The 59,748-nt window shown below is 52.5% G+C and overlaps 1 protein-coding gene across 2 annotated transcripts; it reads right to left on the bottom strand.

Moving 5' to 3' along the window:
• Positions 1-971: 971 nt before the first annotated feature.
• Cep170b (centrosomal protein 170B) lies at positions 972-24,662 on the bottom strand. 2 transcript variants are annotated; one of them, XM_041633115.1, is made up of 19 exons: positions 24,475-24,662; positions 22,031-22,162; positions 16,529-16,618; positions 15,843-15,921; positions 15,342-15,400; positions 14,192-14,330; positions 12,078-12,182; positions 11,519-11,992; positions 10,391-11,103; positions 9,926-10,099; positions 9,571-9,661; positions 7,723-9,396; positions 6,209-6,347; positions 4,294-4,453; positions 3,823-3,966; positions 3,594-3,682; positions 3,144-3,237; positions 2,932-2,983; positions 972-2,844 (listed from the first exon to the last, which is right to left on the bottom strand). In XM_041633115.1, the coding sequence occupies exons 2-19, from the start codon at positions 22,133-22,135 to the stop codon at positions 2,597-2,599; spliced, it is 4,629 nt and encodes a 1,542-aa protein (XP_041489049.1). In that variant the 5' UTR covers positions 22,136-22,162; positions 24,475-24,662; the 3' UTR covers positions 972-2,596. The 2 variants fall into 2 exon arrangements, with proteins under 2 accessions (XP_041489049.1, XP_041489048.1); XM_041633114.1 differs by having other exon boundaries at positions 6,209-6,452.
• Positions 24,663-59,748: the final 35,086 nt, after the last annotated feature.

Genomic DNA, 59,748 nt, shown 5'->3' on the forward strand with positions numbered 1-59,748 from the left:
CCTAATGATATTCTGCTGTGCACATAGACGGGAACCCAGCCCAGTCATCAGAGGCTTCCTCCAGCAGCAGATACAGACACCACAGCCAAACATTAGGCAGGGCTTGGGGAACCTGCAGAAGAGGGGAAGGAGGAACTGTAGGAGCCAGAGGGGTCAAGGACACCATGAGAACCACAGAATCAACTAAGCAGAGCTAATAGAAGCTCAGAGACTGAAGCCCAGAGGCCTGCGTGGGTCTGTACCAGATCCTTTGTATACATATCATGGTTGTTTGGCTTGGGATTTTATGGGACAAAGGGAGTGGGAGGTGTCTGACTCTCTTGCCTGCTCTTGGGACCCTTTTTCTCCTACCCGGTTGCCTGGTCCAGCCTTGATATAAGGGTTTGTGTCTAGTCTTATTGCATCTTGTTATGTCATGTTTGGTTGATATCCCTGGGAAGCTTGCTCTATTCTGAAGGGAAATGGAGGAGCAGTGGATCTGGGGGAGAAGGCAGGTGGGGAGGGGGGTAATGGGAGGAGTGGGGGGAGGTTGCAGTAGGAATTATTGTATGAAAGGATAAGTTTTTAAAATGCATACACACATACACACACATACATACACACACACCTATACATACATACACACATACACATACATACACACATATACATACATACATACATACACACACATACACACCTATACATACATACACACATACATACATACACATACATACATACACACATATACACACACATACACACATACATACATACACACATATACATACATACGAGTCTTTCTGTGCAGCTCTGACTACTCTCAGACTGACAGAGGTCACTGCCTACTAAGTTCTCAGATCAAAAGCGCATGCTACCACACCTGCTGCTATTAGTGTCTTGAGCTCACAGAGACTCCTTGAGCCAAGGCAACGTAGCCACCCCAACACCATATCCCCAGAGAGCTAAGGTGGTAGACGCTAGTGTGCTGCCACGTGGAAGAATGATTTATTAGAACGAATTTCATGACAAATCATATAAAATAACCATTTTCTGAAAGACATCCACAAGACCACCTGAGAACAATGTACAGAGATACCTTCAAGAAGCCAGGCAATTAGGATACCAACGCCAGGTCGAAGGCTGGAGGGATGAAGGAACTAAATGTGAGGAGGAACACCAATTTGTGCATTAAAAATAAAATTGTACAGTGATGACCAGGGGTGGGAGGCAGGACAGCCATTTACTATGGGAGCAGGCTGTGGGCAATGTGTGGGACATGCGGGGGAGCAGCCAACAGGCTGGGCTGGCACCTCCTCCAGACAAACGGCAGGCTCTAAAACACACGTAAACATCAGGTGGGCTGGGCAGAGGCACACAGGACCCATGCATGACACTCTATCAGCTAAGTGTAAACAGAGAGACCCATGCTACCCCTGAGGGCTCTGGGTCTCCCACCGCAGCTACCTCTCCCCCAGCAGATAGGTCCTGATCAGGAGCAACACCCACACACACATCCAGCAGGGCCTAGAGCACACCCATGCCAGCCTGGTTGATATGGGACGCTCCCATCCCATCCCAGCCAACGGGCTCTTTGGCTTAGTGCCTCCAGAAACATCAGCAAGGGCAGCAGCCGGGCAGCCACACTCTGCTCACCTGGCAGGCCCCAGCCGAACAAATCCTGAGAAAGCATAACCAGTAGTGGGCCTGTCCCTGCCAGGCCCACAGAGGACCAGGCCACAGGGGCCTCCTGAAGTTACCACTATGTGCCCACAGCATCTGCGACGACAGGGGTACACAGTTTAGAGCACAAAGCCAGGAGCTTCCAAATCTTTTTCTGCTACTCCAGTAAAGCACTCACCACAACCAAAGGGGCTGTTGGCCCACCCAGCTACACCCAGTCCCATTGTACGGAAGCCCAGGGTCCCTAGTTGGGATGAATCCATTCAGGAGGACTTGCAGGGACAGTACCCAAACTCAGTGGGTTTGGCAGTTGTATTGGCACCAAAGGCTTAGAGCCATGGGGTTCCTGCCCCAAACACCTCCGTGAGCCCAGGCTGATGGACTCTGCAGCAGCTACAGCCATGGACTCAGACAGGAGCCACAAAGCAAGTAGCCTCCTTTCTGGACAGTTTGGGGACATGCCAAGCCCATCCAGCTTCTGTGTTTGGCACTGACTGGCCCAAGGGTCCAGCCCCTTTCTCTGTCTGGCCTCAAGTCAGCACACAGGGATAGACAGGGTCTCTCAGGCTGGAGCTGCACCTAAGTCAGGCCTGGTAGAGTCCTGCAATGGGGCAGAGTACTCTTTCCTTTAAAGCTAAGGACAAAAACAAAAGTGACGGAGAGGAGGTGAATATGTGGCCTCAAGGGCTGGCCCTGGGCAATGGACGCCCCAGGGGCTAGGCTAGGAGGCCTGTGAAGGTGGGGTAGCCATGGGCTGGATGAAGTGGTTGGTGTGCTGGCTGAGGCGGGGCCTGAGGGCACCCGTCCATGGGGTTATGGCACATATGGGGTTTTCACAGAGAACTGCCTGCAGCCAGGCAGGTGGGCTGCGAGATGCACAGGCAGGCACAGGACACACGCAGAAGAAGGCTGGCCTTGCCTGTCCCACACGTTAGATCAGGAACCTCTCCGCATCAGGAAGAAAGGCAGGCTCCGGGAGGCCAGGGGGCCCGCAGTTTGCCCGTTGTGGGAAGCTCCTGAGGGGCAGGGCTGGCAGCAAGGTGTCCACTGAGGCAGGCGAGGCTGAGCTCTGGGCTGCTGGCCGGGCTTTCCCAAGCCCTGGCTGAACCGACACTGCAGGAGCCCTGTTTCCCATGAGCAGATCCAGGTTCACGCTGGGATCCACGATGGCATTGATGACTGGAAGAGAGCAAAGTGCCAGGCCATTGAGAATCTGGACACAAGCCCAAGGCTGCCGTTGCTGCCCTAGGTCTGGGCCACACCCACCTTCCAGCTGCTTCTGCACACGTCTTAGTTCCTTCAAGATGGAGCTGATTTCCTGGGAAGGACAGAGAGAAGGTAGGCTACAGTAAGAACATGCAAGGGCCTCATAGCATCCTCATGGACTTGGAGCAAGACTGAGGTTATGGTCCAGACAGCTCAGCAAGGCCACCTGGCTGGGGAGCCAGGCCCGAGGACAGGGTCCTGCTGTCTCTCACCTTGTTGGATGTCTTCAGGATGGGCACTTCATTCTCAGCGTTGATTCTGGCTTCTAGGTCCTCCCACGCCCGGCCTGTATTCTGGAAGAGGATCCTGGGAGGGGAGCAGGGACAAGGACAGAGACAGAGAACACAGGATGGTACCTTCCCAGACCTCTCTTGCCATAGTGAAGTTGATGTCATCCCTTGCTGGAGTTAAGAGGGAAACTACAGCCCAGAGCAGGAACACAACTAGCTACCTAATGCTCACGGTAAGAAGTCAGGTAGGGGCGGCTGGGATAGGGATGCAAACTGGAGAGAGGAAGAGAGGGTCCCAACCTCAGGGAGCAGTGTAGGCATGCAGGAACAGGCCACTAAAGTGTGGCCCTATTAGGCTGCACATTCGGATACTGATACTAGGTCCAGCACAAGGAACCCTGTTGGTACTGCACCCAGGGACTTCTCACTTACTTCATCTTCTCAGCAAGATGCTCTGTGTTTTCACGAATGGCATGTGACAGCTGGGACACCGGGTTGAGCATCAGATTATCAAAGATCACCTAGAAGGACCTGGGCATTAGTATGGCTGCAGACCTATCCCCCAGCCCCCCCAGCTAGCCAGCCTCCATCCTACAATCCAGACACACTGTCCAGTGCATGCCCCAAACCGCAGCTACACAGTATGGGAGGGGCACCGTGCCTCCTCACGGTTCCGTGGCCTTGTCTTATTGGCCAGGGCATCCTCACGGCTGTCGTTCATGTTCTGATCCAAGTTGTAAGAGTTCATGGAGCCAGGCGGCACCTTCTGGAAGTTGAGGCTGGCCTCTGGAATGCGCTGTACCAGCTGCAGAGAATACAGCCAGGCACTATTGGCTGTCTGATGCAGAGGAACCACCAGAGGGTAGAGAGAACCCCTTCACTGCTCCAAATGGTCAAGAGGTAAAACAAACCCCAGGCCCCATCTGCTCAAGATCCCTCCCAACACCCACTCCCTTGGAAGTAGACAGTTAGCATGAGGACTAATTTCCACACCACAGGCTCTCAGGGACTCTGTAGGGAGCCCAGAGGACCTTATCACCTCAAGTCCAGAAGCACAAGGTGAGACCTCCACCCTGGTAGACAAACACTCCCCCCCCCCCCAGCATATGCACCTGAGAAGGCTGGGACTCACCTCTTCACGGGCTGAAATGGTTGAGGCAGGGGTGCTGGGCACACTTCCAAGAGATGGGCTGCGAGTAGGTCCTGGTGAGCCCAGTGTGTCCCCATCCCCTGCCACGTCATGAATCTCCCTGGCCAGAATGGCCACATCCTTCACCAGTGTCTGGCTCAGCCTGTGCCGGCAGTAAGAAATGAGCCCTGCTAGAGGTTCTCTGGGTGGTGGACCCACAAGCCCCAATGCATACTCAACTAGGGGGAGCACAACCTCACTGTCTGAGGCAGTGCTGGGTAAAGGCCTGGGCCTGTCAGAGCTGGGCCTGGGGAGGATCAGCAAGAAGAGTGAGCAAGAATCCCCCAAACTGTCTCTTCCCCCTGCACACTGGAACGAGATATGGTGGCTGCTGGGCCCTCTCAGCATGGATACAATCCAGCCACAGAAGGTATGGATACCACCTCGGCGAAATGAAGGCAGGGAGGAGTGGGTGGAGACCACCAGAGCTAGCATATGGGGCTTCTGACTCCAAGGGTCAGAGATGGGTAGAGGGACCTTGTGGCTCTTCCAATATGGCTGAGAGCTAAGTTCTGATCCACACCTTGGGGGAACACACATCTCTATGCTGACAAGAGTCCTAGGCTTGTCCCAGTGAGGTTTCTGGGAAGCCAGAAGATAGAAAACAAGGGAGGCAGCAGCAACTCCCTGAGCGTGCTGCCCGAGTCTACCCAAGCTCCTGAGCCCCTAAAGTCCTATGGCCTGTCTCTTGCTTCAGATGTTCTTCAGGCTCATCACCACCAATGTCCATTCACTTGAACCCCCAGCACCAGACTCGGGGTACCCTATGGCATCCTCATGGGTCTACCTAGGACCTGCACCCTGGCCAGAGATCTGGCCCCAGCTGCCTCGGGGCCACTGCCACACTTGACCCTCATGGTCCCCCAACTGGGCTGCCCAGGCCCCTCACTGGTCCCTTGGCTCTGAAATCAAGAACACAGAAGCATGCCCCTGTGACACCAAATTTCCAAGCCCTCTGCCACTTCCACCCATGTTGCCACTGTTAGGCCCCGTTCTCTACAGAGGCACACTGTACCCATCTCCTGGGCCCAGTAGTCTGGAATGCTAGAACTTGAGAATCCCACAAGGGTCATGTCTTTTCTTGTTTCTCCTTACACTAGGCTGAGACCTGGGGAGCCCCTGTCCCTTTGCTTCTCACCCAAGGGCCATACATCATCCTACAGGCCACACCTGCTTCTCAGGAGGCCCCTTCTGCTTCTTCAACCCATCTCTCTTACCCTGTCCCCTCATTCCACCATGGCCTCAGCCACTGTCTATGAGATTACAGTAACTGTCCCCATTCCCACACAGGTCACTCTCCTGTTTCTGGTCACTTCTCAGTGACTCAAAAGCCCTCAAGTTCAGCATCTTCAACAAAACCTGATGTCCACATAGGTGCTAGGGGTCATCTACCTTTCAGGACCTGCCTGGTCACTAGGGCACTGGCCATAGCTCAACTAGATCCATGCCTGCACACTTCTCCCAGAACATACCCAGGAAATGACCATGTGAGGAATTTATTTAGAATACAAACTGTGGTCACACTAGCTAGTTGAACTTAAAGTTCCCTACCCTCCTAGACAGACACCCGCCCATCCACCTACCCATCCATCTATCCAAATTATCTACTTATCTACTGAGCTACCACCTAGTGACCAACTCACCCATCCCTGCACCCACTCATTCACTCATCCACCCACTTTTATCACCCATTTGTCCATCTACCCATCCCCCCTCACTACCCACCACCCACCAATCTCCATGCCTACTCAGGGTCACCACCCTCACCTACCCACCACCCACCAATCTCCATGCCTACTCAGGGTCAGGAGCCCAGCTCAGCTCTCAGCCGAGGGGACTCTGTGGCCTGATCACTCACCTAGCAATCTCTGCGATCTCTGCTGTCTGCACAATGAAGCCGTAAGGGTCAGGCTCTTCCTCATCATCGTCTGTGTCCCGGGGGCCTGGGGCCTGGGAACGAGCCCTGGCAGAGTTGCTGGCCCTTGGGGTCTGCGTGGCTGTTGAGGTATGGGAGCGTGTGTGTTTAGGGGAGCTGTGGTGGGACCCATACTCCTCCTCGGAGGTGGACGTGTAATCCGAACCCTGCTGCCGCCGCCGTGTATCTTGAGTGAGTGGGTTGGTTTCAGAGGCAAGAACAGAACAGAGAACACTCAGTGCCCTGGCAGCCCCAGGGTCCCTCAGGATGAGGGCCCTGTGCTGAAGGATATGCTGTATCACAGCTGATACCAGAACCTCCAGCAGAAGCACCACCAGCCCAGAGGACATGCAGGGTCAGGGACTAGGCACTCCTGTGACCAGTGCAGCATCCAGGGGGCTAGGAGGGGTCGGGGCAGATGCCTATGCCTGGTGAGATGAGAGCTGGTCCTTGGGTACCAGGAAAGGGCAGAAAATGAGGTAAGACACACATAAGGACCAGCTATGGTACTGCATAGCTGGATCACAGAGGGGGGTGAGGTCCATGCCAGGTTCCTACGGTCTTAATCAGCCTCATCCTCAGGTATGGCTGCCTGGGTAGGATCTTAGGCTCCTTGGCTCAGGGCTGTTTTGAGCCCCAAGCACTTTTGATAGCAAACACACTTTGGATGAAGGGTACATGGGGCCTGCATGCTAAGCAGTGTTGGCAGGTTAGGGACAGCAGTTTCTGCCAAGTAGAGGTCCTTAATCAAGGCAGCCACAGTGTCCCTACCCAGTGGGCCCAACAGGCAGAGGTCTATGAGGAGATGCTGGAAGGCAGAGGGGATAAGTAGAGCCAGCCAGCCAGGAAGAGCAAAGCCAAGGGGTGGGGTGGAGGCACCTTGGCCCAAACCAATCCACTCAATCCACTGGGGCATGGCATAGCTTCCTCAATGGGTGGGAGAGAGGCTACATGGACAGAACATCAGCCGCTCCAGCACTGCGGTAGTCTGTCCCTCTTACTGTACACACGCAGCTCAGGGGATGGGGCCAAGGTCACTGTGCATGTGGACTGGCACAGCCCTCTCAGGCCAGGGGCTCTGTGGCCGTTCAAAGGATGCCAGGAAAGCTCCCACTCGATAGATACCCTTCCCTGGGCTTCACAGCTGCAGGAGTACAGGGGACAGGAAGCAGAGAACTTTGGGAGAGTCCTCTTCGGGTTCACAAGTGGGCAACTTGGGCCACTACACAGTCATCAGAAGTACTACCCTAGAGATACCAAAAGTGGCAGTGCCAAACTCAAGGCCCAGGCACTGAGGCCACTGGGGTGATGGGAGGCACCCTGGGGAGGGTCTTCTGCCACACAGGAACCATGTGCACACCTGGCCAGTGCACATGTGTGTGCACATTTACTCAGGGACTCAGCTGCTGCTGACCATCCTGCCCAACCACCATCCCACGACCCATTACCCCACTCACTGGAGGAGTATCTGGCACTGCCCGGGCGGGCCCTGCTAAAGGGTTGGCGGGGGCCCGTGTTGGCAGCAGTAGCAGTGGCCTTCCTGGCAGCAGCTCGGGCCTCGGCTATCGTGGGCTTACGACTGGTGCTGTAGAGCTCAGCACTGCGGCCAGAGAAGCCAGTGCGGGCCGGGGCTGTCTCAGAATCACTGGGTCCTGTGAAGGAGCCAGCCCGCTTCCGGGGCATGGCCAGGATGTCCAAACGTGTCAGTTTCTTGGCCTGCTCAGGGGCTGGTCGATTCGCTGGCTCAGGGTTGGCTGCAGTCCCTCGTTCACCATCCACAGCCTCGGTGTCCGAGGCATCCCCCAAACGGGCCCGCCTGAGTCGGGAGGCCCTGGTGGGCCTTGGGGTGGACAGGCTGTTGGAGCGGGTCAGTGCCTGCTGCACCTTCTGAGCAGTGGTGGAGCTGCGGCTTTGCTCCTCCCTGGCAGCTGGGGATGGTGGAGGAGCCACTGGTTTCCGGCGAGGTGCTGGTCGACCTGTCCCAATGGCCTCAGGGGTCTCATGATTAGAACTGGGCAGCTGGGCTAGGCCAGAGCCTCGCTCCTCTTCGGGCCAGTCCAGGGACCCTCGAGACCCATGGCTACGCCGCATAGCCAGGCGCCTTGATGGCTCTCCATGGCCCAAGTCCGCAGGGCCTGGTGGGCGATGCTGCTTCTCTGACAGCCGATCTCGGGCACTGCCCTGGGTAGCACCCCCTGGGTCGACTGCTGCTGGTGGAGACAGCAGGCTCTCCTTCTGTGGCCCTGGAGTCTGGGGGGTTGTTGGGCTGGGTCCATTCTTGCCACTGAGCAAACTAATGGTGCTGGCTGTGTCCACATCTGAATCCCCAGACAGGGAGTCCTCTGGAGGCCTGGGGGTGCTGCCCCCCTCACATTCATCTGTAGACTTGGAGCGTAGTCGGGCCTCCAGGGCAGCCAGGGCTGTCTCAGTCTCCTTCAAGATCAGGTGGGTGTCCTGCGTGTGGAAATCCATGCGTGAGGCCCGGGTTGCAGCCAAGTCTTGTAGGAGTGGGTGGCTAGAAATGTGGGGGAGCTTTCCAGGTGCTGGGGGGCCGCTGGTTGGCTCCTTGGTGAAGCTCTCTTGCCGGGCAAAGGCCAGAGCCTCTTTGGGTGGAGCCGGGTCAGGCTCTGGGGACCGACCACTGCGCAACTGGACCACCATCCTCCCATTGGCACTGACGTAAAGGCCATCCCTTGCTGAAGGGCTGGTCTGGACCACCCGTCCAGCACCATCCACCTCTTCAGGAGCCACAAATGACTTCTTGGGGAAGGTGGCCTCCCCATTCTGATCACCGATGAAAAAAGACGTGGGGGCTAGTTCCCCAGGGGCCCGTGGTGAGCGCCGACCCCTGGCCCATGCTAACTCCTCCTGTCGTTCTGGGCCTGGTTCTGGGCCTCGGCCGCCATCTGATCCGCTGGCATCACTGAGGCTATCAGGGTCCAGATCTTCCTGGCTTATAAGGCGACTAGTCTGCTCACTGCCCAGCTCTGGTGGACCTGGGCCACTCCGCCTAGCAGCTTCAAGGCCTGCAGGGCTGTCAGCCCTATCACTAGGCAACTGAGGGAGCAGTCGCCGAGTGCGCACAGGCAGGGCCCCCTCAGGCTCTCCGGTTCTTCGTCCAGTGCCATCCTCTGCAAAGCACAAGGCCAGTGCAGTTAGAATGGCTACAGACCTGCAGGCCCCACATACACACAGAGACCCAACCCTCTTCCAGGCACAGGCTGAGGCAAACTATGTCTATGGTCAGTACCTGAGGCTACCTTGGTATGGCCCCAACCCTTTACAACAACTCTGGGCTCACATACCTGCCAAACCAGCATCTGAGTAGCTGTCAGCTAGGCTAGCCCATCGGGAAATCCACTTCTGACCTCCAGGGGAGCCTGGGACCAAGAGACTCTGCAGGGAGAAGGGCAAGAAACTATATCCACAGAACGGGAGGCACAATCCCAGAACAGAGGCCAGGCACTAGAAGAGACACACTCACACTATACTTGCCAGAGGCAACACCCTCTTCAAAAGCAGCCAGGAGGGTCTGTGGCTTTTCCTAGGCCTGTGTAACCCCAATGTTATCACCAACTGGTCAGCTTCATCAGTCTATCAGGACTCAGTCCCAGGTGCGCAGCTGTGGCCCTTTTCTACCTTGACCACCCAGCCTCATACCTGCTGCTCCATCTGAGGGGAAACGCCCGGTGTTCGGGAAGCAAACTCTTGCAGCAAAGCCATCCGCTGGGCCACACCCCCATCACTGGATTCATCTTTGTCACCTCTGATGACTGGGCGGAAGGTAGCTGAGGACACCCTAGAGAGTTCAGGGGATTCAAATACCCCAAAAACCTGCCAAAAGAAGACAGTATCAAGGGTCAGAGGTGCCTGGATCTCTACTTCTATCCAGATGTGGTCCCAACTATTCAGCTGGGCATGGTGGGTAGGAAACAGGACCTATTCTGACAAGGTAAGAGGCAGAATCAGGGGGCCCTCCTACTTCCGAGTCCTCTTGCCCAGCTGGACTAGACACATAATTGATAGCAGCAGGCTAACATCTAGTTCCCCAACACGACCATCATCAGCCCTGGAGTCCCTTCCTGCCCCACAAGCCGCCATAGGGGTATATGGCATATACCATACCTGGTCGATCATCTTCCGAGCCTCCTCTACTTCTCTGTCTTGAGCCTCTGTCTCAATAGTGTAGGTACCTGCATCGCTAAGGCTGTCATCCTCCTCCTGTCTACGTGCCTTGGTCAGCTGGGGGTCAGTGGGAGGTGGTGGAGTGGTTGAGGGGGTCACAGGGCTGGCCCCACGGGGTGTCAAAGGGGCAGGCAGTACTGGAGGTGTCTTTTCAGGGCCAGGTCTGGTGGCTGGGGAACTGTCCCGCATACACTGGGCCATGAAGTCCTGGGCCAGGCGGGAGCGGCGCCCCACACTGCCAAAGGGGCGCATGGAGGCACGGGGGATGGGAGAAGTGTTGCCCAACCGCTCCTCAGTCTTCTCTCGCTTGAGTGAGCTGGCCCTCTGTGGTCCTGAGCTGCTGCCTGCTGTGCGGACCATGACACCAGGACGCTCTCTGTCAGTAGCCCCAGTGCCCCTGCGCTTGTCGGCCTTGGGCTCTACAGGTGGGGTGTGTGTGAAGGACTGCGAGCGTTTCTTGCGGGGAGTGTCCTCATCAAAGAACTCGATGACAAAGGCCTGCTGGTTGTGCAGCAACTCTTGGGGGTCCCTCTTGATCTGCCTCTGCAGCCGCACCTGCTCCCCACTGGCTTCTGTTGGGGCTCCAGACACTGAAGCAGCCTTGGCCAAAGGGTCCTCTGAGTCGCTCTGTGTGCCATCCTCATGCTTGTGGCCTGAGAAAACCCCTACTCATCAGCATACAGTGAGCAGCGCGGGGAGCCTCACTACCCCTGGGGAATGGATCCACACTGACTGCATGGGGAAGGAAGTCCTGCACCACTGGAAACCTAGCACATGTGGCTTGCTGATGTAGAAGACACTAGACACTGCCCCCAAGACCAGGCAGGTGGTTCTTGGCCAATTCACTGGAAAATGAAAATCAGCTAAACCACCTGGGCCCTCACTGATACGGTGAATGTGTAAGGACAGGCGACACCTCCTAGCTTAAGAACTTGCCCAGCCAAGTAGTGGTGGCGCACGCCTTTAATCCCAGAACTCAGGAGGGAGAGGCAGGCGGATCTCTGAGTTTAAGGCCACTCTGGTCTACAGAACGAATTCCAGGACAGCCAGGTGCCAGCAGGTACTTACCCTTGAGAGTTCGGGTGTGGATAGGAAGATCACTTTTGGTGCTATGACGGTCATCCCCTGGGCCATCCCGGCGCAGCAAGCTTGGGTCATTCTGCACCAGCCAGTCAGCCACCTTGGTTTCGGCTGAGACCATCTCCACAGGTGTGGCCTCCTTGCTGGGGGGCCGCCGCTGGCGCAGGGAGAACTTAGTGATGTGGTCTTTGATCTTCACCTTGCCTGGGCTACAGTCATCAAACTCAATGGTGAAGGAGGCATGGCTCTGTACCACAGGGGCCATCCCACCACCACTTGCCTCCTGGTCTTTGGTGGGCACTTCCTGTGTTGGCACCTCAGGGAGCTGTGGTGGTTGTGGGGCTTCCTTTGTGGGGATCTCGAAGTAGCTGGGCTCACGTCTAAACGAGTAGTCTGGAGGCTCAGCAGAAGCACGGCAGCTCTCTAATTCACCATTTTGCTGTGCCAGGTCCTTGGGACGCTCTGTAGGGAGGGGTCCTCAGGCCAAGCCCTTTAAAACCCACCTGCCACCCTTCCACCCAGTCCTAGCCAGGGCACTGAGACTCACCTGGGTAGGGCTCCTCCTGGTGCCGGTCTTCAGGTGGAGTGGCACTGTCGTCCTCACCCCACCAAGAGGGCTGCCCGTACAGCGGTGTGCGGTAAGGTACTGCCTCTGGAGGTGAGAGTTCAGAACTCAGGCTACAGTTGGTTCCCAACATGAAGATCTGGAACAGGGCCCATCTGTGGACCAGGCCCTAGTCTCACCTCCCAGCTGGGATCTGCAGCTCCTCAAGTCCCTGGCCAGTTGTTGACCACTCTGGGCCTGTTTCTACATCTATGGGCAAAGATGACCACTGGCCCTACCTGAACATCTCTCAAAGTAATGAAGGAAGGCTTATCCTACAGTCCCACAGTCCATAGTCCTGGGGGAAGGAGGCTGCACCCTCTGCCTTACAGTATACAGGGCAACAAGAGTCCATAAACCAGGTCCAGCCTCTTGTAAGGTTCTAGAAATGGCTCTGCTGCCATGGATGCTCCTGGAGCTGAAGACCACCACCGTCTGAGTAGCTAGCGTGACATTTTGGTGAGTTTATTTTAAAGTTTGGATCCTTGTCTAGGTTAACACGGTACCTCCCATGAATCTAGGTTTTTAGCTCCTATTTGGGCAAGAGCAAACTCCAATGCCCCAGGGCAGGGTGTTGGCTCTGATTACAAACAGTCCTATCTCCATAAGCCCTTTGGATTTCTGCTGGGTCCAACAGCCAACAGAGCCCTGGTTACCGGCCCAGCTGTTCACACTAGCAGGCAGCAAGAGGGTCTGAAGTTACCTGACAGTCAACGAGAGTCCCTGTGGAATGGAGAATATACCTTTGTATTTTGTACATGTCTCCTTCTCCTCAAGGGACTCTTACAAAATCACCATGCATTCCTTATACAGAGATTGGCTTCACTATGTGGTACGCCATATGCACCGACCTATTCCACCACCCACTCCTCTCTCCTCTTGTCGCCCTGACCACTGCCTAAGGACCTCATTTTCTACCCAGTGCTGTATGCAGGGGCCCTTGAAGCAGTATGTGTCTGCCACTGAGCAGTGCTCTCTAAGCTGTTGGCTCCAAGCCTATCTTGGGTCTCCCGAAGTGCTGTGTCTGCTTTGTAGGACTGAGAAACCTACTTGCCCAATTGACTGCACCTGCTATAACCTCAGAGACAGCTCCAAGCCATTGTCACCAGCTGTGTCTATGCACAGCCTGGACACTGACAGGTGCTCTGAACAGGTCAGATGACTTTCTGGAAACCTGCCCAGTTCCCAGTAGTCTTCCCAAAGACAAGCACGGGTCAGGCTCCAGAGGCAGATGGCTCACTGTTCAGGGCACACCTGCACCCCAGCCATGTACCAGCAGTTCACGACACCACATGTGGGTACATGGGCTGACCCACAGAGCACAGATGTTGGTTACAGCTGGGCAGCAAGGTGACCTTCCTAATGCAGGAAGAGTATGAACCTTGGCTTTCTGGAAATACTTGTCCAGCTACCACTGCACACCCAGGCAGGACTTACACCTCCTGTTACTATGCTATGCTATCCTGCGCCCACCGAGACCTACGTACCACTGCTCACCCAGGCAGGACTTACACCTCCTGTTACTATGCTATGCTATCCCGCGCCCACCGAGACCTACGTACCACTGCTCACCCAGGCAGGACTTACACCTCCTGTTACTATGCTATGCTATCCCGTGCCCACAGAGACCTGCGTACCACTGCACACCTTTGCACTCGGCCCCAAATGTACCTCGCACTCAACTACCCACCCTAACCCCAGTGGCCATGTGATCTGCAGAATCAGGCCCAGAATCCTGTCTAGGCAATTTAGACCTGCCTGTCTCTGTCCTGATGCAGACCACAAGGGTGGCCATCTGATAATCATTCAACTGTTGGAGACTCCCAGGACCTGAGAAAAGTGGGCACAAGTCCAGGGTTAAGCAGACCTGGGCCTTGACTACTGAGCTTTGCTGTAAGCTGGGAGTGCAAGTTGGGGAGAGAAGTCACATGGGAAATAAAACAGGCGAAGACGGTATACAGAGGGGCAATAGGAGACAGGAAATGGAAACACAGGCGTTGGGTGACTCTGCATTTTGCCCTCCCCTATCCATCCTGGTCCCCACACCCATGGCCTACCTGCTCCATGTCTTCGGTCCCCTTTCTCTGGTCTGGGTTGTGAGGACTCACAGTAGGGCGTGTGTTCTGGCAGGGCCTCACCCCTCTTGGGTGCAGAGGTCTTGACACTCACCTGCAGCTGGCTGGTGTACTTCTCGTGCTGTGGACAAGCACACAGGGTGGGGGGTAGCATATCAGCCTTGGGAAACATCCCAGGCAGCCCCGCCTCTCCTCCAAAAGAACAGAAAGAACCTAAGACTAGTCTATCTGGTGGGCAGCTGAGAGGTCTAGGCCTGTGGAAGATCCTCTAGCTCACAGACCTAGGGAGAGAGCTGAAGTTCGCTTCTCTGGAAGGAAGAGAGCAAGCAAGGATCACAAGAGCAGTCTTAGAGACCATCATCCCCCAGGTCCACTTGAAGCAGGCCCTTGGGAAGGTGAGCCACTCAGGGGCCTAGCTATGTGGCCCCTCACTTCACAAATTCCTTTGGGAAACCGGGTAAAGAGAGACGGTTCACATGAGAGCTCAACCTCCATGACCCATATAGACAAAAAAACATTGGCCTGCCATAGCCCCCTGGACCCTAACTGCCTGGATCAGACTCCAACTGATGTGACCTTAGTGCTCTCAAAGACACCAACCCAGAGGGTCCAGGGCCCAAGGAAGAAGTGTGGTCTGGCTTTCCACTCTGCTTGGCTCACTGGTAGTACACTCTCCTCCCAGTGGTCCTGGCCTTCCATTAGGTGATCCCAGTGCCCCACCTACATTCTTGCTCCCCAGCTCAGCATGAAGGGCTATCTCCCCAGCCAAGACTCCACATCCCATCCCCTACCTGACTTAGAAGGTCCAAGGCCATATCTTATAGGCTCAGAAATCCTCATCTGTTCCAGTAGACCAACTACCCAGTCTCCCCGTGACTGTGCCCTCCCCAGCTGGCCCACCATCTGCGGCTACAGAAGCCTGAGGGTAATGACTACTTTTCATCTGTGGACCGGGCCATCCAGCAGGACAGGCCAAGCAGCACTGATTCATGGCACCTGCAGCCAACAAAGGGTGGCTCTGGAACCTGGGGGCTATGTCTGAGCAGAGAATGGCAGGCTATGGGGCTGAGCCCTGACAGCCAGAGGTCCCAACGTGGGGCTTTCCGAGTCCTTGGGCCTGCTTGACACTGACCTTGAGTGCCTCCTCCGGAACACGGTGCTGCACACGCTCTAGCACGTACATGTTGGAATGTAGCTGTAAGTTAAGGAGAACACGAACAGGAGGAGCAGGAACGGCCTGTGGTTGGAGTATGGAGGCCAGCACTGTTGTCATCAGCGGTGAGTAGGTGGACTCAAATACTCCTGGAGGTGGGAAAAGGGCCCTAATCGGGGAGGATCAATCATGCCCCACCATACTAAAGAGCACAGAAGGTCCTGGCTTTAGAATTCAAGGTCAACCAGGACTCTGGGTTCTGAAGAGTGCTGGTTTGCGCCGTAGACCCTCTGTAACTTTAAGCTGAGCATGCAGACAGGTAGCAGGGGCTGGAGTCTCACAGAATACCAGAGGAAGCCCAGTCCCAGGTAACCTCTAAGCCTGAGAGCCTCGGCTATGATTAAGAAATCCCCTAATCTGCTTTAAGACAGCAGAGCCACTGTGGCCTTGGTCCTGAGGATGCAAAGTAGAGAAGGATATCATAGCCAAAGCGGATGACGTCATTGAGCTTCAGTGTGATGTACTTCTGGTCGGGGATGCGCACATCATTCACAAATGTCTAGGGAAGAAAGGAGAAGAGGAGGCCTAAGTAGATCCTCCTTGCCTTCCTGCACTTCTGGCTCACTGTCCTAGGGACAACTGAGTACCCCTTTCAGGTAACACACCCTGCAGGGACCCAGGTGGAAAACCCTGATTGGGACTGGGGCCAGATGCCCTAGGGATTCCCCCAAAGCCCAGTGTGTGGCAGGCCCTGCAGGAAGGGCTGCATTATCTGACAGGGAGACCAGGGAGCTGAAGGCCCAGGTTACACCGTGTAGGCAAGGCATACTGAGGTGGCTGTGGACACCTGTTCAGGACTGCACAAGCAGAAAAGGTCAGTGTCTAACAAATGTAGAATGACATGTCTACATAGGACAGCCACACGAAGCCCCAGAGAGGCCATCCCTATCCTCCTACCAGCTCCTCTCACCTGTAGTCAAAACCGCCCTCCTTCCCTAGTCACATTCAGTGAGCAGAAGGACTCGCACTCCCAGTGGGGCTGGGCACATCTCATTTCCTAGCTTTGTACTTCCCTAGCCCAGCAGAGCTCTGCCCTGTAGAGCTGAGGAACTGGAGGGAAGGAAGCAATCAGAGTTTGGGTGGGACCACGAACCCAGTACACTCACCCCATTGAGACTGCCCAGGTCCTTCACCCAGTGTTCATCACGGTCCTGGTCGTAGTTGATGACAGCATGTTGCTTGTCCACACTGCGGGACTACAGGAAATGGACAGTGGTCCTCAGATGCCCCATCCCAGGGTCAGGTCTCCCATGTCAATGCCTATACCAACACCCATAGGCCTCAAAGCCCGAGCTCCCCAGTGTACAGTCAAAGCCACCTAGCTGCCACAGAAAGCCACAGGGTTGTGCAAGGTACCAGGGCCACTCCATCCTCTCTGCCAAATCAGCCTCTCCTTCCAAAAACACCCTCCTCAGCACCCCGTTCCCAGTGCAAGGCACTGGCTCCTAGGTCAGGGTGGGAGGGCACAGAAACCCTCTGGTCATCTGAAACAGGCTGTTCCCTGCCAATGGCAGGTAGGGAGGCCAGCCTAGTTCCACTTGGGCCAGAAGGAAAGGGGACAGTGGGCTGCACCCTGGCGCAGCTCACAGGAGCATCCAAAGCCTGTGTGATAGGCACATTCACCTCCAATAGTACTCATTTGCCACTTGGTTCCCCCATCCAGCTTCCACTGCCCCACCCCAGCAAGGCTTGAGGCACTAACTTCAACATAAATGTAGTACCTATACTCCAAGGTAGTCTCACCCTTACTGACCACAAACCTGCACAGGACCTTTCCCAAGGTTAGTCACCCAACTCTTCACATGGCTGAACACCAGATGCTACCCCCAAGATGTAGGCTGGAACAGGGTCATGGTACCGGCTCAGGCACTGTCAGCGTGGTCCACGCCACCCAGTCTACAAGGCTGGCTATCTTAGCACCTAGCACCAGAGCTTGTCTCCGTCCCCATACCACACTATGACCTGCACTGCTAGGAGCGGTGGTGTCTGGCTGGCCCCCTTCCCTGCCTGGAGGAGCTCAGCCTAAGAGAGGACAATAGACTCAAGCAACTCAGGGAAGCCGCTGAGCTCAGATGAAACATGGCCCAGGCAGTGCCTCCAAAAACAAGGTCCACCTCCAGAGTACACTGGTGAGAGCCTTTGGTGCAAGACAACCCCGTGGCTGACAGAGGACATATGAGGGTGTGGGTTTCTCAGCTCATAAATCAGGGCGCATGCCCCTCCAGTTGCTCACTCGGGGCCTCTCAAGTTGCCCTACTACAGCCCAGCCCCTCTTCTTTCCAGGTACCATCATCCTGTCCTGCCTCCAACAATAATTAATCCACTCAAGGTGAGCACCCCTCCAGGGCCAGGCACATAGCAAAGACAGGGGAGAGGATGGTCATGGGCTCTGGCCCAGCCCACCCCTACTGCTAGCCATCCAGCCTGGCAGAGGAGACTATCTCCAGCCTCAGGGGAGATACCAGGGGAGGTCCTAAAGACAGGGCTGCAGCTGGAGTTCCAGGTGGTCCATAGCCCAGCATCTATGCCCTACAGCCACTGCCACCTGGGGAGCAAACACTGCAGCCCCAAGGTGACTGACCAGCTTGTCCATGATGATGGGCTGTAGTGAGGTGGGTTCTGGGGGGCAAGAAAGGACCACACCTCATCCTGCAGGACCCTCAGTTCTTCCTGGAAGTGAGTGGGACACAAGGAGGACAATGTCCAGGGATTGTCATCCTTTAGCTCCCTCCTTCAGAGCAGCCCACATTTCTGCTAGGGACATCCAGGTTAAGATTCAGTCTGCTCCATGTCTCACTGTGATGTCCCCAAGCCTGTCTTGCTCACCTCTTCCCAAAGCTACAAGTCTCTGACAGAGTGTGCCGTTGACCTTGAGATGGTGAGCTTCATCCCCAGGGCCCATCTTGAGCTGGTCCAAATTCTCTGTCTATAGCTGCACCCACAGATACCTCCTTCTTTCTCTGGCCCTGGATGGCACAGCTCAAGGACCAGGCCAGATGCCATTTCACCTTCTCACCAAACCCTGGCCTGTACCTAGCTCTGTGCACGGGCCATCACCTCTCTGTCCCTAGTAGCACAAAGGCTCTGGGGCAAGGGAGACCGCTGCTTCAGGAAGCACAGACTGGGGGCTGAGGTCCAGGAAGGGTGGGGATGTGGGTATGGTCCAAGAAAGCCGAAGGCTCTGGGGACCTGAGAGGAATGGGATGGTAGCTTTGATTGACAGATGTGCTGCAAACTGACCCTTCCAGGCTGGAGAACCTCTTGCCTGCAGCGTCACATACTCTGAACCTGATGACCACCTCCTCCACTCACGCTTAAGAGCTCTGGTCACTTCAGCCCTTTCTGCTCTCCAGGATCCTCCCTGGAATTCCCACCCAGCATGTCTCTGGCCATTCCTAGGGGTGCACTCTTCTAGGTGCCATCAACAGATTTCAACAAATATCAACAGATTTCAGTCTACATCCAAACATGGTCTCTCCTCATTTTCGCCTGACAGTCCTTGCCATCATCCAACCTTGCCCAGTCCGGAGTAATTTCCTGAGCCCCCTGGGCTTGCATATCCAGAGCCCCAAAGCCCTGAGGGCTCTCACATCTCCCTTTCCCTGCCAGGTCAGGCTCTAGCCATACTACCTCCCACCTAGCCTGGCTCCAGCCCTCATGATGCATCCACCCTTTCTCTTCCCACAGTATTACTCCTACCCTCACCTCTGAATTGACACAGGGTTCCCATGAGCCCCCACTCAGTAGGTTTGGAAGCCCACCAACTCCTAGGACTGTCCCTCCTGATAAGTATCTCTTAGAGAGGGTAGGTATGCAGTTGCTTCCTTGCCACCCCTAACCAAAAATCTCCTATCACCAAAACCTACAGCCTAGCTGCACCCACATGCCCAGCCAGGAGATGAAGCTCTGGACCAGCACTCAGAGCTGGCTGCAGACAGAGAGTGGACAATCGAAGTGCCCAGAGAATACTAGGCACATGCTAAAGGAAGGTCAACGGCCTGTGCTTACTTAAAATGTTAAAATGATAGGTTTCTAAAGTTCAAGCCTGGCACCCTTCATGGGTAGAGCCCTGTCCTGGCTGTGCTGACCCTAGCAGTGGTCACACCCAGACCTCTGGGAATGACTTCCTGCCAGCTCATCTCCAGTATAAGCATAGCAGAACTATAGGTACCCACTGCAGCTGGCCGAACTTGCTATGTGCACAGGGCCTCTGAGACTGCTTGGCTGTGGGATGTGCTTTCTGGGTTAGGATGTCACACATAACCAAGGACAGCCAAAGAACAGACTAGGTGGAGGCAGAAGCCAGTTCTACATCAGCTAATAGGATATAGGGGTACAAACATATGTCATACATAACATACACAATAAACACCTGCAGACACCTCATGTATGTACACATGTGTATGCCCGTGCTCACATTTGCATGATACAACATGTAGTTAATGGCTGGCTCTGTGCCAGGCAGGCCTGCACTGGGAATACTGTGTTGAATAAACAGCAGGCCCTGGAGAGCATAGCACATTGATGGCATGTGGCTATTGTTGATGGCTCTGCCCCAGAACACAAAACAAGATTCATCTGGCCTCTCTGCCTGACTTGATCCAAGTCAGACACATCTCTCTTAAGCAGCTGCGACCCTGCTGGGGCTGTCCGACTCCACTAGCTGCCCCTCTGTCCTCCCACAGCCTCCCCTCTCTACAGTGGCCCTTCCAGTTCCTCAGACAGAGGTCCTTTCTACACCCCGCTGACACCTCCCCTCTCACTGCTCTGCACTCATGCTGACGGGTCTGGCCAGTCCTAGGTCCTCCAATCCCACACACAGTAGCGACTCCTCACATTTCTCCCCACATAGGGCTTGAAGCAGGGTGCATTGCTTTGGCGGGCCAAGGATGCGTGTGTGTGCTGGCATAGAGCGGGAGCTGGCTGAGTGGACACCAGAGGGGAGGACCCACAGGAAGACTGTCCAAGAGCTGAAGTGAACAGGAGCTGGCTGGGGTGGCAAGGGCTGTGATAGAAGAAATGGGAAGAACGAATAGGAAAAGTGGATGTAGAATCAGACCCCGAAGAGCAAGGGATGGTGTGGAGTGGGGCTGGAGAACTCTGGAGGCTCCAGTGTAGGGTAGGGAATGGCGGCAATGGTGGGGGTGGCCCCTGGCAGAGATGTAGATAGAGTGAACAGATGATGACAAGCCTCGGCTACTTGAAAGGTCCCAGAGCAGCAGTAGGGAGCTCAGATGCTGAGTCAGGGAAGGTACAAATGGTATGTAAATCCTCTGGTCACCAGGCAGCCAAGAGGGTGAGAGACAAGGGCCAGCAGGGCAGGGAAGGGGCAAAGTCTACTGCAGGGGTGCTAGAAGAGATTCAGCTTCTCCCCATTATATACCTGCATGACCTCCCAAGCTTCAGCTTCTGTAGGTAAAAGAGAGACACCCTCCCATAAATGATCACATCCCTCAGGGCAAGGGAGCGCAGAAATGCAGGGGCACCCAGACCAGAAGCTATCCAAGCCAGAAAGCAGCGTTCCTCCACAGCCCCTACTTCAATCTTTCCTGCCTCTGGGTTATTCCTTTAGATAGAGTATAAACTGTAAGGTGAAACAAACCCTTTCCTCCCCAAGTTGCCTTTAGTGATGGTTTAGATTGTAACAGAAACCTAAGACAGGCCTCTCCCATGCATGAGGACCCTTATGTCACCACCTCTTAACACCATACTGCTAGGGACCAGTTCCAACAAAAACACCCAGAAAGCAGCACAGGGACTGGGCTGAGCTAGCCTTGGACAGGTGCTGTCCAGCTGTCTGTGCTCAGCTCAAGCTCAGTCCACTCTTAGGAACCTCACACCTCCTAGGAGTGTGCGGTGTGGCCTACTGTACATGGGAACTCAAGTACAAGACCCATCTAGGAGTAAGCACTCCAGGGGCACTAGGCAGCTGCTCTGTACCTGAGCAGACCCCTTAATTGGACCAGATGAACTCACTGAGACATTCACTTCCTTCTAAGGGTCCCAAAAGGACATGGAGCCCAAGGCTTGAGGTTAGGGTCACATACTCTATGCTGGAGTAGAAGCAGTTCAGAACTGCAGGGAGCCCACTGTACCCCCAAACCAGAATGGACCTTGTAGGTCAGCATACCATCCCTCTCTTGGTCCCCAAGCCAGATGCATAAGCCCCAAGAACCCAACTCAGGCTCTGAATCCTAGGTGGCCCAGCCATATCACCCTTTATAGCCCAATGAGGGGACCCATCTTGTTAAGGCACATAAAAAGGTCACCAGCACTGTGACACATCTGGACACATTTGGGAACAAGACCTCCAGGACAGCCCTTAGGCTACCCCTATGGCTAAGCAATAAGGACACAAATGACCCACCTCAGTACCTTCTCTCGTCATCAGCACAGGGGACCTTCTCACCCTGCCCAGAGCCCTAGCACTAAGTGCTTTCTTGTCAGAAACAGGTCTGACACGAAGGAGCAAAAGCCCAGGTCCGTGAACATTCCCTCACACCCCTGCTCATGCCCACCTGTGGGTCTAGGGCCCAGGTGGTGAGGGGTCTCTTCCTATCTTTGATGTCCCCGAACCACCTTCCCAAATGTAAGAAGCCCCCACTCACCTGCAACATGAGCTCACATTCATCACGCCCCACGAAGATGAGCTCGCGTGGGAGCCGGTGGCGGGTGCCACTGCTGCTCACCAGGAACCATGATGTGACACTCATCTTGGCACTGAGGAGGCCTGCCTGGCCCTGCAGGGAAAGGGTCAACAGTGGGGCTCCCCAGCCTGGACTTTGGTCTCCTGGATATGCCCAAAGGCAGCAAAGACCTGCTCCTTTAAAGACTCATAGCCAAGGTCTCAGCATCTGTTTTGTCCTCCATACGTTGCATCCTTTTTCTCTTTAGGTGACTCTAGTCATACTGCCCAAGGACAGATCCACAAGTCCAAGTGAACCCTGAGAAATAGTTCCTCGGGAGTATCCAGCCCACTGAAGTCTCCAGGATGTATCAGAGGGTCTGCTTCCCCCCAGCAGGCCACTCTTCAAATCCTGGGGTGAGGAAGAAGTCCTCGGAGCACAGCACCGGCTCCATCGCTACAGGGCCTGGCACAACATGAAAATTCACACACAGGAAATTAGCTTCGAGAGCAGAGCATGGTCTCAAGCATGGGTCTGGGCAGTGGCTCTGTGTGACACTGTTATCATACCCGTATGGTTTTGGCATAATAGTCCAAGAGGGCAGTCCAGAGCTCCTGGGGCCCAGTGCATCACAGTCTAGATTATATTGTGAAGAACAAGTAGAATGACGGGGGTGTAGCTCAGTGGCATAGTGCTTGTAGGTGGGTGTCTGGCCCTGGATGTGAACCCTTGTGCCTTAAAATACACACACACACACACACACACACACACACACACTTACACACACTCACACACACACTTCATAAGGAAATAGCTGGCAGTCAGGAGACTGAGAAATAGCAGGAACAACTAAGCAAGTGGAAGACTCATCAAGGGGTAAGGCAGCAATGTGGGATAGACAGGAGCGGCCACCCTGGGGAACAGAGGTGAAGGCAGAGCCCCAGCGTTCAAGAGTTTGAACTTAGAGAGGCAAGGGAGCACAGAAAGACTCTGGGTCCTGCACAGGGCTCGTCAGGTGGGAGCCATCACTGAGGCAGGAACAGCCAGCCATATAAGGCCCTCCCTCATCTCTCTGGGAAATATGAACACACACATACGAGAGGTCACACTGATCACAGGGCCCAGGCCTTGTCCTGCAATGTCCAGTAGTCAGCCCAGAGGCCTCAACACAGGGCTGCTCACCCAGGTCTCAGTTCCCTTCAGGGTAAGCAGCAGGCAAAAACACGGGGCTCTGCCCATCTGTGAAGGCCCAAGTGACCAAGCATCCTATAGCACTCCATCAAGAAGCAGAAGGAAGATGGGAAAAAATCCTGCCTCAGTAGAAAATAGCTCCAGGTGGTTAGGAACACACCCCCTACCCAACTCCGCCCTCCCTTCCTTAGGGTCTAGCTCCTAAAGGGGCAGAGAGTAAAGGAGTGAGATTTCAATACCCTTGCAGCCCCCACGACACAGACCCCATGGGGGTCTCCATAGCCCTAACTCCCAGAAAGACCTAATCCGACCAGCAAAGGTGTCAGGCTGTCGAGGGAGCCCCAGAGGGTCATTGAGCCTCCCAGCCCCACCCAGCCACTCTTGACATCACCTGCTGCCATCTCAGCATGGACAGCAGTCATAGGGACTCCCTCAAAGGAGGGGGAGGCCAAACCCCAGACTCTGGTCATTAGGTGACCACTGCCACTGCCAGTCCAACTTGGAAAGGCTTCGGAGCCAGGGTTTGCTGGAAGAGGTTTGGGCTGGGTTGGACCGGCCATCGTTGCTAGGAGGGAGAAAAATAAACACCCCAAACTTGTCCCCTCAGCCGCGTCAGCCAGAAGAGCCACCACCCGAAGGTGAAGGAGGAGGTGACGATGCGGATGCTGAAGAACAGAAGAAGGCAGGGGGCAGCACAGTGGCTGAAAGGAGCAGACAGAACGAGGTCCCCTCCTGGCCGCCGACAGGCCCAGAGGAGGCAGGGTAAGCAGGGAGACCGTGGTGGAAAAGGAAAAGGAGAGAAGGAAGGCAGACGGAAGGAGGGACCGGGAAGGAGGGGGGAGTCGGGCAGTCGGGAGGAGGCCGGGAGGCGGGCGGGCGCGCCAGGCCCAGAGGGGGAGGGAGCGGCGTTGTCTCCTGAATCAGCTCTGGCCGTGCCCGGGCGGGGACCCGGCGCCCAGGTCTACCCGCTTGGCAGGCCGAGCAGACATGCGCGGGGCCAGGCCTTGTCGCCGGTGCCAGGCGGCCCCTCCCAAGCGCGCACAGACCTGGGCAGCATCGGCGGCGGCGGGCACTGGCCCGGCCAGGTAAGCCAGGCACCCTCGCCCAGCGCCCTCCTCGCCGCCGCCTTTGTCTAGGCCCGCCCCGCTCCCGTGTGGCCCTGGTGCGCGCAGGTGCCACGCTGGAGGCCCAGCCGCTGTGAGCGCAGGGCCGGCGCGGCCCCTCCTGCGTCCTACCTGTGCTCCCGCCAGACCCGCGGCCCGACCCAGCCCGGCACTCCGCCTGGCCGGCCGAGCGCTGGGCGGGGCCGCCGCCTAGGACATGCCCGGCGCGGCCCGCACGCTGGCGGCAGCCCCGGCCGAGCCCACGGGCAGAGCGCCGGACCGCGGCCTCGCGCGGCGAGTCCCCTGACGTCTGCGGCGGCACGCTCCGCCCCAACGCGCCCCGCCCCCGAATCGCCCCGCCCCGCCCCGTATGCCCCGCCCTCCGGAAACCAGGTTAGGGCGGGTCAGCCGCAGCAGGTGAGCTGGACTCTCCAGCGCCACCCCACAGGCTGCGCGCACCCTCCCATTCAGTCCATCCTACCCGGTGCAAACGATCGGGCCGGAGAAACTGACGATCGACCTTTGTCCCCGGCTCGGGGCTACGCGTCTCCCCACCCTGTGTACCCTCTCCTCTCCGGCTTCGGCTCCTCCAGGGCTGTGGAACCGGGCGTACAGCTGCCCAGTGTCCTGGCCCAGAGCGGATTAGTTAACACTTAACCACATTCCAGAAGTCAGGGCTCCAGTCGCTCTCCCAGCCCCAACCTTTGGCCCTTCAGCCCGGTCGAGGGGTGCGGGGCGAAGGAAGTAGGATGAGTCCCAGAAGCCTGTGCGTCCAGCTGGGTCTCTTCCTCCTGCGCCCTCGATGATGCTGGACCGGCGGTGGACTCGGGACTGGGTGGGTGGTGGGCAACGACGCCAACCTACCTGGACGTCGCAGTGGGCTGGGCAGAGAAGAGCGGGGAACTCCGAAGGCGCTCTTAGTTCCAGAGGTAAGTTCTCACCGATAGCTAGTTGGTGCCAGGTGCAACAATGGAGGTATCAGGTGTCCCTCGAGAGCCGAGGGGGAAGGGATTAGCGCGGGCGGGGCGGCTTTGAAGAAGTGGTGGAGGAATTGTGGTCAGGAGTTAACAGTGAAGGCCTTGGCAGAAGTGGCACGCAAAGCAGGACTCCAAGCCTGGAAAGTAGACTTTATCCTGCGGTAGAGGAGCTGCAAGGGTGCAACCCAGACCACCCCTCCCCGAAGTCCAGGCTTCAGAGCCTGCGGTCATAGTTGCCCAGCCCTTCCCTAGAGAAGGACACAACTTAAGAACAGAGGCAAGCCCACCAGGAAGAGGCAGGTAGAAACATCTCCGTGAGAATGTGCCTGGCTAACTGTTAGACTCTGCGAACTTGCAGCGAAGGCCCGAATAGGGGAGTCTGGATTGCGGTAGGGGCAGAAAAAGAATGTGGCCCAGTGATCGGGCTTTGGATGCCATCCCAAGGACAGTGTGGCGCAGGAGGTTTGTGCCAGCTGAGACCTGCTCAGATGAAGACCTTGGAGAGAGCTCTCGATGTCCATGTGGACGAATGGGAGTACTTTGTGGGGGAGGTCAGGACTCCTAGGAGAGGCTAGAGGGACTGAAAGAGATGGAGGCACAAGAGGAGGCGGGAAGGCAGACTTGCCAGGTCCCGGAAAGAGGGAAACTGGGTACTTTCCTCCCTTTCCACTCCACCTGCTCTTGCCAGGGCTGTTAGCCCCAGCACCAGCTTCTGGGAGCTGTATGGGGATTCCCAGGCTCTTCCTTAGGCACAGACTGACTTGTTTCTGAGACCCAACTCCTGACTGTGGCCCTTTTCCCATTCTCAATGCTTTCCCCAGCGGCTTCACTGCCCTCTTAGCTTTGCCTACCCCTTGTTTACTCCTTAGTAATGGATTCTTGTAAACTTTTTTTCCTACCTGGATTGTGACTTCTTCCAAGGAAGGACAGGGGATGAAGGAATGGTGTCCTGGATTCCCACTGAGGCCCTTGCCAGCTGGGCAGGTTTGGAGGTAGACTGTTGCTTACTGGATGGGAAGGGGCCAAGCACACTTGAGTGACGGATCTGAAAGCAGAGCTAGTGGTAGCTTTAGTCTTCATCAAGTGAGGGTCACACTTAGGCCCGCTGAGAGAAGAGACTCCCTACAGTTTAACCTAAGAACACACAGACCGAGTAAGAAAAACCATTTCCCACAAAGTGACCCATGCACTAAACGTAAGCACGGTCTTGAAAGGACTTAAGTAGACATGCCTAAAATAAATACACACAAATGGCCGAAAAGCACATGAAGAAAATGGCCAACACCACTGATCACTATGGAAGTGCAAATCAGAACCAGGAGAGACCACCTCCTACCTATCAAGATGGCTGCTACCGAAACAGAGCAATTACCGGAGAGGGTATGGAGAACTGGGGACCTTTGTGTGTAAAATACTCCAGTCACTACAGAAATGACAGAAAATTGAAACCTGCAGTCCCACTTCTAGGTGGCTACCTAAAGGAACCAGAAGTCCAAGCATGGACAGACAGACAGACACACGTGCGCACGCGCGCGCGCACACACACACACACACCTTCACTGCAGACTTGGGGCTTTGGAAAGGCTCAGAAGCAATAGAAATAAGGAAGTGTGTAGGGAAATGGGCCTGGCTTTAAGGAGGCCTTGGCTGTTGAGTGGAAGGGAGGCAGCATATACCAAGCTGCTCTGGGACCTAAGTGAGGAGAGGATCCGGCTTTTATTAGTTTGCTGGGGAAAGTTAACAACTGTAGCGATACTTTGTTTATGTTTAACAAATAAAGTTTGCTTGAAGATCAGAGTGCAGAGCTGAGCCACTAGAGGCCAGGCAGTGGTGGCACACACCTTTAATCCCAGGACTCGGGAGACAGAGGAAGAGGGATCTCTGTGAGTTCAAGGTCACCCTGGGCTACACAAGATTGAATCTGTCTTAAAGAGAAACAGAGCTCACACAAAGGTGATCCCAGCACTTGGGATCCCATGCCTTTAATCCCAGCAGTAGGGAAGTGGAGACAGATGGAGTCTGGAGATGCAGTCTGAGGCCACGATCGCCCCTTCAGTCTGAGCACTGGTGGAGGTAAAAGAACTCTCAGTGGCTGGCCTCTCTGCTTCCCTGATCTTCAACATTAACCCCTGACTCTGGATTTTTATTGTTAAGACCAACTAGAATTGGTGCTACAAAGAGCCACCATCGCGTTTGCCTGAGGGACTCCAGGAGCTCGAGAGTATGACAGGGTGGAAGGGAAGGGTTAGTAGAGGGCTGCAGCTAACACTGTTGCATAAGCTGAAAGGGGAGGGAAATCAAGATCAATGCGTCTCCTGGCAGAACAAAGAGAGGTTAAAGGTTAAAGCAGCAAGGAGTAAGACAGATGCCAAATCGGTTCATCCACTCCCAGTAACCCACCAGATATCTGCAGGCCCAGGAGCCAGTGTTTTCTGGAGATGCAGCCTTCTGGTCCCTGAAGAGTAACTCAGGCAACCATTAAGACAACTCACAATCTGAGCAATTACACTGAAGTTACTGGGACACCAATAACGTACTGCCCAGCTGTGCGGCTTCCAAAATCAGGGACTTTTTAGCCAACAGAGAGCAAATGAAGCTGAAGGAGATTTTTTGTGGTGGTGGTGGGGTCCTCAGTAGCACATTCCCCTTCTAAGCGGAATTACTCACATCGGTCAAAACTGGAAGCAGAACTAATGCCTTTATCCAGGGGCGTGGATAAGCAACAAGTACACATTGTGATAAACTATTTTTAATTTTGTTTGGTTTTGTTTTTCAAGACAGGGTTTCTCTGTAGCTTTGGAGTCTGTTCTGGAACTCACTGTGTACACCAGGCTGGCCTCGAGCTCACAGAGATCCACCTGCCTCTGCCTCCCGAGTGCTGGGATTAAAGGTGTGTGCCACCACCACCCGGCTGATTTTTAATCTTAAAAAAGAAGTGTTCAATGGGATGTACTCACTCATATTTGGTTTCTAGCCATAAATAAAGGACATTGAGCCTATAATTCGCGATCCTAGAGAAGCTAAATAAGAAGGTGAACCCAAAGAAAAACATATAGGCACCCTCCTGTATGATGAAAAGGAGATGAAAGGAGACAGAGACAGAGACCCACATTGGAGCACCTGACTGAAATCTCAAGGTCCAAATCAGGAGTAGAAGGAGAGAGAGCACGAGCAAGGAACTCAGGACCGCGAGGGGTGCACCCACACACTGAGACAATGGGGATGTTCTATCGGGAACTCACCAAGGCCAGCTGGCCTGGGTCTGAAAAAGCATGGGATAAAACCGGACTCGCTGAACATAGCGGACAATGACTACTGAGAACTCAAGAACAATGGCACTGGATTTTTGATCCTACTGCACGTACTGGCTTTGTGGGAGCCTAGGCAGTTTGGATGCTCACCTTACTAGACCTGGATGGAGGTGGGTGGTCCTTGGACTTCCCACAGGTCAGGGAACCCTGATTGCTCTTTGAGCTGATGAGGGAGGGGGACTTGATCGGGGAAGGGGGAGGGAAATGGGAGGCGGTGGCGGGGAGGAGGCAGAAATCTTTAATAAATAAATAAATTTTAAAAAATGTAAAAAAATCAAAATAAATAAACAAATAAACAAACAAAAAAGAAGTGTTCATGTGTGCATGTGTGATAACCTATTATTAATCGTAAAGAAGAAAGAAATTTTGACACATGCTGCAGCATGGGTGAACTTACACACACACACACACACACACACACTTAGTAATTCTGCTCTTCTACAGGCCACAGAATGGTCAGAGCCAAAACCAGGAGGGAGAACGGGGGCTGCTATGGACTGGGAGAGGGAAAGGATGGGTGTTTAATTAAACAGTGTTTAACAGGCCTAGAGGTTCCGAGATGAATGATGGCTATGGAGCATGAGCTTGTTGATGCCCCTGCACCGTGTGCTCAGACTGGCTCAGCTGCTTTTACTGTTGTGACGAAATATGTGACGTATGTGACTTAAGGGAGGAGAGATTTCTCTCCTTCATAGTTTCCGAGGCTTCCGTCTGTCTCACGGGGAGAATGTGAGAGAGCAGAGCAGTGCATACCATGCCTCAAGGCATGAAGGGAGGAGGACAGGGAATCGCTTCTCTTTTCCCAGCCTATGGAAGGTGGTGACCCCACATTCTGGGCAAGTTGTCCCCATTTAGCTAATCCTCTCTGGAAATGCCCTCACAGATACATCCAAGATGTACTTTACCAAATCTCTCTTTTCTAATGTATGTTCATGTGTGTGCAGGCAGGCATGTGTGTGGAGGCCAGAGGGTACTTCAGGTGTCACCCCAAGAATAGCATCTACCCTCCTATATATATATTTACTGTCCCGGAGCATACCAAGTAATCTTATTGACCAGAAAGCTCCAGGAATCCTCCTGCCTCTACCTCCCCGGTGCTGGGATTACAAATATGCTGCTGCCAGGTGTGCTGGGCACGCCTTTGATCCCAGGTGTGGTGGACAAGCCTTTGATCCCAGGTGCAGTGGGCACACCTGTGATCCCAGATGCGGTGAGCACACTTGTGATCCCAGCACTTAAGAGGCAGGGCAGGTGGATCTCTTGGGTCTAAGGCCAGCCTGGTCTATGGGAGGGAATTCCAGGACAGCAGAGCTACATAGTGAGATCTGTTTTAAAGAAGCAAACAACAACAACAAAATTGTATGCCTATGTTCCTAGGATTTTTATGTGAGTTCTCGGGGTTCAGCTTGGGTCCTCCTGCTTGCAGTTCAAGACCTCATTTCCACCTGAAACCTCACCGTCCACAGTCCTGTCAGTACTCTGCTCTTTTGAGTTCCTACCAGAATTATCCACTGGGCTTTGCTTACCACATTTTAGTGTTCCTTAGCCTACTGTGTTTGCCAAGTTCTACAGAAACAGAGCCAAGAGTGTGAATATGTACTCCAAAGGGAATTTACTATACTGGCATACACAGCACAGTCTGGGTAGTCCAGTGGTCACCACACAGTGGAGAAGCCCAGATATCTGCTCAGTCCACAGCTGGGTGCCTCAGCCATCTCAATCTGACCCTGGAGCTTGCAGGATTTCTGAAGAGCTTTGATCTTCAGTCCATACTGAATGCCAGAGAATTCTGGGTTCTGATCTCTGTGACAACGATAGACGCACTTGCCAGCCGTGAGGGAAGGAGGCAGAGTTTCCTCACACCGGGCCTCGTTACATCTGGGCTGCTGTAGGAAGGTGCTGCCTATTCTAGGGAAGGGTCATCTTGCTTCTCTTCCAGGAAATGTCCTCACAGGCAGCCTAAATGAGAGTCTTTTAGCTGATTTCAGAGCCAATCAACTTGCCAGTGTTTACCATCACACCTACACCCCTAAACTTTTCCGGAGGTCTCCCACAAAGCAGTTCCAAAGGCTCTTCACCCCCATGGTCAGGTAGTCATAGCAACAACTCTACTCGGCAGTAACCCCACTGCTGATACCAATTTTCCGTTGGCCTTAGATGTTGTGAGGAAATGGCTGGCAGAGACAAGCAAGGAAGAATTAGTCTGGGTGTCAGCCAAGGTGGGGTGGTGGAGGGTGTGATGGAGGGCGCCTGGAAAGGGCATCCCAGAAGCAGAGATGGGGCAGCTGTGCTCATCGTGGAGGCCGCCTTTGCCCCTTTCATTCCACCAGGCCTACGAGAAGGCACCCTACATTTGCAGTACCCTCTCTCCTTAGTAAATCCTCTCTGGAAAGCCTCATGCATGCCCAGGGGTGTGTTTTACAATCTTCTAAGAGTTTTTCAAACCAATCAAGTTGACAATCAGATTTGCCAACACAGATGTTATATATATACACATATACATATATATATATATCAAAAGAAGGCAGCAGAGACAGACAAGAGTGCATAGAAAAAGGTAGCAGCAGGTGGGGGTAAAGGGGTGGGAGGTTGTCTCCAGCCTTGCCAAGCAGGTGAAAGCACTTGCCTCCAAGCCTAAATTTAATTAAGTTACAAATGGCACCATTTGCCTTGAGAACTGCTTCAAAATCAAAGCATTGCAACAAGCTTTAGAAACATTGTAATTCATGCTCAACAATGGGCTGGTTGTGAACAGAGCTAAGCAAAATGAAGGAGGCAATGACCTCAGAAACCAGCCAAACACGGTGGGAAAGGACGATGGGAGGCTGCTGCCTAAAGATGCTCATCTCGAACTGCAGTGCATGCCTATAATCCCAGGAGTTCAGGGCCAGCCTGAGCTAAGCGAGAGTCCTTCGGGGTTGTCTAAAAAACAACAAGAGCTGCTTATGGGGCTGGAAGGGTGGTTCAGCAGTTAAAAGCACTTGCTCTTGCAAAGGATGAGTGTTCAGTTCCCAGCACCCATGTGGGGCAGCTCATAACCACCTATAACTCCAGCTTCAGGGGGTCCGACATCCTCTTCTGACGGGTGATGTACATATGAATGTACATGTACATACATACATGCAAAGTATTCATACACATAATTTTTTAAATTTTTTTATTTTTGGTTTTTCGAGACAGGGTTTTTTGTGACTTTGGAACCTGTCCTAGAACTAGCTCTTGTAGACCAGGCTGGCCTTGAACTCACAGAGCTCCACCTGCCTCTGCTTCCCACCACCGCCCGGCTACATATTTTTTTTTTCTAAAAAAAAAAAAATTAAAATGTTGCCGGGCAGTGGTGGCACACACCTTTAATCCCAGCACTCGGGAGGCAGAGGCAGAAGGATCTCTGTGAGTCCGATGCTAACCTGATCTGCAGAGCAAGTTCCAGGACAGGCACCAAAGCTACACAGAGAAACCCTGTCTCAAAAACACAAAAAGCAAATTTTTTTCCTAAATGTTGATAAATCTGTATATTCTAAAAAGTGGCTTGACATTTCCCATGATCAAAGAACTGCAAACTGGTGCTATCTGGAGAGTGTGCCCACCTGTCAGATTGGGGTGGGGCAGGAACCTCCAATTGTTAGCAGGCCTCTGGGATATAAGTAGAGGGAATCTTTCTTGATATAAAAGGTACAGTATTATTTCAGTGGGGACACCGGGAGGTATACTTTTACTACGTTGCTTAGAATATTTTCCTGTATTCTTTATGGGAGAATCAAGAGGGTGGGGTTCCCCAAGGAACATGGAAGAGTCAGGGAATGCCCAGCAGGTCACTTGGATGTTAGGGAAGGCACTATGGTTTCAGAAATGGACAGGGCCCCCAGATGGTGCCTAGAGTTTGAGGTGTAAGATATAGATGTCTCCAGGGAGTTGGGGTGGTGGTGTCAGGGATGAGCAGAAAAGGAAAGTGGGGTGCAGTGGGGGCCAGATGCCTCTGATCTCACACACAACTCAGCACACTTTGGAAATGTTGAAGGAAGCAATCTCTTGTGAACTGGGACTGGGTTCACCCTCAGGGACTCATGTTCCCCATTTCATCTTGAACCCCAAACTCGTTTCTCTAGGCTTTGGGATGGTGGGATCCACAAGTGTCTTTTTGGATTTGTTTCCCGTTTTAAACTGCACAAAACCCAAATGCTGCCAAAGTTCCAGGCATCAGCAGGAGCCCAAAGAACCAGTGTATCTCCTCCTTGGCTGGAGGGGCCCCGGAGACGGTAGTGTTGACTGCAAAGCATAGAGCATATCTGTAGAGGGACTACATTCACAGCGCCACTGCCCCCTGAATGCAAGGAGCACAGATGCCAGAAACCCATACTTCCAGGATTGCCTGCTTTCACACTGTTCCCTGTATCTCTGCCTTCACTACTGCCCAGCCAGCAGTCACTACTTTTGCTGCCCTGAAGTCATTCTCACCCATGCCACTCTGGATTCTCACCACTACCTAGCAATCACGCAGCTCCTGCTCCCTGTGTTCACACTGCTTCTTACGTTCCTGCCCCTAGAACTCCTTTGCACTTCTGTGACCTGGGTTTTGGATGCCTCGTGGCACTCTATAGGACAATAATGATCTAGAAGAAGTCACATGTTGGATAGCCCTATGGTTCTATTGGAACCTAAGGATGGGTCATAGAACCCATGTCTACTCAGTCTTGTCCCACTCATCCAAACCCTCCATCCATACGTATATATACATGCAGAACCCTGCAGTTCCCTCAGTGGGCAAAGCACATCGAAGGACAACAGAAGGGGCTTGCTACAGAAAACTCTGCTCTCCAGCACGGCTGTCTCTGATGCCACCTGCCCCTAAGTTCTGCCTTGTTCCTTCTCCACAGGAGGTTCTTTTTTCCAAGACAGGGTTTTATTGTATAGTCCTGGATGTCCTGGGACTCACTCTGTAGACCAGGCTAGTCTCGAACTCACAGAGACTGCCTGCCCATAGCTATGTTCTTTTCGTCACCTGGGACCAGGCACAGGGCCATGTTCAGTTTAGGGCCTGTGTGATGAATGCCCTCATGATGCGTGGTGTGACTTGGAAATGTAATTCCACCAGAGAGATGGAGTGAAGAAAGGCTCCTCCTTGCAATGCTCCCCTTTCTGGGCAAGTACAAGGCTCAGGGCTGCAGTAGCCGTCTTGTGACAGAAGACTTGGAGCGGAGCAGAGAAGCAAAGCCAGATCAGAGTGTGTGACTAACACATATGAAAACCAAAACTCTCCTTATATTCGCTAACTGGAAGCAGCAGGGAAAGCCGTGTGTGGTTCACAGCCCGAGTCAGAGGCTGTAACCTTAGCACACACGGCATGCTTGGCTCTCAGCTCTCTCCAAATCCTGCTCCTTGGAAGACCAGACATCCATGTTGCCTTTCGCTAAAAGCCTATTCAACTGTATATTTTAAAATAAAAGCTTGAGCCGGGCGGTGGTGGTGCACGCCTTTAATCCCAGCACTCGGGAGGCAGAGGCAGGCGGATCTCTGTGAGTTCGAGGCCAGCCTGGTCTACAAGAGCTAGTTCCAGGACAGGAACCAAAAGCTACGGAGAAACCCTGTCTCGAAAAATCAAAAAAAAATAAATAAATAAATAAAATAAAAGCTTGTCAACGCTGCCTTAACTTCTGCTCCTGGCTGTGAAGTCAGTGGCCCCTTCTCTAGAGATGACGGATGGACAGGAGGACATTCTAACCAGGAGTGACCACGTGCTCTCCCTGGGTATGAGGATGGTAAAATACCCACCTGCATCTGATGGTAGCTTTCTTGATGTCAGCGTTGTTAGGCAGCACAGCCCCCACATGGGAAGAGGTAGGAAGCACACCTGTATGTACTCTGGTTCCGTGTGCCCATACGGTCTCCTTATAAAGCCATGGTGTTTGATGATGTTTGATTACAGACTTCGTACTCATGACCTTGTTCAATCCTAATCACCTTTCTTAGGCCTCCTCTCTGAAATGAGGTTAGGTTTCTACCCCCTTTAACTCACTTAGGAGGATTATATGTCATCATGTGGGTCCTTGGGGCATTCCACACAGTAGACCAGCAGACCACAAGCCAGAAAATGTAATTCCTGCATTACTCTTGGTACAGTTCTAGCGCCACGGTACCATTCAGGAGCCAGGCAAGGGCCTGGAGATAGAAAGAACACACAAGAGATCTGGGTCGTTCAAAAGGAGATCAGCCAAATGCCCTTTATTCAAGCTAGGAAAAAAACCTTACTTACCTAGCTGCTGCACAGTGGAATTCCCCCAGGCAGGTGGGAAATTACCACGCCCAAGGTGGAGTAAACAATGCCCTAAAGCTAATCACCAGGCAGGGCAGAGGGGGCACAGGATAGCCGGAAAATGCAACAAAGTGTCTGGCCATAAACTGTCCTCAAGATGAACCCCCGGAGGAGGGGTAGACCCAGGCCTTACGGAAAACCCAGAGTGCACCCTGGCAGAGCTTGCCAGAACCTGCCACAGGGTCGTACCATCTCCAGGATTTGGGCCCTGGCAGGAAGACCAGAGAAATTCTGGGATGGGAGCTTGGATATTAAGCAAATTTCAACCAACCCTAAAAGAGTGGACTAATGGAGTCCATCTGATGGCGGTGAGATTATACCACCGGTGTAGTGATATGACACCTTTGGGACAGTTCTCAGCGATGGACCAAGACCTCCAGCTCCCTCAACCCAAGGCCTGTACACCCCAAGATCTGCATCCCTTACACTCCCTAGAGTTCCCTCTTGTCCTCAGTGGCTGTCTTCTTGCCCCATTTCACATATCCATGCTCCAGATCACCCCAGATCCCTGTGACAGATCATTGCCAACCCCTGGCTTAGGGGAAACAGCCCCTAACAGCAGAGCAGGTAAGCTCAAGACTGCAGCTCCAGCTTCTTGCTGAGGGATGAAACATGTCTCCCACATGGTGGAGAGACAAGCAATTTCTCATGTCCAGCCTCGTAGCCATGTCTTGAGGGCTCTGTCTGTAGCCCTTGGAAGCAGGATTTTAACATAGGATTTGTGGGGCTGACATAGTGTTGAGACCACGTTGAATCACCCACACTTTTAGGTGATCTCAAGAACTGAGGAGTGAAATCCTCTGGATGCAGCAATGTGCACAGTGCAACTGGCTTGGCTCCTCTGGGGGATCCTAGAGGCTTTATCCTCTGCGCCCTGACTTGAGACTTAGGGGTTCACACCTATGCTTCATCAGATAAGGGATTTGGGATACCATGAAGGACCTCTTGGTGCCTTGCCTCCAAAAACCTAGAGCCTCAACGTCCAAGTAAGCACCAAAGCCCTTGGCTAGGGTAGCTTGTATGTCCTTTGTGTAATGGATTAATTAAAAATGCTGTGGATCCCTGAGTAGCTGCAGTGACAGAAACACTGCAAGTCTCAGAGCAGCAGCAGGCAGCAGGCCGTGTGGTGGCAGGCAGCAGGCAGCAGGTTGTGTGGTGGCAGGCAGGGGGCAGTGGGCCGTGGGCCATGTAGTGGCAGGCAGGGCAGCAGGTCCTGAGAGCAGCCAGTCCCAGGCAGGGACAGCGCATGAGACCACACTGCAGGTCTCCAAAGGTGGCTGGTCCTGGGCAGCAAGCCATGTGGCTGGCGAGAGACAGATGGATAGGCACACCATGCATAGTGAGGTTGGACATTTATTTAGTGGGTTATGGAAGGGAAGGGGGAGAAGGAGAAGAGGAGAGAGAGAGAGAGAGAGAGAGAGAAGGGAGAGACAGACACTGCCTTTTAGAGAGGGAGACAGAAAAAGGAAAGGACTCAGGCTACAAGCAGGAAGGAAGATCTGCCTGCCTCAGCGGAGGGGGAATGGGTGTGGCTTATCTCTTAAAGAGACAAAACAGATCATTACACTTTGGTCCTTTGGGTCCCTGAGCAAAGATGGCTGAGTGGAGGAGGAGGGCCCCGTTTGTCTGTGGGAGAGTCTTCCCTGTAGCACAGCGAAGGGGATCTGTCACCCTCAAGCTGCAGCATCTCATCGTCTGGATTCTAGGGTGCTCTCTGCTCTGCTCTGGAGATCTGACACCTCCAGGACAGTTTCTGCCACAAGTTAACAAAGAGGCCAAAGAAAAGACAGCCACCTACTTATAAACACAGTAAAGATGGTGGGCACTGGGAGAGTAGGTGGAAGAACCCTCTGTCCTACCCCTTTTTTGCTTAGAATATTTTATGTGTATGTGTGCCTGCTAGAAGAGGGCACCAGCAGGTCACAGGCAGTTGTGAGCCAGCCACCGTGTAGATGCTGGGAACCGAACCTGGGTCTTGAGCAGACAGTGCTCTTAACTGCTAACCCAAGTTCCTAGGAACTAGCTCTATAAACTGTGCTAGCCTCGAACTCACAGAAATCCATCTGCCTCTGTCTCCTGAGTGCTGGGATTAAAGGCGTGCGCCACCACCACTCAACTTTTTAACTGGCCTTGAACTCCCAGAGACCCACTTGTCTCTGCCTTCTCGCGTGGTGTAACTAAAGGTATGTGCCGCCATCCCCAGTTTAAAACTTATGTATATATAAATTTTAATATATATATGTATACACACACACACACATATAGTCTCACTGTGTAGACCTTCAGTTTGCTATAATTCTCCTGCTTTTGTCTCCTAGAGTGCCGAGATTACCACCAGATTACCACCATACTGTAGTAGTTTGAATGTAATTGGCAGAAGTTGGTACCAAGAACAGGGATTTGCTGCGACAGGCCTGGCCAGTCATTTGTTTAAGGGAATATGACCTTGGGACTGTGGATTAAAAAGTAATTGAACTCTTTAAAGTGCTGTTTAACGGGGCTCAGAGCAGAGTGCTAACGTGTGGCCCAGAGAGCATTCTGTGCTATTGTGAACAAAAGAGTCCGTCTGAGGCTAAAGTGAAGAGACTTGGATTAACTCCTCAAAACAGCATAGTAGAGACTCTGCTGTGTGGCTATTAGTGGTAACTCTAGTGGAGATTTACAAAGAAAAGGAGCAAGCTGAGCAGGGTAAATTACAAAATGTAAACTTCGAAGAGAAAAAGAGCACCAGGAAGTGGAATGGAGTTAAATCTTGTGCTCAAGGAGATAAATGGATTAAGAAATGGAAATAAAGGGAGTGGGACTTCAGGGCAAGATCCCACCCAGCTAAATTTCTAACCAGTGAAAAGGAACTGAAGGACCAGTTTACAGCTGGGTGTGGTGGTGCACGCCTTTAATCCCAGTACTCAGAAGGCAGAGGCTGGAAGATCTCTGGTTTGAGGCCAGCCTGGTCTACAGGGCAAGTTTCAGGACAGCCAAACTTAGGCAGTGAAGGACAGAAAGCTGGTGACGATGTAATTGAACCGGGGGACCCTGTTCCAACCCCAGCAAGTAACAGAACATGGCAGCTTTGGCCATGTGGTTCTGGGTTGAGAGTTAAGGACAGAAGAAAGGAGTTATGGAATAAGGCCGCTGAGGCCAGGCACGTGCCAGGGTGTCCCTGAATGGAGGACTAGTAGAGAGGCCGTTGAGTGGACTGTGAAGTTAGAGCCTGAATTGCCTTAGAGAACTCAAGACGTTAGAGATGCCAGAGCCATGGGATACCTGCTCAGGAGAGCTGCTAACAGGGAGTGGAACCAGTCCAAGAGAAAGAAGTGTGTTACAGTCAACAAAGCTGAAAGGAGTTGGAGATCTGAAGAGCATTTTGACATCAGACACGAAGATGCCGAGTTTGGAGTTTGCCCAGCTGGATCTCAATCTAGTATTTCCTCACTATGCTCCCTTCCCTGCATTTTGGAATGGTAATGTATATCCTCTGCCGATATATGTTGGAAGTACGTGGTCTGTTTTTTTTATTATGATTTTTACAGGTGGTTACAGTTAAGAGATTGCATGGGGGTCTAGAGTTAAGACCACTGTTAAGAGCACTTACTGCTTTTATATATATATTTTTAAAAATGCTACAAGATCCCTGGCAGCAGTAAGCAGCAGAAATGCTGTAGGTTCCAAATGGTGGTAGCGGGCCATGTGGTGGCAGACAGCGGGCCCTGGGAGCAGCCAGTCCCAGGCAGAGATGGCTGCTGGTCCTCGAACAGTAGCTGGTCCCAGGCAGGGAGACACATGGCAGGCGGGCAGGAGACAGAGACATGGATAGACACGGCATGCAGAATGAGGTTGAATATTTATTTAGGGGGTTATGAAGGGGGAAGGGAGAAGGGGGGCAGAGAGAGAGAGAGAGAGAGAGAAGGAGAAAGAGACAGAGAAGGGGGGAAGCGGAGAAGTGGGGAAAGAGGCAGAAGCGAAGCTGCCTCTCCCAGAGGAAGATAGGAAAGCTCAGGCTGGAAGCTGAAGATCAGCCTGCCTCAGCAGATGGGGGAGGGAGTGGGCATGGCTTGTCTCTTAAAGGGACCAGGGGCCAAAACCATAACAACTGCTCCTCCAGAGGACCCACAAGGCAGCTCACAACTGTCTGTAACTCGAGTTCTAAGGGCTCTGACACCTTTACACCAATGCATATAAAATAAAAATTAAAAAAAAGAGATTGCATCAATCTCAGAAGAGACTTTGAACTTTAAAACATTCTTGAAACATTGATAGACTATGGGGATGTTTGAAGATGGACTAAATGCATTTTGCACTAAGATAGTGTTACAAGGTTATGGAGGCCAGGGAGTGGAATGTGGTGGTTTGAATATAACTGGCCACCATAATCTCATAAGGAGTAGCACTATTAGGAGGTATGGTTTTGTTGGAGTGGGTATGACCTTTTGGAGGAAATGTGCCACTATGGGGGTGGGCTTTGAGGTTTCCTATGCTCAGGATACTGCCCAGTACCTCAGTTGACTTCCTGTTGCCTGCAAATTGTAGCACTCTCAGCTCCAGCACCATGTCTGCCTGCATGTTGCTTGCACACTGCCATGCTCCCCTTCATGATGATAATGGACTGAACCTCTGAAACTGTAAGTGAGTCACCCCAATTAAATGATTTCTTTGTAAGAGTTGATGTGGTCATGGTGTCTCTTCACAGCAATAAAAACTCTAAGACACATACCTAGCTTAAGATACTATTTTCTTGTATAAGTGTAGGGATTTGAATAGGAATGGCTTATCTATTTGAATGCTTGATCATTAGGGAGTGGCACTATTAGGATGTACGTCCTTGTTGGGTGTGGCCTTGTTAGAGGCCTTGTCACTGGTGGTGGGCTTTTAGATTTCAGAGGCCCAACTCAGGCCTGGTGGGTCTGTCTCTCTCTCTCTCTCTCTCTCTCTCTCTCTCTCTCTCTCTCTCCCTCTCTCTCCCTGCTGCCTGCAGATCCAGATGTAGAACTCTCAGTTACCTCTCCAGCACCATGTCTGTCTGTGTGCCACCAGGCTTCCTGCCATAATAACAAAGGACTAAACTAAGCCAGGTGGTGCCCAGTCTATGTGCTATTAAAAAAAATATTCCATCCTGTAGGTGGTAGCACTTGTCTTTAACTCCGGCACTCAGGTAGGTGGATCCCTGTGAGTTCAAGGCTAGCTGATGTACAGAGTAAGTTCCAGAACAGTCAAGGCCACACAAGAAACCCCGTCTCAAAAAAACAAAAACTAGCCAGGCAGTGGTGGTTCATACCTTTAATCCCAGCATTCAGGAGGCAGTAGCAGGCAGATCATTGTGAGTTTGAGGCCATTCTGAGCTACAGAGCGAGTTACAGGATGGCCAGAAGTACACAGAGAAACCCTGTCTCAAAAAACCAAAAAAAAAAAAGAAGAAGAAGGAGGAGGAGGAGGAGGAGGAAGAAAGAAAGAAAACCAAAAAACAAAACCAAAGGAACAGCAGCAGCAACAACAACAAAACCTAAAGAAGCAGCGTGGGTCAGTGTGGCTTGAACGAACAGCCCCCATAGGTCCATATATCTGAAAGCATGGTTCCTAGTTGGTAGAATCCCCTGGGGAAAGATTGGGAGGTGTGGCCTTGTTGGAGGAGGTGTGTCACTGGGAGTGGGCTTTGAGATTTCAGAACCCCACTGCCAGGCCCAGTCTTCATCTCTCCACCTCCAGCTGTGGATCAGGATGTGAGCTCTTAGCTACTTCTCCAGTGCCACACCTTCTGCCTGCCGCCATGCTCCCTTCCATGATGGTCGTGATCTCACCCTCGGAAACTGTAAGCCAGCCCCCAATTAAATGCTTTCTTGTATAAGTTGCTGTGCTCATGGTGTCTCTTCACAGCAATAGAGCAGTGACTAAAGACAGCAAGATAGCTCAGTGTGTAAAAGGTGCTTGTTACCGCTCCACACAGACGCCATGGCACACACATCCTCTCCACAAATAAATAAATAAATACAGAAGTGCAATTTGTTTTGTTTTTGTTTTTTGAGACAGGGTTTCTTTGTGTAGTCCTGGCTTAACAGTTAACACCCTTCCTACTGTCACCTCCCCATGCACATGGGATCACCACCCATGCCACCCTTCCTCACTGCCTCCGGCCCTGCTGCCCTCCTTCCAGGTCAGCCACCCCTCACTCTCCCTTCTCTTGCTTAACCACATTCTCTGCTGAGCGTAGAAAGCGTCCTCCCTGAAGCAAGCCTAGCAGAGTCTCACTCTTAAAATCTAAAGATGCTCCCATTTTCTAGGCGACCCCACTACCTGCAGCCCCTCATTCATACCCCTCCCCGCCCTATCTCGGTTTCTTGCTGCAGGGCAGGTTTTGGCCATGCAGTCATCCTCAACCAGGGTGGGGACTTCTCCACGCTCGGAGCACCCTCAGCTCCCTCAGGGTCTCGGGAGCTGTCGGACCAATGCAGATCTCTTGGGCATTCACGGTGTGGAGAGGCTACATTCTTTCTGGACCTTGGCACGGGAGAGAGAAGGAGTGCAAGCTAAGTGGTGGAGGCGAGAATGTAGGGAACTTGGCAAGGAGGGAAGGGGGACCCCCCCCAAGACATCGGATCAGAGCTCTGGGTAGGATGCAATTGCACCATATCGCCGCCAGGGGTCTCGCTGGTCATGGGGACCTGCGGGCATGGCGCCGGTGTCAAGTCGCAACTGCTTATTCATTACAGTGCTGGTTCCCATTGATCCTTCATCCCGTGAATCCTAGGCAAGAGATCCAGGCTGAGGAACTACAAGCCCTCGCGCGCACTGTGTGGATAAATCTCAAAGCCAAGGCCAGGGGACTTCCTGAGAAGGAATTGAGACATTAGGGGCATGCATGACACTCTGAACCTACAATCCCCAGGTCCCCAATGGAGTCAATGTTACAGTGTGATCCTGAAGTGTTCCCCCCAGGTTGATGTTCTGAGCTGTGGTCACAGCATTGCAAACAGAACTACCACAGCCTCTGTGACTGTGGGAAGCAGCCTTGTGAGAAGTCTGGCCTTTCTGATTGCCACTGTGCACCCCTGCCCTCCTCAGACCCATTGAACCTCTGTTGCCTCTCAGCCAACAGCGAAGGTCTCAGCCTGGCATGGGCAGGGTCTTATACACCCCGCTGAGTGACCGGCATGTCAGACTTGTGCTTGTCAGACTAAGAGGAGATGGTGGCTGCACAGGCTGAATGTTTCCATGCGTGTACCCCTAGACTGCCTGTGTGGGCATGGATCAAACCTCGCCACTGAGAGGGAGTAGTTGGCTTGGCTGGTAGGTAGAAGCAGAAGCCCTGTTGGCAGCACTGCCCAGGACAGGGGGGTATCAGAAAGTAGCTGAGCAGGAGCTGCAGAGCGAGAGAGCCAGTGGGTTGTTCCCCCGTGGTTTCTGCAGGAGTTCCTGCGCTGACCTCTCTCAGTGATGGCTTGGGATCTGTAAGGGTAAGCTAAATAAATCCTTTCCTGCACTAGGTTGTTCTTAGTCACAGTAACAAAAAAAAAAAAAAAAAAAAAAAAAAAAAAAAAACACTAGCCTTGAACAGACCCAAAGTCCCTTAAATGCCCAGAGGCTGAACCCAAGGGAAAAGTTCTGCCAGAGAGTCACTGGGTCTTCTGTGGGCATCCTTCCAAACCTCCCCAGGGGCCAATAGCCACTGTCTGTAATGGCTGTCCAGGTAACTGTGGACTGGGGGCGGGGGGGATAACCAGCTTTTCTGGGGTCTTTATGCACTGGTCTTAAATTGATGCTGGTTCCTGGAATCCAGGTTTCAAAAGGCTGGAGCCCTCCCACAGGATGTGGGGACTCTTGGACGTGCCCATGATTAACTCCTGGATCTGAAGTGTGCTGACGTTAGACATATTTGACAGCTGCCATGAAGTTCACGTTGGGCTCCATGATCTACAAGAAGGGCTGGGGGGAGCCTCTGGGAAGGCAGGAAATGGATTCTCTCCACGGGCTACAGCAGGATCAGCCCTACAACATGACTCCTGTCTTCTCAGCCCCAGAACCTCAGAGAATGAAGTGGCCACTTGTAGTGATGGGGCTGTGAAAATTTGTTTCCGCAGCAGTAGGGAACTCAGAGACACCACCTGCTGCCTGATTCTGCCTGTGACACCCAGGTGGGACTGGTGTGGCAGGAACCATAATAGGTCCAGGCAGATGCCAACAATAGCAGCTGTTCTGAATGTCATTTATTTATTTAGAAACAAGCCCTCACCTGTAGGCCAGGCTGGCCCCACACTCAAGGTCTTCCTGCATTAGCGTCCTGTGTGCTGGGATTAGCATGTACCTGTACACACCGTCTTTACGGAGCCTGTGTGCTGGATTATGAGTGTGTACCTGTACACACCATCCTTACGGAGCCTGTGTGCTGGATTGTGAGTGTGTACCTGTACACACCATCCTTACAGAGCCTGTGTGCTGGATTATGGGTGTGTACCTGTACACACCATCCTTACAGAACCTGTGTGCTGGATTATGGGCACGTACCTGTACACACCATCCTTACTGAGCCTGTGTGCAGGGTTATGGGCACGTACCTGTACACACCATCCTTACAGAGCCTGTGTGCTGGATTATGGGTGTGTACCTGTACACACCATCCTTACTGAGCCTGTGTGCTGGATTATGGGTGTGTACCTGTATACACCATCCTTACTGAGCCTGTGTGCTGGATTATGGGTGTGTTCCTTACGGAGCAAGTCAGCTCTCCTTTGGCACCTGCTATGCAGCTTGGTTTTGTTTTCTTCAGTCTTAATGCAGCCAATCAAAAAGAGTTTCCTTCTCTCTGAGGGACATCAGTTACTCTGGTGACCTTGTCTCAGGATTGGGCCACCTCTTGTCTTCTGTCAGAACAGTGTGTGGACCTCGCCACACTCCTGTCTCTTGGAGCCCACTCATTCACAGTGTCACTCTACTGGGACCTGATCCTGGGGAAATGACACGCCCGATGAACTCCTTAATAAGACGGACTGCACCAGGGTGTGAGAGATGGACTCTCCACTTATCCCTCCCCACAAAGCGAAAGGCAAAGGGCTACAACCTGTGCCTCCTTCCATGAGAAACAATCCACCGTGTGGTGCACACGTGTCTGGGAGGCTGCCCAGCACCACCTCCCTCCTGAGCAGCAGGCGAAGCTTCTGGTAGCAGTAGAAACTGAGCAAGAACAAGCTTTCCAAGGTGTATGGGCCAGTATCCTGGCTGTCCTGCCACAAGAGTCCTGTGACCAGAGAAGATGTGGATTCTGGGTGTTGTCCGTGGAAAGATGCTAGAACTTTGGAGAGGGGCCTGCTATCTTGATCCCAATATCTGTTTCCATCAAGCTCTGACTTGGCCACTGGGTCCAGACACTGACTGTTTGTGAGCTGCTCGTGGCTCACGGGGTGATATCTGATCCACACAAACATAAAATTAAACATGCACAGCAGCATTCCTGCCATTAAAGGGAAATTGTGAGTGCGAGCCAGGCCCGAGTGGGTCCGGAAGGCACAGCAGTGCAGCGGCAGATGGTCCCTCTCCTGGTGCTGACGCTTACCCTCCTCGGTATGCGTGCGGCCTCATGGGGCACCCATTTGACTGGTTAACAAAAGAGCAAAATAAAACACTGAACTGGCCTAGGCAAGGGTCTGAAGGGAGCAGAGCAACCTTACCCAGGACTGCTCAGAAGCCATGGCAGAGGGCAACTCCTGGCATGAACAGATAGTGTGCTCTATCTTCCAGAAAAGACATTTACACGGGCTGGTGAGGTATAGCTCATATGTGGGGAGACTGGGCATGGCTGGGGACAGGCGGTGCAGAGAGTGAGGACATTTATTCTATACCAAAGGTATCACCTGCAGAGGGGCCTCTAGGTAGACAAAACGACACAGTGGATGCCAGGGCCTTGTCAATAAGCCGCTGTTGTCCTCGCACACGGTGGCCCATGCCCTCAAGGAGGCCAGTCTCCACCTCCTCTAGTGGTACCAAGCACATTTCATCAACAGCAAAGCTGTGTGTGCCCAGTCCCCTGGGGAGAGCACACTGGGCCCGTCCCTAACAGTCCCCATAGATTCTTTGCACAAATGTCATTTGCAGCCAGGGGTCATTTAAGAGGTGAGCAAGTGGGAGCAGATCACGCCTTGAGCTTCGAGTCTTGCCCTGCCCTATGCCCCAAAGCAGGGCGCTGTGATGGAACAGGATGATGAGTCCTCGGAGACTCGAGCACGGCACCACTGGGAGGCCACATTATAACGGTGACACTTCCTGATGAAGGGACTGACAGAAGGCAATACCTCCCTCCTCAGAACAAGACAAGAGGTGGTCTCAGCTTCAGGGGCCATCGGAGCATCACTGAGGGTTTTCCCTCCCCACTCCAACAACACCATGCTCCAGGAGGACAGTACCCGGCCTCAGTCTTCCAGGGACTGTTTCCCTGCAATGGAGCAGAGGCATCTCCCTCTGCAGAAGTGGCAGTTGGAGAAGGGAAATGACTGCAGCATCACAGCTGGAACCCCACTGTGTGTAGAGCCCAGGGAGCTGGGGGTGAGCCTGATGCTCTGGAGTTCAAAGACAAAGGTCAAACTGTGGCACCCACAAAGACAGAACCCAAGGGCTCAGAGCTGCACAAGATGGCGTGAGCCACCCATGTGTTAATAAACGCCAATCGTGGAAGTGTGACGGAGAGCCGAGCCCAAAGACCATCTAGGGAGCTGTAAAGAGGATAAACGTGTCCCTCAAATTCTCTTAATGAAGTCCTAGTCCTACTGCCTCAGAATGTGATCTTACCTGGGAACACAGTTGCTGCAGGTGGAATCAGGTGAGCTCTCGTCCCCAGTGCCTGGTGTTCTCGTGAAAATGGGACATTTCAACACAGCAATGCGGAGAAAGCTGTGAAGATGAAGGCAGAGTTCTTAGCATCAGGGGAGGCAAAAGTCTGAGCAAGAAGGTGGGAGATGAGCCTGGGACAGCCCAGGAAGGCAAGAGGCTCTGCTCTTGGCCTCCAGTGACCTGATGGAGAATGGTCCTGTGCCTAGTCTCCGCGGTCCATCCTGAGGCCCACCCCACCAGGCTCGTTAGGCCACTCTAGAGGTACCCGGTTCCCAGTCCTCCTACCCTGGCTGGAGCTGCTTACTGAGCTGGTGACAGGCCTTCTTTGGGCCTGTCTCCTTAATCACAATAAACGATCGATGCAGTGGCAGAGACGGTTGTCCGGGTTCGAGAACGCTGCCCCTTCCTTAGCAGACTACGGATCCAAGTGGAGTAAGTGGTGAGAGATGAGGCTGCCCTGATGTGTGCGGAGCAGGGACTCTGGAAGGGCCACACTGTTGGTGGCATATTTCCCCAACCCGCTTCTCTCTTGCTCTTCAGGCTAGCGTCCATAGCTGTTGGCTTATGATACCCACAGCGTCGAGTCACTGGGGACCTACATCATATCTTTAAGTGACCTTTCTGGAAAGATCTAGGGGAGCTGATTTTATCTGGAGCGTGATTACTGTACCCCGAGGCTACTGTCGAACATTTCCCTATCCCTCGGGTACTCTAGAAGGCCCCCATTCTCAGGAACCAGGTGAAGGTCCCACATGACACACCTGCCGCCAGCCATAAGTACAGTCCCTAAGATCTGTTTCTATGGAGGTGGAGTCGAACCCATGCTGTGGGCATTTCAGAGACTGTTTCAGGGATCTAGAGGACACAACCTCCTCCCTGACTGTTGTTGTCTTTCCAGGAGGCCAATGACTCCACCCCTCCTCCCCTTCCATAGACAGGCAGGGAAGGGAGGCTGGTTGCAGGGTGGGGTGGGGACAGGAGATGCTGTAGGTGGGAAAGATGAGTGAGGGGCCTGAATACTTTGTAGAGAACCTCAAGCACCAAGCAAACTGCACGCCCCGCCTTTCTGCTTCTGGGTACAGTTGCTTGATGTGGGCTGGGTTCTCAGGTGCGTTGTTCATATGCCTGGCTTCAGACAACCAAAGGCACACTCCTGCAGGCCTGTAAACTGGAAAAGTGAAAGCAACCTTAGCTCCCTGGAGGATCCCACCTCTCAGCCAACCCTGTTGCCTTGGCACCTCAGTCTCTGCCTCGGCCATCACTGTGTCCATCTGCTGGGCTGGCTCAGTGATGTGCTATCGGCCGACAGAACAGAGAAGCTGGCGCGGAACCAGAATGATTGGTTTCATCGGTGTGGCTCACACAATTAAATCCAGAAGATCCTGAACAGAGTACAGAGAGGAGGCCTCTGCTTCTCCCTGAACTGAGAGATCCACCAACTCTGGCCCTTGGGCACCACATTCCTGCTCCCAGCCCTTGAGCTTCCAGACTGAATCATGCTAGCCTTTTTCTTTCTAGCTCGCAGATGGCAGAGTGTGGGACTTCTCGGCCTCCACACTTACATAGGCCAATGAATGCCCATAAAATACCTCCTCTCTTAGCTACCTCTCCAGCCCACTGCTTCTGAGACCTGGCAGACCCGAGTAGCATACACAATACTCTTATTTCATCTGCCTGCATCTTATTTCATCGTTTAAAAAATATCTTTTAAAAATGTATTTTTGAAAGATTTATTTTTAATTATGTGTGATTATGTGGGTATGTGCAAAAGTGTAGGGGTCCTCAGAGGCCAGGGGTGTTAGATCCCCTTGAGCAACGTTAAAGGGCATTTGTGAGCCATTGGATGGGGGTGTAGGAGCCAAACTTGGGTCTTCTGAAAAAGCAGTTCACGATAACTTGGCCATCTCTCTGCAAAGATCATAGTTTGTATTTCAAAATCAGGTCACAAGCATGGTGCTGGAGCTAAGGCTTCCACAGCATTTGGGAGACATCATTCAAGCCACAGCAGTCTAAATCACAGAATTCCCTCTGGGTAAACAGAAAGTGACTTTTTTAGGATTTATGGGATGGCCACAGACCAGGCTAGGCTTCCAAGAGCACTGGCCTTGGTAACAGGACAGCTGCCCTCCCATCCCCAGACACCACTAACTGCAGACATATATCATCCGGTTTGACCAGGACCAAGTACAGCAGAAAAGCTGTGCCATCAGCCCGATGACCTGGTACCATGTAGCTGCCTCTCGTGACAAGGGAGGCCGTGACAGTGAATCTTCATTGTCAGCCTGATTGGATTTGGAATCCCTCAGGTGACACACCTTTGGACACGCCTGTGAGGGTCTTCCCAAAGCTAGAACCATCCCATGGTGGGAGTTAGAGTGCATTAAAGAAAGAAAACGTGAGCAGTCAGCCGGCACTCATCTGTCTGTGTCCTGACTAAGGATGCACCGTGACCAGCTGCCTCACACTCCTGCAGCCACGTCCTGACACACCTGCTCCATGATGGGTGTCTAGGCGCCCTCAAGCTGTGAGCTAAAGTAGAGCCTACCTTCCTCAAGCTCCTCTTGTCGGGGGTTTGTCACAGCCATGGGAAAATCCGCTGACACAGAGGAAGATAACAAAGTCTTCCAAGAGTGGGAAGAATAGGAACTTTTAAGTCTTATAATTTTATGAGTCTTGTAAGTTTCACGAGCTTAGGAGTCTCCTTCCTCCCTTTGGGATGCTTCAACTTGGAGGAAATAACTACATAGCAATCTGGCACAGCTGGACTGTCGAGGTTCCACCAGCCATGCTAGCTCGAAAGCAACGCACTGGTTCAAAACAATGCTATGCGAAGCCCATTAGAGATCCGCTCACTCATGTACCCACATGCCCCTCCACGCACCCACAACCCATCAGTACATCTATCCACCCACCTACCACCCGCTGAACCTTCACCCACCCAATCATTCATATCCTATAGTTAACAGGAGTTTAAGACAGATGAGTGTCCTGGTTAAATTTACTACTTGGAAAGAACCAGAGAAAGAAGAGGCCTGGAGACTCTGGATGTGGCTGTGGGAACAGAGATGAGGGACTGAGTAGAGAAATGTCAGGGAAGTGTTAGCTGTCAGTATGGGATCTGGGGATGCAATGCCTTTCAGGACCCCTCAGTCCATACCACAGCAAGCTCTCATGGGGTTTAATAGGAGTGTACCTTTCCCTCTAGACCTCAGGGAATTTGACCTCAGGGAATTTGGTCAGAATTCCCCTCCGTATCAATCTTCCCACACCCTTCTGAACTTCTTGCAGCATCGTGGTGAGGACCATGGTAGATGGACAGCAGCCAACACCATGAAAACAGTGGTGGTCTGAATAAGAACAGTCCTCACAGGCTGTTTCGAGTATATTTGAATACTTGATCCCCAGTTGGTGGACCTGTTTGGGAAGGATTAGGTGTGGCCTCACTGGAGAAGCTGTGTCACTGGGTGCAGACTTTGAGGTTACAATAGGCCATGACATTCCTGGTTAACTTTCTGTCTCATGGTTGGGGATCAGATGTAAGCTCTCCACCACTGCTCCAGAACCGTACCTGCCTGCCTGCTGCCATGATCCCCACCATGACGGTCATGGAATTTAGCCCAATAAACTCTTTCTCCACTGAGTTGCCTTGGCCATGGTGTCTCTTCACAGCAATAGAAAAGTAACTAGACGAATACCTTCCCCAGAGTGGACTGACCCAGGCGTCCTTCCATAGACTAGGGCATGTGAAGATCCTTTCTGCTGTAAGTGGGAGTTGCCATGGGCAATGCTGGAGCCAGGGTCAGAGCACCCCAGATCCTGCAATCAGGAGCCGAGCAAGAAGACAAGGTGACTGTTAGGCTGGGAGCCTAGGCCCCAGTCCCTGGCATCTATCTCAGCCCCCAGGCCTGGTCTGGACTTCAAATCCCAGCAGGCCAGATCCTGGCCCCTCTCTGGGGGTGGGGTCAGGACCACTCCCCAGGGTACTTAAGTGATCCCCAAAAGAAGAACACGTGGTCCCCCTTTCTTCCTCCCGGGGATCGAGTTCCTACGGCTTCCCGGTTTCCCCCTCGGGGCCACCCGAGAGCGCAGATCTCCCATTAAACCTGGATATTTCTTAATTCGGCTTGTTTTGATTTGGCTTGATTGGGAATTTTTGCGTCGTCAGAGAGCTCGCTTAGGAAATATTCCTAACAGTGACCAGTACTCACCTGTGATAGCTGTGGTTCCAGAGGGGATGCGAGATGTGCATAAAACATGAGTCGATTAAAACCATCCCTACATGGGCTTTCTGTTGGGAACTTACGTTGGGCAGGGGGGGATCTCTGTTAAAAATTCTACAAGGCTAATTGACTGAGTAGACCTTCCATGATTGTGGAGAGGTGGAATGTTCCAGATCTCGAGCTGAATTATCTTGGATTATTTTTTGTTCCTTTATTAGCCAGTCCAACTCTGTGTCTTATGATTATGACATAACATCCTTATGATTATGATGTCCTTATAACTATGACGTAAATACTTTTGGATTGTCTTAACAGATCATACTAGCTTCCACTAATTAAACAGCTAAAAATATTATCAGTGTCTGAGGTTTACAACAGTACCCACATTGCTGTAACCTGCCTACCTGATAATTACATCAATGTAAAAAATGTCTTATGTCTTCCTTTAGCTCTGTAGCTATAAAAATATCACGGAATTGGATAGAGGTGGCCTGCAGCCCTTCTATGCCGCGGGTTCTGCTGTCTGAGGGTGGCCTCAGTGTTCCAAGAACAGGGTTGCAACCATTAAATATTACATGAGCCAAGCTCTAGCCTCCCTCCGTCATTTCCACAGCTACTCCTGACAGCGCTGCAGACACAAAAATGAGCAAATCCCACGTGGCCTCTGCCCTCGTGGACGCTCCAAGACAAAAGTGGCCAAAAGAAACGCGGAACGACTAGGAACCACTTCTCCAAGGCTCGCGCTTCCGCCGGCGTTCCTGGGCGAGACACCGCCCGGAGCCCGCGTGACGTGGGAACACGGGAGGAGTGCGCCTGCGTGGAGGCACTGCGCATGCGCAGCTGGTGTGCGGAAGGCCCAAAGCGTTCAGAGTCGCGGAGTGGAATCTTGCTGGTGTCGCCTCGGTGTCCTGGAGAGGGCTGCGCGGGCTCTGTCCGGCCGAAGTTGCCGGTCGGTATGCGCCGTGCAGTACGTACTTTCGTCACACCCTCCAGCCTCGGTGGCTCCCTCCGATATCTCCCAAGCGATGGGAGAGACAAGAACCCAGGTCGAAGTGTAGACTGCCGAAGGAGCATAGGGCTGGGCTTCGCGGGTGGTTGTCCCTTCTAAGGGTCCTGGCCTCCTGCCCCCAGACTCCTAAAGTCCCTGGTCCCAAGCTCCCCAGATCCCCAAGTCCTAACTAAGGTCCCTGGACCCCAGTTTCCCATACCCCCAAAGCCCTAAGATCCCTGGCTGCCTCAAATCCAAGCTTTAAGGCCTCCAATTCCCCAGGCCCCTAATCCCTAAGGTCCCCCCAAACCCTAGTTTCTCAATATCCCAAGCTGTAAGGACCTTGGCCCAAGTTTCCCAGGCCTGCAACTTCAGGGCTTGGAATGAAAAGTGAGAAGCCTTCTTCCCAAGAATAAGAGTGCAAAGATGAGGAGAGGTGAGCTGGGCGGTGGTGGCGCACGCCTTTAATCCCAGCACTCGGGAGGCAGAGGCAGGCGGATCTCTGTGAGTTCGAGACCAGCCTGGTCTACAAGAGCTAGTTCCAGGACAGGCTCCAAAACCACAGAGAAACCCTGTCTCGAAAAACAAAAACAAAAAAAAAAAAAAAAGATGAGGAGAGGCTCCCTGCTCCCTCTGGACTTCTGAGAAATCCATTTTAGAGCCCACCCCTCCCCCGGGGAAGGGAGGGGTGGAGCTTGTCGCAAGGGGAAGGATGAATGCCCCTAGAGTCAGAGCAGGCTCCAGAGAGCCAGGTGTGAGGCCCAGGGATGCCTATGAGAGACACAGCGGAATAGGATGAAGAAACCAGGGGGAACTGTTGCTTGGTGGAAAGAAAACGAGCTTGGGAAGAGTGGAGGGCGGTGAGGAGGGCTCTTCCTCAATAGGTGACCAGGAGGGTGCCAGTTCTGGAGCCAGGCTGCTGGAGCTTGCGAGAAACTGTTTGAAGGGGAGCAGAGGCCAGGACAGCTTTGCTCCATGGTCCAGGCACACCGATTCCAGAAATCACCTGGAAAATGGGCGCAGAAGTAGCCAAGAGTATCCAAAGCAAAACGGAATGAGTGTGGCCAGCCCTGCAACCCACTGGGTCCTGCCTGGCTACAGGAGGATGCAGAACTGGGAGAGGACCCAGCACCTCCACACAGATTTACACACACGGGCTGTCAGTTAAGGTGTGTGTTCTAACGTGACATTGTTCATCTCAGTGGTCATAGCTAGGGCTTGCACACCTACCCTCTCAATTCAGAGGACTAGAGTACCTGTCAAAGAAGTAAGTCCTTTAAAAACTCAATAGGAAAGTGATTGTAGGAACGGAACCAACTTGATCCAGACAAAACACAAATGATCCATGAACCCAGAAAAAAAAAGATGAGTCCATAGCGAGAGAAATGACCACGGCGGTGAAATAATCAGATTTAGAAATTCTCCGTTTTGTTAATGCAAGCAGGGCTGCAGGAAAACAATGCCTCCTGTGCGGGCAGTGTGCCACCCTCTGAGCAGATTAGAAGTGCCGCCCCTGAGTCCAGCCGTCCAGCTGTTGAAGAATATTGGCTGTAGTTGCTTACAGTCAAAGCTGGAAGCAGCCCAGATGCCCAGCACTGGGAGACTTGACAAGAATGTGGTGGAGAAAACCCACTGAGACGTGCCGCAGGAGTGGAGAACCCACTGAGACGTGCCGCAGGAGTGGAGAAATGAGAGGGCTGGCCTGGGGAGGTAGCACTGGGCAAACTGCTTACCTTGTGAGTGTGATGGCCTGAGTTCAATCAGAGCCTGTATTTAAAAGCAAAGCAAAACAAAAAGCAGGCAGAGTGGCACACCGTGATCCTATCATTGTGGAGATAAGGACAGGTGTATTCCTGAGTTTTGACAGTCAGCCAGCCTGGCCTGCTCAGGGAACCCGAGGCCAGTGAGACAGCTGGTCTCAAAACTGGCAATAAAGCAAGGCAGCACAGATCCAGGGATATCACCTGACATCTTCCGGCCTCCACATGTGCACACATACCAAACACAGGGTCATGGAGTCATTTCTATGAAAAAGCAAGGTGCACACAGAGTATCTGATGATATGCTGCCTTTGGATGTGGCACTGAGGGGGTTCTGTATGTTTGTGCAGGCCAGTTTTGTGTCACCTTCACACAAAGACAACTGGTAAGAGGGAATCCTTTATTTTCTTTTTTCTTTTTTTTTTTTCAGATAGGGTTTTTCTGTGTAGCCCTGGCTGTCCTGGAACTTTCTCTGTAGACCACACTGGCTTTGAACTTAGAGATCCACCTGTCTCTGCCTCCTGAGTGCTGGAATTGAAGGGGTGCACCACTACCGTCTGGCAGGGAATCCTAATTGAGAAAAATGTCTCCACAAGATTGGCCTATAGACAAGTCTTTGGGTTCTTGTGATTAATGATTGATGTGAGTTAGCCCAGTTCACTATGAATTATAGAAGCCCTGGGCTGGTGGTCCTAGGTACTATAAAAAAGCAGGAAGAGCAAGCTACCAGGAGCAAGCCAGTAAGCAGCCTTCCTCCATGGCCTCTGCATCAGCTCCTGGCTCCCAAGTTTCTGCCCTGTTTGAGTTCCTGCCCTGACTTCTCTCAATGATGGACTATGGTGTGAAGCTGCCAGCTGAAAATAAACCCCTCCCTCAACAAGTTGCTTTCTGGTCATGGTGTTTTACAGCAGCGATAGAAATGCTACCTGAGACAAGGTCACAATAGGGGAAAAGGAGATAGAAAGTACACACTGGTCAATCATGGGAAACATCTTGCTAGTGATAGCAGAAAACTGGAGGTAGATTCAGGATAAAAAAAAAAACCCGTAAGTTTTAATATAATTCATCAAAATGGTAGGAGACAATTGGTAGTGTGGGGCCGTGTAAAGGCTGACTCTGTCTCCCAGGCGCCAGATTTCCTGTAGTGTAACCAAAATTCCCTTAATACCTGTCCAGAAATACTTTATACATATTCACGAGCATACAATTCCAGCATATAATTTATCACATCAAGAAGGAAGAAAGCATAGAATCTGTTTCACTTGGTAGTATATTTTTTGAATGTTACAACAAGGACTTTTTTGTTTTAGATTTAACTTTATGTGTTTGAGTGTTTTGCCTGCCTGTATGTCTGTGCATATAATGCCATGGAGAGAAGAGGGCATCAGATCCCCTGCAGCTGCAGTTACAGATATTTGTGAGCTGCTGTGTGGGTGCTGGAATCAAACCTTGGTCCTCTAGCAGAGTAGCTAGTGCTGTAACCACAGGGCCAGCTCTCCAGCCTGGCGCTTTGGTTTTGATGGTGGTATCGTGAAGAAAGGGTGGCAGGTCTGCTGTTGGTGGGCACCTAGGCCTCCAGTGTTGCTCTGTTGAAAAGTGTTCTAGCCTCATGCCAAATCATTCCTTCTCTGCACGCTCATCCATGGCTCTGATTCCCGAGACTGCTGGGGGAAAGCACAGCACAGATCATCTTCCAAATGATGAGTGCTCATACCCCAAGTATCACAAAACCTTCCAGAAGTTTGGGACTGTGTATCTGTATGCTCCAGATCTGTGAGTCCCTAGTCCCCAAGGTGATGGCGTTTAGAAGTGGGCTTTGCAGAGGTGGCTAAGCTTAGATGGCTTCATGGGTGTGGGGCCCCTGTGAGGAGATGAGGTGAGGTAGTATTCTGTGCCATGTGAGGTCATAAGTGGTCGTCCTCAATAGACTTTGAATGTTCCTTGTTCTTGACCTTCCAACTTGGTTAGTGTTTTGCAGCAGACCAAGTGGGACACTGTATTTTAATCTCTCCCCATCTGCAAAATGGTATCTTTGTGTGTTTTCAAAAGTATTTATGGGACATTTCAAGCTATATCGGAGTTTTGAGTATATAGACCTTGTGTACCCACCCCTGACTGCAGTGGCCCTCTCCTGCCCCTCTCTATTGCGCTGGGACCTGTATCATTTGTACATTGTATAACCAGTGGATATACTCATGTAACACATTCCTGTCGGACCAAAGTCATGTCAGCTCAGGAGCAGTCCAGATACTCCAAGTGGACATTCATCTTCCGCCCCAAGCACCTGTTGCTCCTGTTCTTCCTGCCCCCCTACTCGTTATGCTTGCATGGGGCCTCAGTCTGTACTTAGTTTGGCTTCCTTCCCTGCAGCATGGTCCATGCACTTCCCATGTGTCACTTTTCATTGCCCCCCTCCCTTCCGCTGATGTCTGTGAGGGTGACAATACTGACTAGAGTGACTGTGTATTAAGTATAAGGTTTTTGAGGGTGCACATTCATTCTCTCAAGCAACACCCACTAGTAGAATTGTTGGGTGAGATGACCGGTGGGGGATTTAACTTCATTACAAATTGCCATTCCAAGCTGAGAATGGTAGCGCATGCCTATAATTCCAGCCAGTGCTAAGGAAGCTGAGGGAGGAGACTCATGAATTCAAAGCGAGCCTGACCTGCATGTCCTTTCTAGAGTCCTGCCAGAAGGCAGTGAGGAGCATCCAAAGACTTTGCCATTGCCGCCTTCCATCTTAGGTGTGTGGTGGTGTCTCATTGTGCTACTTTGCATTTCCTGGTGCTTAGAGAAAGGGAACACTTTTCCCTACAGCCCTTTGGCTATTGTAACTTGCTGGATCCAAGTCCATCTCCTGAGAAGATGAAGTGGGCTGTGGCCTTCAAAGCCCCATTTCGGGGAACTCTGGGACATGAGCTGTGCGATGGGACAGTGGCAGAGTTAGAAGCAAGGACTTCCTCATCTGAGGTGTGCATCTCCCCCATGGCAGTTTGTGTGCTTGGTGTTGGGTGGTGCACAGGATAAAGCTGAAACTGTCTGTCATACCTGATGTTATCAGGAGGTCACCCGACCTCTGTGACTCTGGGCAAGGTTAGTTAGCAGTGAACACCTTAAGCATGTAGATGCAGCTTGTGGTCTTTCTGGAGTGGAGACTACCAGCAGTGGAGGGGAAGCAGAAGTCACTGCCAAGGACATTCCCAAAGGAGCCACACCAGGTGTTGTCAACATGTGTAGGGCTGGTGGCTACTGATACACAGTCCTGTGGCCATGGGTTCTCTCAGCCCTGCCTGCCACCCTCACTTTCTCACTAGCATTTTCTTTCTTTCTTTTTTTTTAAAAGATTTATTTATTTATTGTGTACACAGTGTTTGGCCTCCTTGTATGCCTGCAGGCCAGAAGAGGGCACCAGATCTCATTACAGATGGTTGTGAGCCACCATGTGGTTGCTGGGAATTGAACTCAGGACCTCCAGAAGATCAGCCAGTGCTCTTAACTTCTGAGCCATCTCTCCAGCCCTCTCACTAGCGTTTTCAAGTCACTTTTTGTCATGTGTATTTTTATCCAGAATTGATCATTTTATCCAGGGCGTTATTTCAACATGCTGCTCCGTGTTGCCAGTTCCTCACAAGGATAACCTTAGCGTTTCCTCTGCCATATTTAGTATGAATGGGGCAGAGTGCCTGTTTTACGTCGTGGACACGTTTGTCCCCTTCTGCCTGAGATGGACTTCAGAGAAAATGGAACACTTACAACTTTGAATTGGCCAAGTTATGTGTCAGGGCAGGAGGAGGACAAGAAACCTGGAGGCGAGCTGGGCAGGGTAGTGGTGGCACCTCACGTGAAGAGGGAAAAAGAGGGAGGACAAAGGTGGCAAAATGTGGTAAGATCAACAAACTGGCCCTAGGCCCCTGGGGTTGGGAGTAAAGGGTTCCCAGACCTCACTTCAAGAGGAGGGGCCATGAGGGGAGGTTGGGGTTGGGAGAAGGAATGGAGGGAGTGCTCAGAGTCAGGACCTTCATCAGATAAGGGTAGGGTGGTTAGTGTGTGTGTGTGTGGGGGGGGGTTGGTGCTCCAGAGCACAAAGAGCAAAGGTCAGAAGCAGTACAGGCTGAAAATGTTCCCCCACCTTCCTACTGTAGTAATATGGGCGGCGGGCTACGTCCCTGGCACCCAGCCGCCCGCATGGCTAGCTTTATACCCGAAATAATTACACAGAAACTGTATTCTTTTAAATGCTGCTTGGCCCATTAGTTTTAATCTCTTATTGGCTAGCTCTTACATATTGATCTAACCCATTTTTAATATTCTGTGTAGCACCACGAGCTGGCTTACCAGGAAAAGATCTTAACCTGCATCTGTCTGGAGTGGGAGAATTATGGCGACTCACTTGAATCTGCTTCTTTCTCCCAGCATTCTGTTCTGTTTACTCCACCCACCTAAGGGTTGGCCTATCAAATGGGCCTAGGCAGTTTCTTTATTAATTAACCAATGAAAGCAACAGATTAGAAAGAAATCACTCCTACATCATCCTATTCTGGTTGGTGGAGCAGGTGAGGCAATAGTCTGTCTGGATAGGAGCATGCCAGGCCTCTTCCATGCCACATACCCTGGTCACCTGCCCTGAGATGCAGGACATGGGCAAGCAAGCCACAGTAGGTAGGATGGACAGGTAGAGAGGCCATACCCAGGGTCTATTTTTGGGAGGAAATAAATATCCCACTTGCTGTTAGTTCTTGGTGGCCTGTGGGAGTGCCCTAGCACTCTGGCAAAATACCAACAAGTCTTACTGGGGACTAGTCCAGGGACGCCAGGCCATATTCTCAGCCTCCCACAGCCATCTGAAACACCAATATGCAGACAGAGCTATGTCCCCTCAAACTCATGCTGAAGTCCTAGGCACCTGTTTTTGGAGGTAGGCATATTAGAGGGACGACCGTGGTGTGTCCTAGCTCAGTGTGAATGCGTCCTAAGAAACAGCGTGTACATAAGGATGATTGTGGTGTGTCCTAGCTCAATGTGAATGTGTCCTAAGAAACAGCATGTACATAAGAATGACTCTGGACACAGACTCAGTCTACACAGGGAGAGGTCTCAGATCTAATCTACTGTCCCTGCTCTGGGACCACAAGACATGTCTTGTTGAGAGTCCTGTAGGCAGGACTGTCATGGCAACTGGAGCAGTGATTACAGCTGGCACAGGAACAGAATGGCAGCCCCAGCACCTCCATTAGCTTCTCCTTCTGAAGGATCCTGTTTCAGGGAGGTGAGAACCACTGGCTTATCCGAGGGACCACTTACTCTACACACCTGGAGCTGGGCGAATAGTCATGGCTGACAACCACAGCATTTGGTCTGATGTGCTCAGTGACTGCAGGGCCTCTGGACCACCTTCCTCCATCTCGGAGGTTCTGGCATGCTGCCAGCCTAGAGCCTATAACTGTCTAGCCCTCTATGTCAAGCAGTTTTGCAGCCCTTGAACCCCAACTATAGCCACAAGTCACCCCATCATTTATATGTTCACAGGGGTAGGAGAAGAAAGGAGAGGGGCACAAGGTGCCTTTCACAGGAAGTGGACTGAATCAAGCCATGCTCAACAGCAGTGATCTTCACACTACTGTCATCACAGGTTCTGGAACACCCAATGCTATGGCTGGCCTGGTGCACCCCAGATCTCAGTGCCAGTGTCCTCAGTCTAAGGTGTTCTAACCTGCAGCAGCCCCCGATTGCTCACTGCCATCCATGCCCACCATGCACAGGTGGCCGCCTTCTTTCTGTCTTTCAAGTGAACACTGAAGCAGAAGAGAGAGGACAAGGAGACAGGACAGGACCTGATAGGTATGGAAGTCATGACTGAGGCCTTTTTCACAGCATGCACTAGGAGTGCTCTCAGTACCAGCAGGAGAAGCGCAGGCCTGATTCATGGGGCTATGGACTAACTTTCTGTATGGGAAGGGGTTAATTGGGAGTTAAGATTCAGAGAAAAGATGGAGGACGGAGAAGCAAAAACACAGGTATGAAAGCCCCACATAGGATGGAGGCTACGCCATTCTCCAGCTGCCTCTCATCTTGTAGATTATAAGATTGTTGGCCTAAACCTGGCGCACGCCTTTAATCCCAGCACTTGGGAGGCAGAGGCAGGTGGATTTCTGTGAATTTGAGACCAGCCTAATCTACAAAGTGAGTTCCAGGACAGCCAGGGCTACATAGAGAAACTCTGTCTCGAAAAAACAAAAAACAAAAAACCCCAAACAACAACAACAAAAAAGACAGTGGGCCTAAAGTCAGGGGTCCTTCATTTCATAAAGGTGATGCTGGTGACAGACATGATGGCAGTCATGGGGAATGGTGATGGTCGCGATGATTGTAGTGATGGATGTGATGATAGGGGGAGTGATGGCATTGGATGATGGCCAAGGTGACAGTGAGGGAAATGGTAGTGATAGAAACGAGGGTGCTGGGGGTGGAGACGACAGTGGAGCTAGAGGTGATGGGAGGAAAGACAGATGAAGGGAGAGAAATGATGGATGTGGAGGTGTTGGTGGCAGCAGCTGGGCATGATAGAAATAAGAGGGGTGGCTGTGGTCGTGGTGGAGGTAATGAAGACAAGTGGTGGAAGTGACATTGGTAAGTGTGGTAGAATTAGTGACTAGAAGAGATGGTAATCGTTGCAGTGGTGGTGATGTGGTGGTGCTGGAGTAGGCAGAAGTGAGAGGAATAGTGAGGTAGTGATGGAGAGTGGAGAGATGGTGCTGGGGATAGGAATGGAAGTTGTAGACATTAGGGAGAGGCAGATGGAGGTTCTGGAAAGGACGGTACTAGTGGTAAGTTGGTGGTAGTGCTTAAGGTGGTGGAGGCAGTGGAGCTTGGGGCATTGATGGAAGTCGTAATAAAGGTCGTGGAGATGGAGACAATGATGAAAGTAATCTTGGTAGCACTGGATGTGAGGTAGGTGGAATCAGTGGGAGAGGGCATAGAGATGATAGCAGACATGGGGCAGTGGATACAGAGGTGATATGATGATGATG

This window comes from Microtus oregoni, unplaced genomic scaffold (assembly GCF_018167655.1).
Source record: "Microtus oregoni isolate MIOR12 unplaced genomic scaffold, Mior012 000043F_ref0000047, whole genome shotgun sequence".
Lineage (NCBI taxonomy): Eukaryota > Metazoa > Chordata > Mammalia > Rodentia > Cricetidae > Microtus > Microtus oregoni.

What these genes read in the sequence shown, in the direction of transcription:
- Cep170b (XM_041633114.1), bottom strand. Translation starts at nt 22,135, where the DNA reads ATGAGTGTCACATCATGGTTCCTGGTGAGCAGCAGTGGCACCCGCCAC. An exon ending in CCAGGAGGAGCCCTACCCAG is followed by an intron (nt 11,993 to 12,077) that starts GTGAGTCTCAGT and finishes CCCTCCCTACAG; the next exon opens with AGCGTCCCAAGGACCTGGCA. An exon ending in CATCTTGCTGAGAAGATGAA is followed by an intron (nt 3,238 to 3,593) that starts GTAAGTGAGAAG and finishes CTCCCCTCCCAG; the next exon opens with GATCCTCTTCCAGAATACAG.